The 69,245-nt window shown below is 40.2% G+C and overlaps 7 protein-coding genes across 15 annotated transcripts in view; 2 read left to right on the top strand and 5 right to left on the bottom strand.

The window, feature by feature from the left end:
• The window catches only part of fabp4b (fatty acid binding protein 4b), an 835-nt gene extending 35 nt beyond the window's left edge, over positions 1-800 (bottom strand). The window contains exons 1-4 of the mRNA XM_077576566.1: positions 633-800; positions 376-551; positions 203-304; positions 1-117 (exon numbers count right to left, since the gene is read on the bottom strand). The exon at positions 1-117 is cut by the window's left edge and continues 35 nt beyond it. Of these exons, the coding sequence (XP_077432692.1) occupies positions 64-117; positions 203-304; positions 376-551; positions 633-705 (405 nt within the window). The 5' untranslated portion in view covers positions 706-800 and the 3' untranslated portion in view covers positions 1-63. The remainder of the gene's footprint in view (positions 118-202; positions 305-375; positions 552-632) is intronic.
• Positions 801-18,267: 17,467 nt separating this feature from the next.
• LOC144057858 (hairy/enhancer-of-split related with YRPW motif protein 1-like) lies at positions 18,268-21,878 on the top strand. The gene is made up of 5 exons (XM_077575825.1): positions 18,268-18,460; positions 18,553-18,628; positions 18,708-18,791; positions 19,503-19,584; positions 20,877-21,878. The coding sequence occupies exons 1-5, from the start codon at positions 18,375-18,377 to the stop codon at positions 21,443-21,445; spliced, it is 897 nt and encodes a 298-aa protein (XP_077431951.1). The 5' UTR covers positions 18,268-18,374; the 3' UTR covers positions 21,446-21,878.
• Positions 21,879-24,529: 2,651 nt separating this feature from the next.
• stmn2a (stathmin 2a) lies at positions 24,530-31,529 on the bottom strand. 2 transcript variants are annotated; one of them, XM_077576312.1, is made up of 5 exons: positions 31,265-31,529; positions 27,466-27,561; positions 27,212-27,387; positions 26,936-27,127; positions 24,530-25,818 (listed from the first exon to the last, which is right to left on the bottom strand). In XM_077576312.1, the coding sequence occupies exons 1-5, from the start codon at positions 31,281-31,283 to the stop codon at positions 25,759-25,761; spliced, it is 543 nt and encodes a 180-aa protein (XP_077432438.1). In that variant the 5' UTR covers positions 31,284-31,529; the 3' UTR covers positions 24,530-25,758. The 2 variants fall into 2 exon arrangements, with proteins under 2 accessions (XP_077432438.1, XP_077432439.1); XM_077576313.1 differs by having other exon boundaries at positions 27,212-27,384; positions 31,265-31,527.
• Positions 31,530-33,202: 1,673 nt separating this feature from the next.
• On the bottom strand, positions 33,203-37,979 carry upp1 (uridine phosphorylase 1). 3 transcript variants are annotated; one of them, XM_077576309.1, is made up of 8 exons: positions 37,849-37,979; positions 37,364-37,395; positions 36,557-36,668; positions 35,777-35,935; positions 35,580-35,694; positions 34,193-34,402; positions 33,740-33,889; positions 33,203-33,658 (listed from the first exon to the last, which is right to left on the bottom strand). In XM_077576309.1, exons 2-8 carry the CDS (start codon positions 37,390-37,392, stop codon positions 33,513-33,515), a joined length of 921 nt encoding a protein of 306 aa, XP_077432435.1. In that variant the 5' UTR covers positions 37,393-37,395; positions 37,849-37,979; the 3' UTR covers positions 33,203-33,512. The 3 variants fall into 3 exon arrangements, with proteins under 3 accessions (XP_077432435.1, XP_077432434.1, XP_077432437.1); XM_077576308.1 differs by lacking the exon at positions 37,849-37,979 and having other exon boundaries at positions 37,364-37,813; XM_077576311.1 differs by lacking the exon at positions 37,849-37,979 and having other exon boundaries at positions 33,740-33,886; positions 37,364-37,807.
• Positions 37,980-38,581: 602 nt separating this feature from the next.
• Positions 38,582-41,551, bottom strand: gra (granulito). 2 transcript variants are annotated; one of them, XM_077576084.1, is made up of 7 exons: positions 41,435-41,551; positions 40,196-40,290; positions 40,058-40,116; positions 39,349-39,418; positions 39,148-39,254; positions 39,024-39,080; positions 38,582-38,913 (listed from the first exon to the last, which is right to left on the bottom strand). In XM_077576084.1, exons 2-7 carry the CDS (start codon positions 40,287-40,289, stop codon positions 38,806-38,808), a joined length of 495 nt encoding a protein of 164 aa, XP_077432210.1. In that variant the 5' UTR covers position 40,290; positions 41,435-41,551; the 3' UTR covers positions 38,582-38,805. The 2 variants fall into 2 exon arrangements, with proteins under 2 accessions (XP_077432210.1, XP_077432213.1); XM_077576087.1 differs by having other exon boundaries at positions 39,024-39,077.
• A 258-nt stretch (positions 41,552-41,809) lies between these two features.
• Positions 41,810-48,145, bottom strand: rbm12bb (RNA binding motif protein 12Bb). The gene is made up of 2 exons (XM_077576415.1): positions 48,032-48,145; positions 41,810-44,025 (listed from the first exon to the last, which is right to left on the bottom strand). Exon 2 carries the CDS (start codon positions 44,001-44,003, stop codon positions 42,168-42,170), a length of 1,836 nt encoding a protein of 611 aa, XP_077432541.1. The 5' UTR covers positions 44,004-44,025; positions 48,032-48,145; the 3' UTR covers positions 41,810-42,167.
• A 1,134-nt stretch (positions 48,146-49,279) lies between these two features.
• setd2 (SET domain containing 2, histone lysine methyltransferase) lies at positions 49,280-68,575 on the top strand. Of its 5 annotated transcripts, none has more exons than XM_077575485.1 (22): positions 49,280-49,693; positions 53,645-53,666; positions 54,323-58,176; positions 58,259-58,390; positions 58,477-58,605; positions 58,697-58,820; positions 58,909-58,986; positions 59,078-59,175; positions 59,257-59,389; positions 59,533-59,667; positions 59,744-59,872; positions 59,959-60,978; positions 61,154-61,202; positions 61,283-61,565; positions 61,646-61,970; positions 62,106-62,426; positions 63,900-64,025; positions 64,539-64,675; positions 64,925-65,033; positions 66,098-66,172; positions 66,258-66,359; positions 67,443-68,575. In XM_077575485.1, the coding sequence occupies exons 1-22, from the start codon at positions 49,635-49,637 to the stop codon at positions 67,602-67,604; spliced, it is 7,602 nt and encodes a 2,533-aa protein (XP_077431611.1). In that variant the 5' UTR covers positions 49,280-49,634; the 3' UTR covers positions 67,605-68,575. The 5 variants fall into 5 exon arrangements, with proteins under 5 accessions (XP_077431611.1, XP_077431609.1, XP_077431608.1 ...); XM_077575483.1 differs by adding an exon at positions 50,904-51,026 and having other exon boundaries at positions 61,646-62,426; XM_077575482.1 differs by having other exon boundaries at positions 61,286-61,565; positions 61,646-62,426.
• The last annotated feature ends 670 nt before the right edge of the window (positions 68,576-69,245 follow it).

The following is a 69,245-nucleotide window of genomic DNA, read 5'->3' as shown; positions in this document are numbered from 1 at the left end:
CGCAAATGTCAATTGCAGTTCAACATACATTAACTGATGCAAGTCAACTACTTCCAAGTCTACTTAAGCTTCCTTCTCGTAGGTCCTCATTGAAACAACATCGCCCATGATGCATTTCTGTGGCGACAGGATTATAGTGGTTAAGGGTTAAAACATTGCATCTTGATATAGTGGTCTTTTTTTAAAGCTTTCCGCCACTTACAGCTGTCAGTTTGCCATCCTGAATCTCTCGTTCCAGTGTTGTAGACTTGCCATCCCACGTCTGCTTCTGCACTAGTTTGCCATTCTCAAACGTGATGATGGTCTGCAGACAGCATTTGCTTTTATTGCATGCAAAATTTGTAACCTGAAGTTCACTCATTAATAAAAACCCACCTTGGTGTTTCGGTCGTCTGCCGTGTTCTCGTCAAATTCCTCGTTGAGCTTGAATTTGATTTCTTTGGTCTTGAAAGTGCTCTCGGACCTCATTGTGATGAGGCCTGCATCATCCACGCTGAGCACAAGGTTGGGCTTAGCCATGATGCCCACCTGTCGGGTGGCAAAGCCAACACCTTTGGACCAAACAAAATTCACTGCAATTAGCACCACTTCACAGCAAGCACAAGTTACGCTAACATGAAGTTTATCCTTACCAATAGCCTTCATGTATTCATCAAAGTTCTCACTGGCAGTCAGCTTCCAGGTTCCGACAAACTGCTCAACCATGGTGGAGTTTAAAGTCGACTTTGTGACTCTGAGACACAAAATTCAAATTGCCCTTTGGGTGCAGGACGCAGAAGAGAAGACAGATTCACACTGAGAAATTGTCACATTTGAAGCCCGGTGGAGCGTGTGCTGCCCAATCAGGATCAGGTGCTGCCCGTTGCCAGGGCGACAATGGGATTAAGAGGTGTGTCTTCAAATCAAATTCTGGTGTGTGTGGGGGGGATCTGGAGGGGATGTTGTGTTTCCCTGATTTGATTTATTTGGTCAAACTAACACATTTACATAAAGTTTGCACAAAAAGAATATACAGTATATATATTTTTTGCAATCATTCAGTACCAGTGGTGAGTCACATATGGCCAGGAGGCCACATACGACCCGTTCTGTTCTTTAAACCAGCCCACTGAGCAATTGTATGTGTATGTGTGTTTTTTTCAAAGTTGATATTAATTAAGTTAATTAGTTGAACATCTATAATATAAAAAAAATAATAATAATAAATAAATAAACATATATACCCGTACATTCAACAATGTGTTTTTTGATAATTAATTTGTTGTAATTTATATGCAATTAAACAAATGAAAACACGAGAATTATGCATTCAATATTAGTAAAATGAACTATATATTTTACATATATTTTTTATTTTTATGACTTTAATGCTTAATTGCTTTATTGCAAAAAACAAAATTAAACATTCATAAATAATTTTATAATTAAAAAAGAATGCAATACAGTAATTGGTTAATTGTAACAAAAATGATTATAAATATCATTTAAAAATTGTGTCAATAAACTATTTTTGCGTCCACTTTGGCCCATTTGTCCATTTTAAAAAGCAAATCAAGCACAAAACTTTTTAACTATTGTAAAGTCCAAATGATCAGTTTCACTGGTTTTACTAAAGATACCCGCATGTGTAAAAAATAATATTCTTGTTTTATTCTGATAACATCATGACTGTCATTCAGAGTATGTGGAGAAAATGACAAATAGTCAAAATAATGGAAACAATTAATGGACCTTACTGGTATCAAATAATAGAAAGGAAAGTTCATATTTAAAAGTAAAGCATCACGATACTGCTTATGTTGTAACGTTTAAGATTCCCAGTCACACCTTCAAGAATCTTAGCATGTACCCCACCCATCTTTCGCATTGCTCTCAGGTGACTTGATGCCACTCCTGCCGCAAATATTCAAAGAGCTCGGCTTTGTTTGATGGCTTCTGATCGTCAGTCTTCCTTTTGATGACACTCAAGACGTTTCCAGCGGGGTTTGGTTTTGGGGATTGGGCTGGCCATTGCAAAAGCATTGTCAATGCTGGATTAGCACTCATACATGTAAATATGCTATTATGCTAATTTAACCCTGGAGAACCCACGGGGTCAAATTTGGCCCCTATAAATTCTGCTACTCAAATAACAAAGACCTTCTTTCTTCTTTTTTTTTTACAAATTTAACTACAAAAGTCCAGAGTGCCACTTCTGACCCCTGCATGGGGCCATCTAGTGGGTGAATATTGTACTTACATGAGCCAGAGTGGTGGTGACAAGATGGCTGGCAACATGCTGTTTTTTTGAGCTGGAAATCAATCCAAACAAAACCATCTTCTCAGCAAACCATCAGATGGTAAAATTGTGGTTTTTTTGTTAATCTATTTCATATCATGTTGCAGAATGTCTAGGAGTATGTTTTATATATATATTTTGATAAATTAGCAACTCTGAGCTAGTTAAAAAAAAGGGTTAAAATTGAAAAAACATATATTTTGGTGTTCAGTGAACTTATAGTCATAATCATTTAATGTATAATTCATAATTTTCCAAAGAAGAAAATGGTTTATTGGGTTCTCCAGGGTTAAGGAACATTTTGAGTCACCTCTTGAACACATTTATGTGTTTTAAATTACAATGATGAAATTACTTACTTACAGTGTTTAATACATAAATCAGCAATGGAATTAAAAGGAGTTCATGTTGCACATCTTTCTGTAGCTGCTACATCTCACCACTAGATGGCGTGAGAAATGCGTGCCACAGCCTGTTAGCGTGTCATAAGCTCCAATACAAAAGCTGTATGAAAAATCCTACTCATAAAAATATATTATTTATTATTTATTATTTATTTATTCTATATTATTTTATTATCTAGAGCCGTCCAAAGAGATCCAACCTCCTATTGTCTGTCGCACTTATCCTGGAATGGTTATTGATTAAAATTTCCTTAACAGGATATCACATGACTCCAATATTGTGGTTTTAATGCATGACATCTTCATTAGCATCAAGTGACAAGCACTTATTATGTCATAACTATAGAGGCTGGACTGGGCTGGATGTGTGATGGAATGTGCACGCAGGCCTTCATCTGCATACACACAGATGCCATCCAATGAACATGAAGGCTGTCTGGCAGCCGCGGAGAAGTCTTTTCCTCCTGGTTTTCATCAACACTTCAAGCCCCATTGATGGCAGAACAGAGGCACTGGACAAAAGCTGTATATACTGTACAAACAGTGCTGTGAGCGGCAGCACACTGACTCATTCTTTAGTGTGTGTGAGAACGGAGGGGGACCCCTTTTAGCTCCTTTGTGTCGGTGTCTGTCAACAGTGTAGTTGCAGGCTGGGCCCATTGTGGCGGCCAGTGTTGCGTATTGACACAGGGCCTCGCTCAGCTTGTTCCCAGGGTCCAACCTGAGGGCTCATGAATAATGGAGAGAAGATCCTCCAGGCCAAAAAGGGAATTGAAAAGTTGGGCTCGGCTTCTTGTAGACATAAAATGCTTCTTTTACATGCAAGCAGGTAGAAGTTTGGGCACGATGCAGCTGAACGTGTTGCGGGTGGCATTACGCGAATACAGCGCTGGCTGGGAAAATTGATGGCCAATATTAAGAAAAGAAAAGAAGAAAAAAAAACACGAAAATGCAATTTAATAAGAAGATTCCAGTTTCCTCAATTCAACCGGATTACCATAAATGGCATCTCGACGGAAATTATAAATAAATTGCCAAGCGTTGGTATTTTTAACATTGACAAGAAATGTGCTTTTGCAAATAACTCATGAGCCAAATACATTGTCAGAAACTTGCTTCGTTTCGTAGAGCAAGTGAAAGACTTGTGGGGAGCATTCCAAGATACATAAAAGCTGTGATTCCAAATTGGGGCTTTTCCATTCAACGTTGATTTCTTGACTCTCCCTGACTTAAAACATCAGTATTGTGTTGCATTAGAAATATGAATATGAACTTGGTTTTTTTTAGATCTTAAACTGTACAAAACCACAAAATTGTGTTATTTTGACCAGTTGTCAAATAAAAGTATTTTTATTTGGATCTTGGCTGCAATATTGTCAGCCTTTTATCGAATAAAAAAAGGTCATTTCATTTAAACACATCCCTTTGAATAGTAAAACCAGAAGAACTAATCATTTTGCAGTTGTCTCCTTTTTTTTTTTTTTTTACAAAATCTGCCTCAGTCACACTCAGTAGAACGCAGACGAAGCCTGAACAATTAAAAAAAAAAATTAGAGTGAAAAATCATGACGTGCAATTGTGCATGCAAAATACTTAAATAGCACGCATTTGATGTATATAGATGATTTTTTTTATTTTTTTTTATTAGTTCTATTCCATTCTGTGGGTGCAGCCCCATCCTGGATCTAGTTGGTTACTCAACCATGAGGCCCCAATGCAAGTGGACTGTAAAGTTTAATACATTCTCGTAACCCAACATTTGCAGTATTTGTATCCTCATTTAAGTGTAATTTATTGTTGCTTGACACATGCCATTGCTTCACATGTTTCATGGCAATTTTTCATATTAGTTTTTTATTGTGGTTGTAGTTAGCATTTACTGACTTGAGTTTAAGCAATGTAGGTTCGATTCCGAGTCCAACTCAGTGTAGGTGTGAATGTGAGTCTCTATCTGTGCTTTTAATTGATTTGCACTGGTCTTTGATTGGTTCTCATTTAATTGTGCCTAATGTTGTGGCTGGTAACTTTTTTTATTTATTTATTATTTTATTTTTTATTTTCCGACAAATTACAACAGATTTCACCGATCACATCATTTGCAACATCAACAGTCTGCATTTTTATGTGAAAAAAATCATTAATTAAATCATTCATTGTTAATTAAAAGCAATTCACAGTAAGTAGAGCCGCTGCTCCTCTGCATCGAGAGGGGGGATAGACCAATCACGGTAGTCTTTTCATCAGTAAAGTTGTAAAGCGTAACAGTGTTGATATTTGACTTTAATGAAATCCCATTTTAACCCCCCCAAAAAAGTATAAAGATGACATCTGTGTTGATAACAGTTCATTTGTGACATGTCAATGATGTGACTTCTGACTCCTCCCGCCTCGAGGGGATTTATTGTGGGTTGCATTAGCATGTAAATAAAGGAGTGAGGAAGTAGGAAGATGAAATCAGAGAAATGAGACGAGCCCACTGTGTCATTCTCTTTGTTTGATGTTTACTTTGACAGCAAATTCAGCAAAATGGTAATAAACAGTTTGGAGCCTCTTTTTTTAATATTTTTTTATTTATTTTTTTTTATTTATGTTTTACAAATTATATCTGCCGAACTGCCGCTTGTGAAATTTGTTTGCCACATGCCACCATACAGTGCTTGAATCTGAAGTTTGGGCTCACAAATCAAGGCAAAACTTTCACAAAGTGGCACAGAGAGGGAACAGCCAGAATTCCACCAACAGGGGGCATCCCTGTAAATCCAGCTACTAATCTTCTGAGAGGCTCACACGACCTGAGTGGCGTGCCCTCCCTACTTTTGCCTTTTTTGTGACCACTACATGAGGGGAGAAGCAGAGGCCAGCGTGGGCGCCGTGCGTGCGTGTGCGCGTGCGCGACTGACAGAGGTCAGAGCGGTGCCTCTTGCTTGTGTGCTTTGAGCTTTTTCATGCATCCAGCTTTGATCTTCCTCATCCCTTCATCCTTCCACGCTCCTGGTTCGCGGCGCACCGAGGTTGTGGGTGGGGGGTGGGGGGGTCGCTGCTTTTCACAGAGAAACGTCTTGTACTGATAATAAAATGAGACACAGGGACCCCCGCTCAAGGCGTAATGCCACCGGGGGCAGATTGCAGTGGGCGGGGTTGTAAGGGGATGCACATACTGTACAGCTCTCTGGATTCTCTTTTATGCTCTTAGATCCCCCAGCAGTGGGCTGGAAATTCTTGTGTGAAAAACAACCACCACGGTGCTTAAAGGGTGGCCTCATGACCTCTACATGGGAAAGTACAGCGTTCAGCTGCTAGTTATATAAAGCCTGCCACAGTCATGACAATCCCTGATGAATCACTCAAGCCTCTAATGTCTCTTAGCATATCACATGGAAACATTATTTTCTGCCGGCTCGTTTATTTAATACAACGTGATGTTTTTTTTTTTTTTTTTAACTGACCAAGCTTTAAATAGATGGCACACAGACGTGTCGATGGGCCGAGTTGTCATGTGAATATTTATGTCAGAATGCATCCTTTATCTTCCCAGAGCATGATAATCCTCAGACGCATGCCCCCCGCCCCACTACCACCCCCCAGCGCCCCCACCTGCTGAGCTCAGACTGGAAAACACAGATGCGAAGGCACAGAGCAGAACCCCTAATTGAAGATTAATTGGATAGCGGGGGCACTTACCTTTGTTTAGACATGTGGTAAGTGTTAGGCCGTGACAAGCAACTCAGCCATCTCAGCAGATGACTGCATTTAATATTTCATGACTCACTTTCAGAGGAGGGGTGCGTGGTGCGGCGTTGGGGGAATCCAGAGGGGGGGGTTGTGCCCCTATTGCTGCCTTGTGGAGTAATCAGTGCGTACTCAAGTTGATGACAGCGATCGTGCATGTCTGTGACACCCCTCTGTGTAGTGGCAAGTGCTGTCTAACCTTTCTTGTCAAATCCAATCATCTGTGAGTGAGTGTGGATCAATGGAACAAGTGTAACGTTCAAATGTGTTTAATTTTTTACAAAGGCAAGACTAAAGTGAGGCACAACTGTTGGCGTAAAGGTTTGGTCGACTTCGGTTCACTTTCGCTGACCAGGAAAAACGAATTGTCAAAGTGGCTGGACTGGTAAAGTGATTTGGAGAGGCCAACTCTTAAATGCTGATAAACATGTCACAGGATTTGTGGGACACCAGCTGAAAATAAAACAAATGTATTCCACCGTCAAACTATCATCATCGTGCAACATTTATTAAATGTGCAGGAGTAACAAATAACATTTTTACAGGCATACAAGTGGGGAAAAATAATTAAAATAATGTTAATAATAAAACAAAAACAAAATAATTCAAATGGAATTGTTTTAGTGAACCACCATGTTCTACTGGTTCAAAATAAGCCTCGAAATGAGCAGCTTCCCTGCAGAGGTCAGAGGTCAAGGCAAACGTGTTAATATGCCGCAGTAGCTAGCTAGCAACGAGCTTCAGCTGGCTACAAACACGTTGCGGAATCGCTCCTAAGTCAGTAATCATCACCTCTGTGGCGGCAAATAAGTAATAATACTCTTCCAACAAGAATCTTTCTCACTTGATGACGAGGAAGAATTAACAGAGCATGGAGAGACAATGCTAATTGCTAAGCTAACCCTAAGGTAACCCTAAGATTGACACCGGAATTAAGTGCCTGGGTGTTTGAGCGCACTTTTCACAGACGTCTGGCTGGAACCATGTTAGAGCAAAGTGTATCCGATTTTACACAGCAAAGAAAAGGCAAATTAACCCTGGAGAACCCAAGAACCCTTTAATTCTTTGGAAAATTATGAATTATACTGTACATTAAATGACTGCTATAAGTTCACTAAACACCAAAATATATGTTTTTTTCCAATTTTAACCCTTTTTTTTTAACTAGCTCAGAGTTGCTAATTTATCAAAATATAAATATAAAACATACTCCTAGGCATTCTGCAACATGATATGAAATAGATTAACAAAAATAACAAAATTTTACCATCTGATGGTTTGCTGAGAAGATGGTTTTGTTTGGATTGATTTCCAGCTCAACAAAATTGGCATGTTGCCAACCATCTTGTCACCACAACTCTGCCATGCAGGGGTCAGAAGTGGCACTCTGGACTTTTGAAGTTAAATTTGTAAAAAAAAAAATAAAAAAAAAAGGTCTTTGTTATTTGAGTAGCAGAATTTATAAGGGCCAAATTTGACCCCGTGGGTTCTCCAGGGTTAAAAACGTCTAGACACTGGACAGATAATCTACTTGACCCAAACAAAATAAATTAAGTTTCACTATGGCGTATGTAAGTATAAATATAAATATGTTTTCACATTAGAGTCTTGAATTTTGATCTTGACTTTTGACACAACAAATGTTCTCAAAATGACATTACAGAAGCGTGTTGTGATATGAATCAAGTTGTCGTTCTAACAAAGTTGTTTCCGGCATGGACACAACATTTTGACGACAAAGGGTATTCATACCGAAAGACTAGCGGCAATTGGAATAGCCGATGCTAGCTAGGCTAACAGCTATTCTCATCCACCACCAGCTTATTTTCGTGCTCTCACACCCGCCGACTTATGAAGACTGTGCCACCTTGACGAGATGCCAGAACACGTGATTAGCAACGTCAATGCGGACTAGCAAAGTCGACTAGACAATACAGAAATGTTGAGTTGATGAATGTGCAAGGATAATGAACAGATAGATGACTATCATGTCCAGACGAAGTACATCAGAGGCTATGGTCCTGAAATAGAGCAATGCGAAATTAAGCACAGAAATAAGAGTAAATAGAACAGGACTAGGCAGACAGAAATGAATGGAGTGGAGAGTTGGCATGTTTGGGCTGCACAGAGCGAAGGAGTAGAAAGAGGCTACGCTAACGGGCTTGCTGCAGCTCACTGGCAGTTTGACTACAGCAGAGAGTAATGGGGCTGGCAGGGCGGAATCAATTACTGGCCACAACAGATTTTCCCACAGGATCGGAGCTTGGGAAAGCAGTGCTTTACTGCAGTGCAGACAGCTGGCACTGAGCATCCACTGGGAAGGGAGCCGGGCTGCAAAGAAATGTTTTTATATCAACTTGTAACTCACCGTAGTTAGCTGCTTTTCTATTGCTATGAATGTGACGGATTCTTGACACGAGTAGACATTTGGCCTTTAAGTGTTTGCGTTGAATCAATTGTAACCTTCATACAGTTGATCGATTCTTTGACAGATTGTAGAGAGTTAATAGTTCAGACTTTGGGGCTGCATGATGATGATACATTTCAATTAAGGCTCCAGCATCCCCCACACACACTTCAACCCCATTGATATGCAAACAATGTTCTTCCTGCGGGCAACACAATGTGTGGCCTTAAAAGTAGCCGGCTCCGCGGTCCTGCTTTCTGTGCGGGGGCACATCACGTGCTGTCTCCTGTTGCGCTTATTTGGAAAGCAGCCTTGTGATCTGCCATCTCTCCTTTGTGGACTTGCTAAGTTAAGTGTTAATGGGGAGCATACTTGTAAACGCCATGGGCACGGTCATTGTGAGGGGCGACTGGAGGAGTGTGCACCATTGTGAAAAAGACTTTGGAATGGGTAGCCAGTGAAAATGCTTCTTTTTTTTTTTTTTGCGTCTGTGAAACGTTTCACATCAAGATGGTTATGTGGTGGCAAAACGACCTACTCATTTGCTGCCATTGACGGCTACGATCCATTTGAGCTGGGCTGGCAGTGAATGAACTGAAATCAAACGTTACCTGGCAATGAGTCTATCACATCTCTGTGGAGATATTTTGGCCCACTCTTCTATGCAGAATTGCTTTAATTCAGCAACACTGGAGGGTTTTCAAGTACAAACGATCTTTTTAAAGTCATGCCAGAGCATTGAACTTTGACTGGGCTACTCCAAAACCTCAGGTTTTTTTTTAAAAGCCATTCAGAAGTGTGTTTTGGATTGTAGTCCTGCTGCAGATCTCAAGTGTGTTTCGCTTGAAGTCTGAAAATGATGGCCTAACAGTCTCCCTGAGAATGTTCTGGTTATGAGCAGAATTCCAATCACAGCAAGTCGTCCAGGTCCGGTAGTACCGAAGCAGCCCCAGACCATCAGACTACTACCAGCGTGTTTGTATCATTTTCGTTTTCTGAAATGCTGTGTTAACATTTAAAACACGAACCTCTCAAAAAGTTCAACGTTCATCTCGTCACTCCGTAAAAGTCTTGGGAATCATTCCGATGTTTTTTGTTTGCAAAAGTCAAACAAGCCTTTATGTTATTTTTCGTCAGCTGCCTCTTCCTTTTTGTTGAGTCATGAATACTGAACTGAACTGATGTGAAAGAGGCTTGTAGTTCAGATACCAGCAGGTTCAGAGGCTTTGTCTTGTACCTGTTAGAAATGACTAAAATAAACGAACATCTAAACATTAGACTGGACCTTAGTTCTGGGCACTGCAGTACCAACATTCTCCACTCTCCTCTAGCGCAAGTTTTCTTGCTACGTTCCGTCTACTCTTGAATGTCCTTTTCTAAAACTTCCTCTTTGCGACCTGTTTTGTCAAAAGTTGGCAAAACAGCTGAATGGACCCCATTTTTAATCAGTAACTGAAGCCTGTGTAAGGCTCTTGTGTCCAGAGGTGGAGAATCCAGGTCTAGAAAGTACAAACTCTGCCACAGTTTGGCTTTAGCCACAAGTGCTATTTACTCAACCGGCAGGTAAACAAGCTCGCTATCTGTGGTAGGTTCTGGACATCAATTCTCCACCACTGCCAATATCCCTTTGGAGGACAAACGTTTGTGAGTATTTGCAAAAGTTTCATGTCAGGGTTTGTCAGGGTTCGTTCAAGGTCGCCAATGTTTACCAGACGTTCACCAACAATTTTTCTCGCCACCATTAAAGCTGATGGCGAATGTCTTTGTGGCCTTTAACAAACCCTGGCAAACTGACGAAAAATCTACCGCTTACCTCGCAAAAACCCGCAAACATTATTTTGGTTGTAAGAGCCTCAACCATGCCTACCCTGTCCTTAACACATTGACAGTCTGTTTTTAAAAACTTCCACTTTGAGGTGACTTTTCATATGTTTGCGTTTATTCTTTTCCAGAACTATGGAGTCAACAGTCCCTTTAGGGGACTGACTTTGCGTTTTTAATAACATTTGAACCGGTGCCCAACCGCTATCGTGCACAACGCAGACACATATCCTCCATTTTCACCAACAACCATTTTCAGTATTTACACGGAAACCAGAAATGTTGTCCAATTCAAAAACATCCCCTCGGAAACCTGGTTTCAAATGTTTGCATTTCCAGTCCTCATGACGGTTAGTTAAGACGGGCCCCGATTTCTTGCAGTCAAGAACCGTGGCGTGCAAACGCCTCCTTATGTTAATCAACATTGTTTTGTTTAAACATTCTAACCGACGTACAAGTGGTCATCCAAATCAGTATAGGATGCTTTGATTTGTTTATGTTGTGTGAGTAACTCAAAACTTTGTTATGGCCGCCTGACGCTCAGATGTCATTTTAACAATATGAGAGGCTGTCTTGAGAGGAGGCAAAAAAAAAAAAAAAAAAAGATTTTGAGAACAAAACAAAGAAACAAGGAAGTCAACACATCTTACCTATCCAAGAAGCACAATGAGAATTGATGCCAACAAAGGCAGGAAAGTGAAGAATGAGAAGTGGGGGTCGGGAGGGGGGTATGGCTCTCAAGCCTGGTCTTTTCCCTGCCCAATATAGAGTTTGGGTGCTGGCTGGAACCAGAGGGGGTAGCCAGGAAACTGTGCTTCATAGGATAACATTGTTGTATGGAAGCTGTCTGGGAGACATTTCCCTTTGTGGGACCAACTATTTACAACCAGCATGGGTGGCATTTGCTTTTTCTTGCATAATGCGCCATAGCTCAAGAGCGTCCGTAGAAGAATCGCGCACCTTTTTGTGCATGCGGCTTCATTGAGTCCGTCGGCCAACGTTCACACACACACACTCGAGCAGTTGTTGAATGACAGGTATAAGATATCAGCATTACACGCACACAGGATGCAGGAACGGCTGCGAGCGCCGCTGCTGCCGACAGCCTCAACGGTTGACATAGTAAATCAATCCTGATGGGAGGGCGGGTAGCACGGAGGCCAAGGAGGGGGCGGCGGTGGGGCGCTGGGACTCTGTCAGACACGCTCAGCCACTCGGCCGGCCGGAGAGAGGGGGACTGTCGACGGGTGGGAGAACGCTCGCCGGGAAGCGCTCACACGGAGATTGAGTTACCACGGAATTAGATCAGGGCTGTGGGAAACAGCACCTCCTAAACACACTCGCGACCGCACACACATAAACACACGCAGACGCACCGGCACACACTCGGGCCGCACTCTTTGCACACTATAAAGGGTCACCAAGGGAAACCTGAGGGGAGATGGAGGAAGGCAGCTGGGCACACGCCAGTTTCAAACAAATGCTCGCTTATACCTCTTAGTTTCCTCGCTCGGTTTGAGGAGACGTTCCTACCGACCGAGTTCAGCCGTGGTCAACGGGCGCCGCTTTAAGAAAAAACAAAAAAAAACAATCGATTATCACATAAGTCAAGTGGAGATTGAGAAAATGTTTGGATGCGGTGAGGTGAAATGTCAAGGATTCTGCGGAGGGAAATCCTAATTATGTTTAATGGGCCGAAGGAATGTCAGCACTAATGTGAAGGACCTTGACAGTCAGGTGTGAGGAGAGTGGTTTGTGTCTGCATATAATGGATACCACATGACCCTTCGTGTCCATTGGAACTGATGCTGCTTTGGTACTATAATAGCATCAAAAACAATACTGAAGTCGTCCCAAATATACTCAACTGGAAAAGTCATTGAAGGCTCCGTTGATGGTTTTGACTGGGTTTAAGGGCAAGGAGAGGGCAGACACTAATGGAGCTGAACCTGTCCCATTACTAGCTGACTTTTTAGGGTGTTTTAAGACTTGATATATATGTGCACAAAAGTATTGGGACACCTGGCCATACAGGAAGTGGAAATTGAGGAACATATGCTTGCACTTTTCTGAGAAGAGTTTGAAATTTTTGTCTGACCGAATTTCTCTGTCATCCCGAAAGGGGTCAAAGGGTTTAAGGTCTGAGATCCCCTCCAAAAGTATTCGAACCGCAATTCCTTTTGTGTTTCAGATTAAAGGATATGACAAAGGTTCAGAATTCCTGCTTTACATCTAGATGTGTTAAGCAACTTAAGACAGAGCACCTTTTGTTTGAAGTTCTGGAACAGACATTATTAGATTAACTTTAAGTGAATAGCATTTCATATTTGGTGACATAACCCTTACTTGCAATGGACTGCTATTTATATAGCGTTTTTTTTTTTTTTAGCTAATAGTGCCCAAAGCGCTTTCCAAAGCCTCACATCCACCCAATCACACATCAGTGGTCAGATTCTGCCACTCAGGGCGCTGCCAGGTCCACTGGAAGGAATTGGGGTTCAGTGTCTTGCTCAAGGACACTGAACCCCTGACACTGACAGGGGTGAGGATGGAACCAACAATCTCACGGATGGGAGATGCCCACTCTACCACTGAGCCATGCCAACCCAATGACTACATCAATCCTGCCACCCATTAACTTCGCCAGACTGTTTCATTCTTCATTTGAAATACTTTTCCAGGCCTTTACTGCAGCCTCTTTTAGTTTTTTTTTGTTTTTTTGGTGGCTTCTAAAAAATGCATACACAGTTGAGTCAATCTCTGGTGGTTGACCTGGCCTGTCTAACACCTTCCATTTTTCTCCCCTGATGAAGTCATTTGTTGTGTTGGTAGTGAGTTTTGGGTCATTGTTTTGTTGAATGTTGACGCTTCTCCTGATTCATTTGCATTTTTCTGTAAATTGCCAAGCAAAATAGTTTTGTTAACTTCAGAATTCATTGTGCCGCTGCCATCATGTAACAACATCACCTCTGTCCAGGTTCTAGTTCATCTTCCACACTAAGCTTTTATGGGCCTTGCTGGGACAGAAAAGGGCTTTTCCCAAACTGTTCTGACAAAGTTGGAAGCAAGCAATTGCCCAAAATGTCTTGGTAAGAAGAAGAACTTTTAAAAAAAAAACAATTTTTTAAAAAGGCCTCATTCAATAATGTCCTTTTGTTAGAAACCCTGTGTTGCATCCACATATAAATCATCCATAGAAGGAGTGAAATATATAAAAGGTGCATGTATTCATGTTTTTAAGGGAAAGTGTGTGCTGACAAGAGGGAGATGGTGCGAAGGTCTCCCCCCCCCCCCCCCCCGCTCCACTCACTACATCAACAGGTCGAATGAAGCTTGCACATTGTATCTGTCACCGCCGCAACCTGGCTGACATTCTGGGAACGGCGTGCCGGCCGGCCGGCCTGCAGTTGCTCTCTCTCGTCTGCACTTGTCTGGAAAACAACTGACCTGGTGGACGGAGCAGGGTGACAGCTGCTTCTCTACAAGCTACTGCAATGGAAGACAGCAGGAGGGTCACCCTCACCACTCAACCCCCCCCTCCCCCCAATGATGGCCTTACCAGACTTGTCAGTGCAGGATTAGGCGCTGACATTGTCTACGTCTTTCGTCGCAACAGAAGGGGAAGTGGAATTTGACTTTTCAATATAGTGCTAGTATTTTATTGACATGAGTATTTAGTTTTGGTATGTTTTATTATTAAGAAATGAGCAGATTGTGGAATTTTAAATTGACATAAACTCAAAAAGTGAAAATAATTCAGACCCATTTATACCACCCCAGTTTTAATGGCAATTGCTTTTTGCATAATCCCTCTAAATAAATAACACAAAAACTCTCGCCTGCTTGGATCTAATTAGCACATCATATGTTTATGTGGATGCCAGATTAGCTCTATCATTGCAGTTTGGTGTTTACCAGATGTTATTTGACCTTTGTTTTAGGTTTAATCCTTTTTTTTAATTGTTATTAAATTTATGATTTAATTAAAATTGTTCTATATTATATTTGTATGCCTCTCTAGGAAAAACTTCTATGGGAACCTCTAATCACATTTCTCCAGAAACTGAATTTTATGATTTTATTTATATGCATATATCATTTTTAACGGGTTCATTGAAAACTTTCCATTAGAGTGAATATGAGTGTGAATGGTTGTTTGTCTACGTGTGCCCTGTGATTGGTTTGCAACCAGTCCAAGATAGGTGTACCCCGGCTCTCGCCTGAAGTCTGCTGAGAGAGGCTCCAACTCACCTTTGACCCTAATGAGGATAAACAGTATAGAAAATGGATGGAGGGAGGGAGAATTTGATGGGTGGATGGATGGATGAATGGATGGAGAATTTGATGGGTGGTGGATGGATGGATGGATGGATGGAAGCATGGATGGATGGAGAATTTGATGGCTGGATGGATGCATGGATGGATGGATAATTTGATGAGTGGTGGATGGATGGATGGATGGATAATTTGATGGGTGGTGGATGGATGGATAATTTGTTGAGTAGTTGATGGATGGATGGATGAATAAATGGATAATTTGATGGGTGGTGGATGGATACATGATGCATGGATGGATGGAGAATTTGATGGGTGGTGGTCGGTGGATGGATTATTGAAAGCTTTGATGGATGGATGGATGGATAATTTGATGGGTGGTGGATGGATGGATTATTGAAAGGTTTGATGGATGGATGGTAGGTGATGGATGAATTATGGCTTGATAAAGGATGGATGAATGGATGGATGACAGCTCGATAATGGATAGATGGATAGATGGATAAATGGATGATGGCTTGATAATGGATGGATGATGGCTCTATAATGGATGGATGTTATATATTGACCTTGACCTAAAATGTCCTTTGTTGAAATTCCGACCGAAGCACTCCTGTGTATAGTTTGTAAACACTCCCTGTGCTACACTGAGGTTTCCCTGTGTGCTCGGTGGTTCTCCTACATTTCAAAAATATGTATGTTATATAAACATTTATTGATTGATTGTCTATGTGTGCCCTGTAATTGATTGGCGACCATTCCAGGGTGTGCCCTTCCACTAATCTCACCCATGACCCTAAAGAGGGCAAGCACTATAGAAAATGGACAAATGGATGTTATGAGTTATGTTCCTCAAAAGTATGAATGTAAGAATTATTTTGGAGGATTATTATACATTTGCCGTGTTGAAGTAAATTGCCTCTTGGGAAACACAAGTCAACGTAATAGTGTAGTAATTTCTGTTTAGGATTGCTATGTATTGCAAAGGAGTGTTATTGTATTTGGTGAAGTTGCAAGTGGACGACTCAGCTGCCGAGTGGGGACAACTGATAAGAAGACGTGACGCACGTCAACGCCAGGGCCCCCTGGACTTGCATGCCGTACCTAGAGAGTGTGAAGTGAGATAGGAGTTGTTTTTCTCTTTCTGTCATGTAATCAGATGCCCCGATTAGTATATATAAGGGGACTGTTTGAATGATGAACCAAGAGAGACTCTGTACCGATCAAACTAAGGCTGCAGTTTTCTCTTCCTCATGAGTAATCATGAGTAATAAATTTGGAACCAGATGCTTCTTCTCTCTTTATTTGATAAATGTCTACATCTGAACCTGACAATGAATTATATCCCTAATCAAGTTTGCATTGACAAAAGCAGTCATGTCCATCCATGTTTAAATGTGTTTCTAAACACTGTGGCCCCCATGTGTCTTAACTAAAAAAAAAAAAAAGGGCTACATGACGCAATTCAGGTCACCACTCCGGCATTGCCTACATATACACTTTTATGTATAAACATGAACTCAACGTGTATCGGTTACACCTTAGAACACAGAGGTGGAAAGCTACTGTGTTTTATATAGTATGCCCTTTGACCCCGGCAGATTAGCAGGGTCAAAATGTTCTCACCTTCAGGAGACCACCCGTGTCCCCGAGCAGCGCTAGATGACTGACACGCTTTCATAGGTCGACGGTGTACATAAGTCGGCGTGTATGTTTGTTCATGTCGCTCATAAGCAAAACCTTTGTTCACACATACGTGAAGCTTGAGCCTCTAAAAACATTTCTCCTCTTCGTTCCCAGCCCGCAACGGGCCAACACGCTCTGATTTGTGGATGAATGATTCCCTGGGAAGCTCAGTCAGTTGACCTGTTTGCAGTTTCCTAGGAGAGCCCGGCAACGCCGCCTCACTAATGTTGGGCCTCCCGACCGATTCAGAGCCGTGGCGGAATCACACAGCTGACGGCAAACAATGAACAACACACTCTGCTAATAGGCCGTGTGTCCTGCACAACAGTAAAGAGGGCGACCGCTGATGCCCCCCCACCCCCCACCCCAAGCGCTCAGCAGGAGAAAGAGGGCTTAAAGCCAGGAGGAACTGTCAGTGGGAACCTCAGTCTTTCCACAGGGAATTTCATGAGCATGATTACATTATTTAACAGCAGTCTAGCTGTCTAGTATTTTTGGTGATCTCATTTAGCAATGTGAAAGAGTCAAAAATATTGCGCTCGGCGTGATGCAGTAAAATTCGACACCGCTGTAAATTACAACCACAATGATAAATACATTGTGAATTATTAACTCTGATGGTGTCAATCAAACCAAATAAACTTGTCAGTGCATAATACTGCTATCTGTTCAATATTGAAAACGGTCATTATAGCAACTAGCCCAATATTTAAGCAGTGTCCAAAACATGTTTTAACTTTTAAGTTTAAATTTCTGCCTCAAAAACATGCTCAGTCTGGATCCAAAGTGGAATTAAACAACTCATGAACATTTGTAAAAAAATAAAATAAAATTAAAAAATGATTTGATGAAAATATAAAACTGTGTTCCTTTAAACAATTACTTTTGAGGTTGATATAGCACAAAAAAATAACTGAAAAGTTGTAGAATGTTGAATTTATTTTTTTCCCCAAACCAATCTAAATCAGGACCAGAATGAATATGTATGGTATGATATTTTAACTTATTTTAACTTAATGATATTTTAACTTCTGACCCCACAAAACATAAAAAAAAGAATATTAAATTAAAAAAAAATAATGATTGGTTTGAATCCCAAAATTAACCAATGTGTTAAAATATCAGATTGACATAGGTTTTTTTTTTTATAATAACAAGTTACAAAATGTCACATTTAAGTTGCTTTTAAATCAACCTCAAAACTGGAATAAAACTTGGCTTGACATTAAATGCTATAGCACTGCATTCCGACAAATTTCATCCATATAATGATCATGTGATTTAAAAGTGTTTTTTTTTTAAATGTTTACAAAAAAATCTAAAATATTATTATTATTATTATTATTATTATTATTATTATTATTATTATTATTATTATTATTATTATTATTAGTGTTGGTTCAATTCCCCCTTAGTGAAAGTTTGTGAGCCGAAACTTTTTATTTGAATTGTACTTTATACAAAGATAAATTAAAAAACAAAGCCATAAATAAATAAATAAGTGAACGAAACCAAACCAGCAGTAATAATCTTATATTATCCATATTGGACATAAACATATACACGGTAGTTTAATGAATACGATGACGTCATCCAGTAACTACTCAAATTTAATAGGCTTAAATTTGGGCAATCACCACCCATGTGACTTTGTGTGCCCCGCCTCCCCCGAGAAGCACGTGAGCCCAGTTAAAGTGACGCTGAGTGGTCTTGTTGTCACTTGCGCTCTGGTTTCTCTCCTCTCACCTTCAACGCCAACTCCACTGAAGACATCATGAAGCGCAGCAGCAACTACAGCTCGTCCGAGAGCGACTTGGATGACAACATCGAAGTGGAGAAAGACAGCGGCGATGAAAATGGGTTCGTTTCTCGAATCACATTTGTGCTTTAGGAATTTCCCCAGCCATTATTTGCTTGTTTTGCTCAAATGTGATGATGTTGTGTTGTTGCAGGCCGGCTGATTCTCACGGCTCAATGTCACCGTCCACGACCACCACTCAAGTTCAAGCCAGAAAACGACGCAGAGGAGTGAGTGGGACTACTTTTTCAACTACTTCGCTTAATTATCACAGATTTCTGAATTTATATTGTTGGTTTGTTTTTCTAGATAATTGAGAAAAGAAGACGTGACCGCATCAATAACAGTTTGACTGAGCTGAGAAGACTTGTGCCTAGTGCTTTTGAGAAACAGGTAAAAAAAATTAAAATAATGAAATTAACGTGTTAGCAATATACGTTGTGTATCAAGCTAAACAAATGGTGCTCGTTTTACGACGCAGTTTGCACGCAAGTCAAAACGTGCGACTTACTCTATCTAACCAACGTGAAAATGAAAGTAAATGTATGTGTTAATTAAATATATAGCTTATTGTGTTTGTTTTATATATTTGTATAAATAATGAAATAAAAAGTAGCGCAAAGCAGTTTTTGACCACCCAGGACCACTTTTAAAGAGTAAATTGCTAACAGTACTACATTTATAATGTTTTCTTTCATTATTTCAGTTATAATGTATTGACATAACTGCTAAACATGCATACATTAATTTTAAATAAACCAGCAGGCATTCATTTGTAATTATAGACATGAATTTGAAATAACACTTTTTCTGCTTTATGATCAATAATTTAATTTTTTTTTATTTTAATAAAATGATTTGGTCTGCCTACTTCAATTGAGTCATTTACAACACAATATTCACTTTTTTTTTCACTAATATGTTTTAGCTTGAGCTTGCTTGTAACCAGTTATCTGTTTTTCAATAATTTGCTAACTCTAAATTTATTTTATTGGCTACTTGAGCGAGACCCCAATAAAAAAAACTGCCAGGCCCCATTTTGCGTTGTGAGGTTTAGTTAAGGAAATGCAAATAATGTGTCTTTTCACTTGCTTGGCTGTGCAGGGATCAGCAAAATTGGAAAAAGCCGAAATACTGCAAATGACTGTGGACCATTTGAAGATGCTGCATGCGTCTGGAGGCAAAGGTACCAACTGACACGCGTTGACTATCAGATGACAGCTTATTGCATGACACTGTGGACTTCTCTTTATCACGGTGGATATGTTTAAGACCCACCCGCAATTGGTTAAAATTTGCAATCGAGAGAGACCGTACAAAACAAATATACATTTCTGTAGTTAACCCCTCTGTTAACCCACATGCTTTAAAAGTAATCCTTAGGACTTTCTCACTCACACAGTTCTCCAAATAAGAAGTGAGGTGTGCTTGCTGATGCACTTTATGAATGTATTTTTCAATTAATTTATCTATTTATTTATTTATTATCGAAAAAAAAAATCTTGACAAAACCAGGAAAACGTGTTTTCCATGAAAAATGAAACAAAAAATATTGGGAAAAAAATGCAAATACTTAATGTAATTTTGTCTCGTGAAAGTCTGCTATCTTAATGCTAACATAGATGAGCTAACCGAAAATAGCCTGAGTGGGTGGGTGAGTGGTTCTCAAACTTTTTATTTATACCAAGTACCACCTCCCAAAAATATTTTGTCCCACTATAATGACCTCATGGAAGCTGCTTTCTATTTGCTGTACTAAAATAAAGTGTAATTGCACATCCGCTACAATAGGTGGCAGTGGTGCTCACATTTGTTTATTTATTTTTATTTCAGGCAAATGTACTTCAAAATTTTTCTGTTACAGACTTAAAAAACAATGTCAACAGAGTTATGCAGAGTTGTACTGATAACAATTTTATTGTCGTGGTGGAGGGTTTCTGGGGGAGTGTTACTAGCAATTAATTGAGAAGCACTGGCTTAAGTTTAGCCTGTATTGTTAGTGAATAATGATTCAATTAAAGTGTATTTCACATAAAAAATCAATAACATATGGCACCAAAATTAATATTTAAAATACTTAAAGATTAAATGTATTTAATTTAAAAGTAATACTTTTGTGAACCACTAGAGGGAGCATGTGTTCCACTTGCGTCCGAGCCATATATAGAGAGGGTTTGGCCAACTCGGTTTTCAGCAGGGTAACAAGATGGCGCCCATAGGTCATGTGACCAGCAGTTGACCAATCACGCTGTGATTGGCCACACTGTGATTGGTCAACTGCTGGTCACATAACAAATGGATGCCATCTTGTTACCCTGCTGAAACAGAGTTGGCCGAACTCTTTCTGTATAAGGCTCTGACTTGCGCTATGGACAACCAATGGCCTAGCTATTGGAATATTGTATAAATGATCTGCACTGAGGGAACAATAAATATTAGAATGGGGATTGATTGTCAAATGATGCGTCTCTCTTCCAGGTTACTTTGAGGCGCACGCCCTGGCGAAGGATTACCGCAGCCTTGGCTTCAGGGAGTGTTTGGCCGAGACCGCTCGCTTCCTGAGCATCATGGAGGGCCGGGACAGCGCCGACCCCCTCCGCGTGCGTCTGTTGTCCCACCTGAGCAACTACGCGTCCCAGAGGGAGGTGCAGGCCGGTCTGGAACACTTAGCCTGGGGCTCGGCCTATGGCGGCGCCCCCGCTCCCATGCCCCACCCCCTCCTCCTGCAACCCCCCCAAGGCAGGACGCCCGCATCCAGAGGAAACAGTCGCCCGCCCTCCACGCCCTCGTCGGAGACCTCGGCGACGTCCAGACTCCTGCCCCCGACGGAGCCTCTCAGGGCGCCCTCTAGTGGCTCGCTGCCCCTCGGCGTGCCCACGTCCAAGCTCTCGCCGCCCCTCCTGTCGTCCCTCTCATCGCTGTCGGCCTTCCCTCTCTCCTTCGGCGCTTTCCCGCTCGTGTCCCCGGCGGCCCTCGGCGCGGTCGGCCCCCCCTCCACCCTGTCCAAGCCTTACAGGCCGTGGGGCACGGAGATTGGGGCCTTTTGAAGATAACAGCTGGACTGAGGGGGCAACAGCTGAGCTGGGCCATGACCACATGACCATCTGTTTTCTCAGCTATAATAGACAGGTGAACACAACAAACTGCCCTGATTACTGATGGATGTTATTTGCTCTTTGTTTAGAAGAAAAACTGAACTTTGGATGATTGTATTTTATGAACTCAAATTGATAACTAATTTAGCTAACGTGCACTCTGCGGTTTGAGGACCGAGACGGAGACGCATTAGTGGACTGAACCTTATAAAGCTGTCAAGGAGCAACATCATGTACTGTATGTGTGTATTTAATATAGAGTGAGATCATTCGGCCGGCTTGTTTATATCAGGACTATTTTGGAAAACTAACTTTCTCACATTGGGACACTTGCCTTTTTATATCTGTAATATTTTTGTATCAATAAATCTGAATCAGAATCGTCTTTATTGGCCAAGTATATTGCAATTTGGACACTACTCTAAATTTGTATTTAGGAACACACCTTAATGTAATCAAATTACATTACACCAACAATGCAAAAGAAATATGCATATTTGATGTGCTGTTTTTTCCCCCCACCACACGCAACATTCGGATTTGACCCCTGCTGGGTAAAAAATAAACCGATTTGGACTTACCTGCTCCTTGGGTCAATTTGACCCAACTTTGTGAGTTGTTTACAGAATCCATTTGTTTCAAACAAAATAACCCCACAAAATAGCTAATTTGGGATACAAAACAAGCCAAAGTTGGGTCAAATTGACTAAAGTAGCCCGGTCCAATTATTATTTAAATTTTTTTTTAACCAAATGTAGTTATTGCCAATGTTATATGTATTCAAAAATATGTTTATTTTGTGTGTTTTTTTCTTAATATTGTGCCACTCATAAATGGCTTTTAAGGTCACCAAAAAAAATGACATTATTACTATTATTGTGGTCCACCTCTACAATAATAATGATACTAAATTATTGGTCGTATCTTTTGGAGCAGTTATGTATGTTAGCCTATAATATGAACATTTTATTATTATTATTTTATAAAGTCAATCTATCTGTTTTATGATGTTAAAAATTTAATTTAATTTATTAACCAATGATCTAATTGAAACACATTATGTGTATCTAAAATGGTTTATTCTTCTAACATTTTATTATTTACAGTAAATCAATTAAATTATTTAGAGGTGTAAATGGGAAAAAAACTACTAAATGAATGCAACAAATATTACAGGACTCTTCATAATGTAATGTTCCGTTTGCCATATTAGAAATCATCAGGCTTTATGTGGCCCCTGGTCCAGCCCTTCTTTACAGTATCCCAAATGAGCATTATTGTGGAAGTACCCAATGAAGTGTCCAGTGAGTGTATGCAGGTGCACGGCCACCAAAAAACCCATAAAAGCTCATAAGAAAGTAATGCGGTCCCATTTATGGAGCGCAGCGGCCATGCCTTCGCTGCGTGCCAGATAAGTAACCGAATCCAAGAGTATTGTTACCCTTCTGAATAGCCAGGAAATCATTAAGAGCCACAGGAAATCCTTTACAATGTTGCCCTGACCTCACCGTCTTGGGTTGGTCCAAAGCGGAGACAATAGTGTGAACAGGATGCGGACATTGGAGGGAAGCGGTCACCAGTAAAGGCAACACACGCACGGCAGCTGCGACTCTAAGTCACCGCTACACTCCAGGGGGAGATTCCCCCCCCCCCCCCTTCTTTTTCTTCTGTTTGAAGACTGAATTTGTCCAAAACCATCCATCTTGCAAAACGCTGGTCCTCTTGAGGACCTCTTGAGGATAAATAATAATATATATATATTATTATTATTACTATATATATTTTTTAATAAATTTCTATTTTGTATTATGCTCTTCATTATAGATTTTTTTCCCAATCCCTAATTCTTTCATTATTGTAATTTAGCAGCTTTCGCTCCACTTTCTGCATTTTTTTTTAACACCACTTTTAAATGTTAGCTTCACAGATGCCATCTTGCTCTGCAGGCAGTGGTGGTGGTATTAAACATCATAGAAAATGTCATTGAGCCCTCTAGTGGCACCACCTTGTATTGCTTTCCATACTGGGAGGCTATTTGAGGTGCGGTATTTATTTAATCAAGGGAATGGCGCGCTAAGTGGATGAGGAACTGGTGCATGGAATGCTATTAGAGCAGACCCTTATTTAAAGGAATATAATAGTTATTGTGAATTTTCTGTTTTAATTATTGCTCTTCTTTGTTGAATGAATCAGGGTGCATCATAGCAAGTTTCGCTAAGGTCACGAGTGATAAACCCTGCTCATGCTTCACTTCAAAAACCCTCTTCATCGAAAACTGGTCTTTCTTTTTTTTCGTTTTGATAGCACGACGTCTCAACATTTACCAAACTAAACTTTTACCCTCATTTGGGATGTGGTCACCCTCATCGTAGTTTATCAGTCAAGATTAATATTTTACTGCCTCCTGCTGGTGGTTCAACTGCACTGAATTATAATTGTCAACAAAATAATTAGCAAACAATTATCATGCCATATCATTTTAAAAAGTAAATAACTATATACGATGACTAGTGTACCAATAAAACAAGCATACCAAAAAAAAAAAAATACTTATTCCCCTACCTTAGCTATAGCTAACACTGCACTTATATAGGCTTACTGGTAAATCGTTAAAAAAAAAAACTTTACTTAAATATAAAAATAAATAAAATAAACACCTAAATATTTAAAAACAAACTGTTCTTAAAGGTTGAATACAAATATTAGTTTTAAAATGAAATACTAACCTGAACTTGGGCAGTTTTCCCCCCGCATGCCACTAGAGGGAGCCTGCGTACACTTCTGTCAATCAGTTCCCAAAGGCATTTTCCTTCGAAATAATATTTAGTTTAAAATCTCGTTTATTGTTTTATCCTCTATATGTACAAAACTGTATTATTGATGCATTTAAAAAAATACTCTAAATGTTCAGTTGAGTTGCATCATGTAAATCTGTCATCCCTTTTTACTTGATGCATCAATAGTGGTAAAAATATGATGATAATGTAAGTAGTTTAGGCATAATCACTCTTGCACAGAAAAACATTCTGAGGATCATAATATTTGACCTTTTATTCAGCAGTTGACACACTCTCTTGTCTCCTTGCACAGAAACTCATGAGATGGCGCATGCCATGTTTACAGAACCCCAAATCTTTATTAAGCAAAGCTTTCACAGAGAAATTCATGAAGAAAGGGGAAGAAAAACACAAGCAGCAGAGGTCGCAGGCAGATATCAGCGGTGCTGTATATTAAAAAGAGACTACTAGTTCGGTGTGCTGAATGTATACTATAGCATCTCGCATCCTAAATTCAAGGCCGATCACGCTTTGTGTTGAGCTCTATTCTCTTGCAGCCAAGCAAGCACACACACTTTTTTTTCTTCACATAATCAATATTACAGTCAGAGAATTTTCTCAGAGTAAAGATGCATGGTACTGATAAGTCAGTACATTCTGGTGAAGGACTCAATAAGGAAAGTGGCCTTTGGAATCTGCACGTATAGAAACAGTTGCCGCCTTTTTTTGTTGTAAAGACATTCTTAATCATAATAAAGCACCAATTAACCATCGGGCTCATTGCAAATGGACATTTTGTATTACATTCCAAGCGTGCGTGAGGAAGATCAAGGTGGCTTGTGTTGGTTTTGTCTACTCTACTTACCTCAGGTACACCTTACACCCTACATTCTTCACAAAAACACAAAAACATCATCATTGTTGTCGTCATGACATCATCATCATCGGGAATACATTGCAAACGTCAGTCTACATCCAACTCACAATTCACAAGAAAGGTGGCATTCAACAAAAACATTGTACAGTGCAGTACACAGAAATCAATAGCTAGCTAGCTATCTAGCTAGCTAGCTATCTATCTATTGAGCTATTCTTCTCGCTAGGTAGCTAGCTAGATAGCTAGATAGCTAGCTAATAGATAGATAGATAGATAGATAGATAGATAGATAGATAGATAGATAGATAGATAGATAGATAGATAGATAGATAGCCGAAACCAATATTTACAAAATAAGACAGATCCCTCTCTAAAATCAAGAAATCCTTGCAACTCTCAAAGATGAGTGACACTAATGCTTGTCTTTATTGATAATACTGAATTAATAACCGATTGATTGCTGAGTGTTGTGATGACGTGGTGAGGTCCTTCACCTGTCGGGCGCTCCAGGTTTGCATGTCTGTTCGGGAGAGGGTCGGAGCAGGTCAAGGAAGGGGGGGATGGATGGATGGATGGATGGATGGATGGAAGTTGAGACTTTTGTGCGGTGTTCACGCTGTCATCACTTCCATCATCTCTTTGTTTCTGCGCACCAACGCTGCGTGTCTCTCCTAGGAAATATCAACACAACAGTTTAGTCATCATTACAGCAAGTGGTCACCAGAAGGTACCATTTCTTGATCTATACATTTAATACAGAGCAGTATTTTGTATTCATTTATTTAAATTGGCCAATGAGGCAAGTGAATGGGACAATGTAAGTTGTTTCTCCAGATAGATATTTTATTTTTTCTTCATGAATTATGTGTGTTTGTTTAAAATATTATTGTTGGTGAACAAATGAGATGAAGTGTATCAGATAGTAAGATAGCCAAATATTTTATTCTCAACTATTATTAAGACTACTGTATGTATAGTTTTTGTACTACATACCCGCTGACTATTCTTTTTGCTGTTCACATTTACTTTATATGTGTGCAGTAGTACAGCATTTATTTATCTATATAGTGTTTGCCATTCACATCTGCATATACCGTATTATTTATATACAGTTGCCAAACATGGCCTGATGTTGTAATACAGTATGTAGAGTATATTTGAATATTTTATATTATTTTTATTGTATGCTGCTGCTATCAATCTTACTGCTGTAAATTCTATTCTATTCTATAGGCTTCTTGTTATGTAGCCTATGTGCAGTGAATCTAAAGGAAAAGCTTACTAGAACATCTTAACTTTATTTAGGGTAAATCAGAGGCACTTTATAAGGCAGACTCCCATTCAATGTAAGTTTGGAATTGAAAGTTAATTCTGCACCCAGCTTGCACCCCTCGTTACAAGAGGGTGTGCACACTTTTGCAATAACAGTATCTCAGTTGTTTATTTTCACGTTCCCACTCTAAAATATATTAAAAAAATATTATTGAGTGATACAGTTTATAGGTCAAATAAATGATAGAAAAAGCTATGAAATTATTTCTCTTGGTCATATTTTTTAATATCACAAAAACCTGGTATTTGAACAGGCGTGTGTAGACTTTTTATATACACTGAAGGGATGTCCCGGCATTTCGTTCATCGTGATATGCTACTGGAATTCTTTCTTGAGACAGTAGTGCTGCAATATTACAAATCTTGTCTTGTAAAAAATATGACTTTCTTATATTACAACAATTTGTTTTGGATATTTTAGGATACACTGACAAAGACGAGCAGCGCATGCGTCACCTTCTCCTGTAGACGCTCCAGCATGGCTGCCAGATGGGCATCGCGGTTCTCCTTGATCTGCCCCATCTTCATCTGGAGCTTCTCCTCGGCCATCTTGCTGAAGTTGTTGTTCTCCTCCAAGGCCTTGAACAGCACGTCCCTCTCGTGCTCTCGCTTTTCGGCCAAAGCTCTCAGCACCTGCGTTTCTTGGTACTAAAAACAAACAAAACACATCCAGTCATTGGTAGCGAATGACTCGAAATGACCGGGAGTCTTCTGGAAGGTGGTCAAAGTCACCTTTCTCCGCTCTTCGGCCGCCTCCAGTTTCTTCTCAATGTCGTCCAAGGAGATGTCCCTCTTGGGGGGAGAAGCCAGGTTGTGGACTACATCTGATACTGGCGACAGGGGCTTGAGAATCACTTCAAAAGCCTGCCCGGAGGCGCGCTTGTTTATCGGCTTCACCTCGATGTCTGCTGCCAGTCACATCCATTTTGTCAGAATGATAAGAAAGGAGTGGCCGGGGCTGCATGTATTGAAAATCCATTCCTTACCTTCCAACTCATTCAGGATCTTGTTGCGTGCTTCCGGGTAAAAGCAGGAGCAGATGAGCGAGAGGACGGAGAGTTCCTTCATCTTCTCCTTGTATGCTGCGGGAGGAACAGCAACACATCATCCAGGTGAGTCATCATTACAGGAAAACAATAATGTCACCAGCCCAACAAAGCGTACCGTAAAAGACCGTAAGAGCCTTGTTAATAATTCATTGCATGCTATTCTTTTATATAGATGGTTAAGCAAGCGTTTGGCTTTAATATGGCAGCCTAATGGGAACCCCATGGCACTTACAAGCAAATGAAACTAAATAATAAGCTGTATGTGAACGTCTCATTTAAAAAATAAAAAATCAGTCCAGCTGTGATGGATTCTATTCCCTGCTTAGACAATGACCTGGATCAGGGGTGCTCAAGTTGGGTCCTCGAGAGCCCCTACCCAGCCTGTTTTTTATGTTTCCCTCATGCAGCACAGCTGAATCCAATGATCAGCTAATCAGCCAGCTTTGCAGAAGCCTGATAACGATCCTGATCATGAATCAGGTGTGTTAGTGGAGAGAAACATGGAAAACAGGCTGGATAGGGGCTCTCGAGGACCGGACTTGAGCACCCCTGATCTGCATGAATGGGAATATTCACAAGCAGTAGAGTGCTACACCATGACAAACAACAACCACGATAATAATAATTAAAGCAGCAATAAGCAAGCCATCGTTTCACCCATGTCAGAATCAGATTTATATTATTATAATTTACATACGCGTCCAAGGAACATTAAATGAAATTGACCAACAGAGGGAGACAGAACGGGAAACCATGCAAAAGAGTGGTTTGACAGTATTATTTATATACACTACATCTACAAATATGTACTGTATCATCTATCTATACCATGCACGTATAGTGACAAGCATAAGAATTAAATGCTCTTCAAATAGATTAGTGGTTCTTAAACTTTTTACACCAAGTACCATCTACAAAAATACTTGACTCTCCAAGCAGCACCAAAATGACCAACCTTAAAAATAAAATATCACAGGAGGCCCAGTTCAGTAAAAACAAGGCTGGGGATTTATGTATGTGCTCAATATGTAATATTGGTACAATAAACTTTGGGGAAACACTACTCTCGTATACAACACGTGATTCCAATTGGGGATCATTTGAGTGAATGCCCAAAATGGCCGCTACAAACCAAAATGGCCGACTTCCTGTTCAATTCCAGGTAGGCCCATACGAAAAAAGTCTCATAGAGCCATAGCTCTATGAGACTTTTTCGTACATCCTCTAACGACAGACGAGTCCACCAAATTTTGTGTTGACGTGTGAAACTGGTGTCGCCATCCAGAGTACGTTTTGAGGTTTCGTGCTGGGGACCTCAAACAGACATTTTCACTCACAACATTGTCCAAACTTCAGCTGTTCTATCATTAAAGGCAAAAACCGGGGGGAAATAATACTTAAAAAAAAAAAAAAAAAAGAAGAGTTTTCAGGCACATAAAACAAACATTTTTATTATTATTATTATTTGAACAAGTAGGGCCTATGCAAACATAAGTAGTTAAAATAGGCAGAATGACAAAAAGAGACCAATATTTTAAACTTAACGCAGATTTATCAAACGTTAAAACCGCAAGATTAAAGCAGCTAACGTCACACTTCCTGTTAATGCTCTTAATTTGAAACGTACTCATACCACTTCCTTTTATACTTACAGGACTGACGCTAACTTTATGATTGCCACAAGGCAACATCATGTTTTGTTGCCATTACAAGTAACATTTTGTGGCTGTGTTCTGCCTCTTTCATGTGTTATTTTGCACAAACAGAGTGTAAAATAGTTACAGTGCTGTTGTTTCTTGTCATGTATTAAATGATTGCTACTTTTGGTATTAAATGATTGTGACTTGGTGACACTATAAAAAAGGTAAAGGTAGGCAACCTGTGCTGTAAAAGCCTGCCTAAAGGATTTTTAATATATTTGTACAACAAGGAGATAGCCAGATTGTAATTATAGATACATTCTACCTCAAATCAGATGCGTGACTTAGAAGGAACTAACATGTGGGCTGAGAGTGCTGGAGTACCGTCACCAACAGTTTACGCCTTAGCAAAAAAAATCGCCAGCATTACTCACACCAGACCTGCTAAAATATAGAAAATTGACGGATGGATTCCAAAAGAGTCTGACTATATTGTCCAATATCTCCGACAGTGCCAATCAAATGACTGTGAAGGCAATTTTCTATGCATCTATTATATGGGATCTCATTAGATCCCCTTGCGGAGATTGAGCAGTGGAGTGATAAGGAAGCTGACCATGTGTGTTAAGTAATTTAATTTCCTGCGTTGTGTGCACTTTAATCTGAAGGGCCAGTGTGTCTTCACCTGCTGCTTTTGTAAGGTTGTACAGTATGTGATGAGCTTGCCAAATACAAGTGCAGTTCTCACTGCAGGGCTGGCTTGGCTCGCTTCCCACCCACATTATGGCTTCAATGTTAAATTTCATAATTTCTTTTCTTAATCAAGCAAGTTTCATGTTGCACTTGTGCCGTAAAAGTCCAAAAGCTATATGCAAAAATCTGCTTACTTGCATGCAGCTAGAATGCACTTTGTAGTTATTTAAGTTAGATAGAGCAAGAGTGGGGAAGCTACATGGCCCAGGAGGGTATTTGATCCAGCTTGCCCACATATGCCCATAACACTAATAAACATCCGTTTGATTGTTACATCAAATTTTCAAATTAACGTAGTATGGGCCTCTGGAGAATTGAAAAAAAAACTGGAATGGCCCCTGATAGGCAAAAAAAAGATTACCCATGATGATAAGAGCAATTTAATGGAGTCAGTCAACTATCAAAGAAAACAGCCTGTGACACAAAAGACCCTTTTGGGACGACCATCCCACGCATCACGTTGTCACTTAATGCCCCTTGAGCAAGGCACCCATAACACACTCAACTGCTGAAAAAAATTAAGCTTATCACAAATATCATTCTATTGTGCAGGTGTCCATTCGACACAAAAGCTAAACCTGATCTATTACGAAGTTAAAAAAAAGAAGTGAAAAATGATAATACAATGCACTATTCTTGAATTCAACCTTCCCAATAGTTAAACATTGCTGCTACATGTGAAACAAATGGCAGCTATACGCAACAAAGAACGAAGAAAGGGATCCTTTTTTTAACACTATGTAACAAAATTAGTCATTTGTCATTTCTATTCACAAGAGTTAATGGGGGGGAAAAAAAGGTTGAAAGTGTTAATGTTGGTAGCTTAGCATTCGAAAAAGTGATGACGCCCTCTCAGGCCTCAATGGTGGGCAGCATCAGCATCTTGGGTGGGGTCCGTCTGCATTATGCTGCAGATTGTTGCCGATGGAGTGATGGAGCTCGGGTTGTTCAGTCAAATTCTTGCTAAAATACATTATTGTGAACATATATACACGATACTAATTCGGAGACAAATGCATAATTGCGCATTTAATCTAGACTAAAATGGCTAATTGGTTCATGCTTGCGTTGCACGACCACGGAGGTACATCACTGGCATAGTCAACAATATAAATCCATTATCTGTTTAAATATCACCGTTTATGTTCACGCATTTTTCCCATATCATACCAAAGTGATGATTTGATTTGTCACATTACGCACAATCACCGGCCGGTAGACGACATAAACGCCGGTCACCATTACAGATGCACAGAAATGAAAAGGCAACAATCAACAGACAATTCATCCATTTTTCTGTGCTTTCAACGTGTAATGGAGGAGGCGGGGGAAAAAAAGCTTACCAGTCGCTGTTTTGGCCATGGCTGCTGGGGTTTGTGCGGAGAGGATGCAATGTGCGTCTGCTGCTCGTGTGCTGCTGTGCTGCGTTCAGGTGAACGACGAGAATGCTCAACGCGGACACTGAGTCAGCGGCAGGGGCCAGGGGCGGATCGGGTGGCGGCGAGGGGGCGGGCGCATGTACTTTGACGCACGCGCACACACAAGCACAGTGCACACGATGCACCCATTGAACCTGAAGTCAACCTTGGAAATTATCCCAATGCAGACAAAGTGACAAAACAGTAGATTATACAATTAAATTACAGAAAAAATTGTGGCGTTATAGAAACAGTCCGGCAGAAACCTTGCATCTCTAAAACCATTGGGATGTTTTTTTTTAATGCATGTTGGGCCATTAACCCATTCACTGCCATTGGCGGCTATTGACATCATAAATTCATTTTATTTATCTATTTCAATTAGTTTAACATTTTGTCCCCACTTTTACATTTAGAACATATATAAAATTTGTGATAAATCGTGAGTTAACTAGTGAAGTCATGCGATTAATTACGATTAAAAAATTAATCACCTGACACCACTAATCTTTAATCACCTTTTCTTTTTTTTAAACAAATAAATAAAATAATTGTAATTATTTTTTTACCAATTTTTAATAATATATATATATATTTTTAACAAAAGATTATTAAAAAATTACGGGCGTCAGGCGATTACCATTTTTAATCGTAATTAATCGCATGACTTCACTAACTCACAATTAATCGCAAATTTTATATGTGTTCTAATATAATTTGAAAACAAATCTAGGTTTTCATACTCTTGTTAACAAAAGTGGGAAAAATGTTAAACTAATACAATTAGTTCAAATGAATTTTTGACGTCTATAGCCGTCAATGGCAGTGAATGAGTTAAAATTGTATCGTCAAGATGTAATGACACCCACATGGAGAAAGACCAATAGTATCCATTTGCGGAAAATATATGACATTGACCAAATTTGGACATAGGATGTTTCAGCTGACACCCCAGATATGTGCATCCCACTTTTTATGGAACCGAAAATAATGGGACAATTAGTTGTTCAACTGTACCATGGCTGTAAAAATATAACTGGTTGCGTTATTTATTTATGATTAAGATATCTGCGCATATTCCCTCAAATGCTTGAGAATGCAATAGACGGTGGTTCACAGGGCAGATGGACAATGACCCAAGACATACTGCAAAAGCAAGTAAAGAGTTTGTTTTGTCTCATGCACACAATAATGTACAAACAAAATTAATTTACCAGTAAAATAGACATTTTAGATTAAAAATAAGCAAAAAAATGATTTAAAAAAACAATAACCATCTGTGTGCTTATGAGAAGGGACAGGAAGAAACATTTTAGCTTACCAAGTTTAAGGCAAAAACGTTGAATATTATGCAACAGTCAAATTAATCATCCGACCTGAACCCTATTGCGCATGTATTGCACTTGCTGAAGATGAAACTGAAGGCAAACAAGCAGAAACAGATGACAGTTGCGAGTAGAAGCCTGGATGATGAAATCTATCATCTGGAGATGTTCTGGTCCAGATTCCAGATTGTGATTAACTGCAAAAGATTTGCCACCAATTATTAAAAAGTAAGTAAAGTAAAAGTGACTTTATCTTTGGTCATTCGTGTCATTATTTTTAGTGTCTTCAAAAAGGGGTATACATTATATACAAGCTATTGTCATTTCTACACCGTCCTCTTAATTTAGATGTAAAATTTAGTTTGAAAGTTTGCAGTAAAAAGCACATTTTATTTCCTTTGAAACCCATTACGGTAGTGTTTACAGAAGACCCTGACTGTTCAGTACCAGGCTTGTACAAAATATTTCCTTTAATGTTGGTACCATAAAGAACTACCGTTTGTTTTAGTTGCTAGCAAAATGCACTGTGCTAATATCAATACTTCAATTACTTTTTATTTAGCTACACAAGAGCAAAATCTCTTGAGTGCTTCAAGACCATGACAGAGGATACAGTTGAATTAATTTGCTTATGTATTAAAAAATGATACATTACAATCAAATAAAAACAAGGCAATGAGTAACAATACTGAGAAATTGTGATGCTTCTCTTGAATATGAAATAACCAGCACAAAAGTAATTTCATCAAGTAAACTCTGCATTTATATTTCAAGTTAAGACCTCAGGAAGTCGCAGTTAAGATCGCAAAATGGAGTCATAAAAAGTGTGGTTAAAAAAAACAAAGTGGTCATCCCTGAAGTGCTTTCAGCTGCTTCTTAATGTAGTGCCCCACGAGGATCTGAGGCCGCTGCTGGTAGCTGTGGAGGACGTCATGAGAGCTGCTCAGCTGGTCTCCTTTCAGACGGTCCAGTAACGTTGTGCAAACCACAGCCGCTTTCATGTTGCCCCAAAAAAAAAAAAAAGAGTGACGCTTACATTGAAAAAGGTTGTCATTTTGCTGATGTCATTTCTCACCTCGCAGGCCGCTCAGTTTGCACATGGCAGCAAAAACGGTCGACTCCATTTCGATATTGCACACTCCCGCTTCCTTGGCTTTTGTCAAATATTTGTGCCTGTCCTTCTCCGTGTACAAGCAGAACGCTCCGTCTAAACGGCCTTGACCTACTTGACGCCGCAAAACGTTTATTATTGTACATACGCTCGTGGGCAAAATTGTTAGCACCCCAAAGACAAACCCACAAATGGTCTTCTAGATTTGACATTTGACGCGCTTGTCCATCATTTTCTTCTGGTCCAAGTTTAGTGGTACACACCATGTCATGTGACGACTTGTGGTAAATTTTCATCAACGTTGTATTTATTAGGACTTTTGTCAGATTCAAGTTATTTCTGTGACTATTGTGGATTTTTCTTTGATATCAGCCATTTGTGTAACACAATCAGCATGTCAACATGAGTGCGTCGAACCTTCATAGAAATCCAGCGTGCACATGGTGTTGCCCATCACCGTGTTGAACTGGCCCAGTTCCTTGCTGCACTGAAGCAGCTCCTGGGCCAGGCTGCAGTCCAGGTCGGTGTCACGGACCACCAACTCCCCCAAGATCAGCTGCTCAAATTTGGGCACGAATGTGGCATCCACGGACTGTTTGGTAATAACGACGGTACCGGGCTCAAGCCCTTGAAACCAAACGGGATGTTCAAATTAATTCGGTGGAATACAGAAAAATAAAGTACAACTCGTGTGCAGTGAGCCTTATAGTAATCACATTCAATTTTGTTTTCCACTAGTATGACAGTGATGAATATAAAATATAACTTTGAATTGTTTGTACTGCTAGTAAAGATTTTATGATGACGGTTGTATTTCATATTTTTTTTAAGTTGAGTCAAAATTAGGGGTGTCAGGTGATTACATTTTTTAAATTGTAATTAAATTGCATGACTTCAATAGTTAACTCACGATTAATCACAAATTTTAAATATGTTCTAAATGTACAATAAAACATACAATAATCCCCCCCCCTAAGTTTTCACACTTTTGTTAATGTAAAAGTGGGGAATTTTTTTGTTAAACTAATAGAAATATGGCTGCATCTTTGAGTCATTGATACAGTTATTTCATAATAATTCATACAATTGAGTTAAAGTTAAAAAGAAGTACTGTACTGTAAAAAAACGAGTGTGATACTGATTTGTGTTGAGGTCATTTTTCTGCCACTAGATAGCATAATTGCATTTGTAAGACATTAGAGACAGCACAGTGCATTTTTCTTTTCATATTAGGAGTTATCTAATCTTTAACATGAAGTAACGTGACATTCTGCACATTTTTAAAATTGTAAAATACAACTTGACCCCAGTCTCAACAAAAATATGCATTATTAAATATATTACTGCTAAATTTGGACGTGGATGTGTCCGGGCGAGTTAAAAAAAAATTGTGGCGCTAAAGGAACGTTAAATTAACTCAAAATTAACACACTAATTTTAGTCAAAATACAAACAAATGAGGTCAACAAGTGCCATATAAAGTTGAATTTCACATGTTCCAATATACATCCTAACAAAGTCTTGGCATATAACCCAATTTTTAGGCGCATATTTTTTGCACTCAAACTGTTATGTAGTCCGTCATCTAATCTCCCCGAAATGAATCTCTCAAAACATTATTTTTTTTTTTAACTGTTACGTTGGTCTACTGCTGACTTTGTTAAAGTGTAAGAGCTCCCTCTTGTGGCAATTAGTTGAAGTCCTGGTTGGCAATGGGTTGCCAATAAAAAAGAAATACATCTTACACTGTACCATCAACAAACGGTTGAACTGTACAAACAAACTGTATTAATTACAAGCTTACCTATACCACCTGATGTTCCAATGCGTATGATTGTCACATTTGTGCAACGTGCATGGTGGAGAAGCTTTATAAGCTCATGCAACATTATTGATATGGATGGGATTCCAATTCCATGCTGCAAAATACATACAGCATGCATAAATACAATACACAACACATTTCATCAAATTTGACTTATGTTGTTGGCTTCTACTTACACTAACAGAGAGCACAGGACCAACTTTGTACATGGCATAACGGTCAGTTCCAGCACAAATATTGGGGTAGTCTGATTTGGGGTCTTGCATCCCAAGCTCTGCAGCGATGTACTCAATGAACTCTTTCATTCGCCAAGCACTGCCACCAACACACACAAACTGGAGGAAAAAAACAACAAAAAAAAAGGATATTCAAATGTGCACAGATTTTTTTTTTAACTCATTCACTGCCATTGACGACAATAGACGTCATAAATTCATTTTAACAATTTCTATTAGTTTAACATTTTTTTCCACTTTTGTTAACAAGAGTATGAAAACCTAGGAAAATGTGTTTGTACATTTAGAACAGATATGAAATTTGTGATTAATCATGAGTTAACTAGTGAAGTCAAGCAATTAATTACAATTTTTTTTTAAAAAAAAAACACCTGACACCCCTAATTTTTAATAATCTTTTCTTTAAATTTTTTTTGATAATTGTAATATTTTTTCCAAATTTTTTATCATCTTTTTTTTTTTTTAAGAAAAATTTATTAAAAATTAGGGGCGTCGGGCGATTACCATTTTTAATCGTAATCAATAGCATTACTTCACTAGTTAACTCACGATTAATCACAAATTTTATATCTGTTCTAATACAATAAAAAAAATCTAGGTTTTCATACTATTGTTAATAAAAGTGGGAAAAATGTTAAACTAATAGAAATAGTTAAAATTTATTTTGGACGTCTATAGCCGTCAATGGCAGTGAATGAGTTAATAACGAAAATTTCTTACTCTGACGTCCCCAAAGAGAGCAGGAAGGTTGTGGGTTCCTGTTCCCAGGCTGAAGTGGTACAAGATGTCATCTTTCAGCCCACACAGGTATGGGTTGTGTACAATAACAGGACTTGAAGGTGGGAAAACGGAAAAAATAGTAACTGACAGACAAAGGCACATTAACTGATTATTTACAGTAAATAAATACATAAATGTCACCATGTCTGTCTCGCTCCATCCACCAATGTCACATTGCACCAAATACTGTCCAGGAGTTGGCGGATGCTAAAGTCCAGTTCTGTGAGGAGATTCCTCAGGAGACCATCCGCCAACTCAACAGGAGCATGCCCAGGTGTTTTAGGGAGGTCATACAGGCACGTGGAGGCCACAAATCACTACTGAGCCTCATTTGGACTTGTTTGAAGTCATCAAACATCATCAATATTTTTTGCACATAAAAAACTTTATGAAAACAAAATATTATGGCTTAATAAATTGTTCTTTTTATCGTGTTTATGTACATTCTATATTTTTTCTCTTTGCAGCAAAGTTTGTGGGCTCACTTGGTAAAGACAAACTGTTCGTATCATACATATGGGCACCTATATGCAAGTTTTGGGGACGTGAAAGCAAGTACTGTACTCGATGTAAAGAAAATACGCAAAGGCCACCCATGGGGTGTAGGTTAGTCCACCACCACCATTATACTTGAGTATTTTTACACAAGCAGTTACTCTAAGGCTAACACTGTCACCTGATAACGTTCCTTATAAGGTTTTCAACATTGTAAGACAAACATTTGATTTGATAAAATATTTGATTTACCTGCTCGTTTCCTTGTTCTTCGAGTCCATCCTCTGTGTCGAGAAAAATGAACTAAATTTCCTTAAATAAAAACTAAACAATTCAAAATACAATATTAATCGCCTGTAGAACGTTCAGGCATTTCAAATAAACTGCGCTGTGACCAGCAAGCGAAGTTTAAGAGATAAAACCGCATTTTCAAGCCATCACTGGATGCGATGATGTTTGCTTATCCCCATTCAAAACGGTGTCACGTGAATGCACCGTGAACCCGGATGGTCAACTCGGAAAGTTCGAGAAAGTTTGCAACCCCTGACCTTACCTCAAGGTGGCTGCCTACAGGTCAACAATTAACCCTAGCTGTAATAATGTCATTTTTAAAAATGTGGATGTATCTGTATTTTTTATATATAAGAGAAAGACTATACAATGGTAGACTGGCTGAAGCAAAACAGTTTTTCTTTGCTCACGTTTGAGTTATAATTTAATTGAAGTAAAATGCATACCTTTAAATTTAGCCGGCGAGTCGTTTAAGCGTCTGGCGTCGATCACGTTAGTTTAGTCTACTCACTTTAGTGTGACTCTTCACATAAACCTTTGTATTTCAAACATTGCAGTACAAGCCTGATCTTTGAAAAAGTCTTCTTTCATCTTTTCTTTTTTTCATTAACCCGTCAATTTTTTTGCAAATTGCACGCTTCTTTAATCGCTTTCATCAGCACAAAACTAAACTAGAGCTGTATTAATTCCCAACCTTTACACATTCACATTACCAAAAAAATAAACATGGCACACCACCTAACAAAAGTGTCACAAAAAAGTATAAATTGTGTATTACATTTTCATCTCATCTTAATGTACTCACAAATTAAGTGTTTTCCTCATTAAGCAACAAACTTCTTTTTTGTGTCTGTGTAGAGGAGACATGTAATGTTGATATAAATATTTGGGCAATTGTAATACTTGCAGTGATTGAAGTGGCAATGAGTAGAGATGTGCACATAAATGTTGATGATTTATATTTTTGGGACATCAAATGACATTAAGCTTAATGCGAAAGAGAAGACTTAATGCTCATAAAATCCCAGATTTTGGGGCAATCGTTCTAATATTTGAAGAATTGGCAATAAGTAGAAAAAGACATTGTAAAAATAAAAAAAAAAGATGTTGAATAAAATTCCTAAAATGTTAAAGTGATTCCGAGGCGTAGATAAAAAGCCACAATCATGACGACATCCATCTTGGTCTACGACACATTAGCGTCTTTTACAAATGTTTTATTGAACATTGTAACAGAATATGAAGTGGTAAACATTAAACTATATAAAAAAGAAAAATGGCATGCAAGGGAACAAACACTCTTTCTTGGAAAGAAAACAAATAAGGGTAAGTAAACAATGAGAAAATACAATAACTACTATCACTGATGGTGTAGTGAAATGTGGCGTGGGTTCGGTTCCCACTCAGTGACGGCGTGAATGATTGTCTCCATGATGTGCCGTGACTGGCGACCAATTCACGGTGTAGTTGGCCTTTCGCCAGAAGTCAGACGAGATGGGCTCACCGTCACCCTGAACAGGATAAACAGCCAAAGCAAATAGGTAAGAGTTAGGTCTCATAATTATTTATAATCTGGATGTCACAATCAAGAAAGTTGAAAAAAAAAAAAAATACAACTCACAGTTGTTTCTTTGTTCCCATTGGTTTCATTCACCCACAGATAATTAGGATCTCTCTGCTGAGACGGTATCAACAAATACAATTTCCATCCAGACATAAATGACAATTTTGTCGGGTGGACTTACTGCATGGGTTAAGACTATGGCGTGCTCTGGTAAAAACTCAGGCCTCTTCCTGGCTGCAGGGCAACTCGCGAGACCAATCAAAAAATCTCGAGTGTAACACAATCTCACTGCAAAGGACATAATGAGAATTAATCACAAAAAAAGAAGCATCAAACCCTTTAAAATGAGTCAAATCAGTAATAAATAAATAAATGAACAAACCACGGATGTTATCTTTTTTCTGGTCTTGGAGGTTGACAATCTTGAGGAACTGCTCAACTGTAATATTTGACTGCGAAATACACAAGATGGTTAAAAGTTCAACTAAATTTCATGGCAAATTGATCGAAGATAATCAATCTGTGTATTAATGAGGAATTTGTGGGTGATTGAGTGTGACAACAGAGCATGAAGATGATATACATATTCATATTACATGACTATACGGGGCTAGTACTGGTTAAATAGTGACCCAGTATCGGGTTTGAAGACTCGACAATATTCTGTACTATATTTAATTTTTCAATTGAACCACAAAAACATGTTGGGATTGTCAAGATAGAAGCAAATTGCCACAAAGAGAGGAAACGGGTGGAAAATAATAATTTTGTGGATATTTTCAGAGGCTGCTGGCAATAATCGATTGCCCCATTCATTGACTATACTTGTGCATTTCAGCGACAGAGACTCTCTACGCTTCGCTTTCTAGCCTCAGGTACATAATACACAATATATACTGTGATAATGTGCCTGAGTGACCAACTAGGTCTTAAATCCAAGAGCATTTTCCTTTTGTGCAAGTGTGTGCATTTTTGATCGGCTGTTACATGTACAAACTTGTGACGCAGTTCACCAGCGATTAAAATTTTGGCTCGCAGCAAAACCAGTAGTAAAGTCAGCCACTCATACAAATTGATTAAGATGTTCTTACCTTTTCAGCCACGATGTCAAACAATGACTGTCCACACGGAGCAGCAGCATCTGTGCCTTCTAAACCAAGAATTACACATTAGAGGGTGAGGAACTCGTTGATAAAAACGTCAACGCCCTTCACCGATGTGCGTTTTACCAGTTGATCCACTGATGTCAACAGGAAGGAGGCGGCGAAGGGGTCTTGCAGGCTCCAGGTTCCTGCGGAGAATTGGTCGCCTCGATACCTCCATTCTGATGTCAGTCAGGTTCAAATGTGCTTTTAGTCTTGCTCATGACAGTTTATCTGGCATTTCCAGAAGTGAGCCTTTGTGTTTGTCTTAACTGGGTTTTAGTAGCATCTGTTGCTCACCGTTATCTATTATTAGATTCATAAACACATTCATCCATCCATATCTGCAGGGTGATGATGAGCTGAGCGGCCTGACAAATTTACAGATTTTTCATGAGTAACTCCTTGAATTCTTGTGAACGAGAAAAGTTTGATTTAAAATTAATCTTAACTTGTTGGTGTGTACTTCTGATATGAATTGATGATAAAGGATTATTTCGTGGGACTAGTTTGAAGTGCAATTTGATAGGAAATATTGATTCTGAAAGGATACAAGGTTCTAACAAATCTGTGAGGTCAGGTGCTATTTTTGTTGCGCATGTACCTCAATGCTGCCCCAAAAAATGTTTTACGTTTTTGAAACAAAACGGAACTAACCTACTGATATTTACAATTTGAAACGAACCTGTTATTGCCTGCTCATTTCGTTTACAGATGACCGCCATGTTAATTAGTTTCTTCATTTGACCGTTTGGACATCACTCGAGACTAAAGCGTGACATTCACATAAGTGTTACAAAAATATAGTTTGTGAGTTTTAAGTGTGTTTCATAATTTGAGCTTTCTCGTGTGCGCGAAGTGCGACCGCGTCTTTATGCAGTGCAAAATTGTGCTTAGTTAGTAGCTACGTTAGCTAAAAGATGGGGCTAACACGGTCGCCACGTTAAATGTTATTCCATTCCAATGTGATTTAACTTTTTTTATTGGAAGCTTTCGATGATAGTTTACGCTTTTACGTTTCAAAATGTCATTTTTCATGTGTTGGTCGAAAACCGCGACCGTTCTTGTGCACGGATGAAGGCTAGTTTAACTTTTGAGTTAAAAGTTAGCGTTTACTTACGAACGTGTTTACACTGTATTTGTCAAAATTTTAACGATTAATTTAGGACTACAAAGTTTGACGGTACTCCACCGTTAAGAGTAATAATAAAAATATATAAATTTTTAAATATGCTTATGCAAAACCTTTACCAGAGTTTTTTGTGGCAAGCCCACATTAACTTGTTTCTGTATTTACACTTTATAAATATGAGTGTTTTAATTCACCTGCAGCAGGATTTCAGTCGCTCCTCCGTGCTTAGTCTACCTCACCGACAGGAACATAAAGCTACTGAAAAAACACGTTACTTCCGGTACGGTTTCAAAATAGTTAACACTTCAAAAATAATGCTCATTTGTCAACAAACGATGCTCTTGTGAATTGTTCTGTACATGACAGCTAACACGTATTTTTTTTTTTTACTTAAAAATGTATGTAATTCAAAATGCTGCCTCCACTTTTGAGAAAAAAAAACGGCAAATATCAAATTAGTTGAGGCAAAAAACCAAACATTATACATGTTTATTTCTTGTTTTGAAGGTTTTTTTTCATGTTTATTTTGTAAAAAATAATAAATAATAAAAAACGGGCGGGAACAAATGGACAATAATAATCTTTTTAATAAAACATCACAATAAGCATACAGAGCTTGAACTGTGTAACCCATATGCAGTAACCGATAACATAATGGGACTCCTCCTTGATGCAGTCAAACGCTATGCAAGATGAAAAGGTAATTGGAAATGCACATGCGCCGTTCACACATTAACAATGAACAGCCTTTTACTACCAGTTACCACAAAATAAGACACAGAGGGGTAAAAACAAAACAAAAAAAACATCACTATTGTTAGAAGGAGGGGGGGAAAAAAAGCAATGTTCCTCAAACCGAGGATCACATCTGAGGTGTTCAAACCAGACCATTTGAGCCTGCTGGCCAACAAAATCCCAAAGTCACTCTCAAACCAACAGCAGTTGAATTTTTCGAGCACCGATTGGCCTCCCATTGAGTTCCTCTAATGCTATTACCGCCTCCTGCCGAGTCTCAAATACCACAGTTGCGGTACCTTTAAATGCGCCGCTCCTATCGTACTGCAAGGTGATGGATCCTGGGATAATACGATATCCATGGCAAAAATCATAGATTTCTTCTATTTTTATTTGGAATGGCAAATTAATTAGCTTTACGCAGGAGTGCTCGTTAAACTGCTGCCGTGATGGACCGCCGCTGCTCTGCGCACCGTTGCCTCTGTCAACTGGGTCACCGTAAGACTTGTAGCCTCCTTGGCTTTGAGGCCCCGCGTTCATTGGCATATTACCAGCATGAGAGCCCCTGAAGTCGGAGAACTCGCCGTCACCAGAACCTTGGAACTCAGTGAATCGTTGCTGTGGCCCGGCGATCAACTCTCGCATCTCGGCGCGTGTAATGTATTTGAGGGCAACCTTTGACCCGAGAAACCTTTGTCCGTCGAGCGAGAGGGCCTTCATGGCAGCTGACTCGGAATGGAAGAGAACCAAAGCCTTGCCCGTCGCCGCACCTGCATTGCCACGCAGCAATTGCACGTTATCTTCGGGGACATCGATCCCAAAGAAGAAGTCCATGACCTCCACTTTACGCACATCGAAGGGCAGATTTTCCACAAGTAAGCACTTCTCAGGGTCAGAATTATCCCTGGGGTAGGATGGAGGCCTCTCATTACTCCTCTTGTAACGGCCGACATCCACTTTTTGGGAATCCATGATGGCTTTCATTTTCTCTCTCGAGATTGGCCGGATTTGAATCAATCGATTGAAAAAGGGTTTCGACTCCTGGTCTAATGCCTCGCGATACTCACGCATAGTCTTGAAGAGTACAAACGCAGACCTACTTTTACGGTCGTCGAAATTTATGAACAAGATCTGGTCATCGTCGAGTCTTGCGTGGTGAAAAAGTCTTTTCACGTCCTCGCTTTCCACCGCAAAGGAGAGATTTTCCACCATGGCGCAGTACTCCTCACTGGACGATGACACCCTCTGGCTCACGGGTGACTGAGACCTCATATGGTGTTGGAAATTCTTCTGACCATATGAAGGCGATCCACGTCTTTCAAAGTGGTCGCCTCGTGGGTTTCCGCTCATGTGTTGCCTTTCACTCGACCGACGCCAGTCTTCTTCTGTGGTCGGACAAATCTCCACGTACCGAGAACCGATGTACCCCCGATCCCTCTTCAAGGCTTCCGATACTTCTGCAGGGCTTGAAAATCTCACCAGACCCATTCCGTTGTGTTTTCCGGTGGCATTTTTCAAGAGGATAAGGTCAACGATACGTAAACCATTGAAGAACTCGTTAATCTCTCTTTGGGACACAGTGAACGGCAGTCCTTTGAGGAACACGCACGTGGTGTCTTCAATTGCGTTTAAGGGTCTCTTTTGGCGGGGCGGCGAAGTGATGTCTGCTCTACTTGCCGACCTCTTGTTCGTGTCAGCCTCCGCTGATCTTCGGGTGCGCCTTGCCTCATCTTCAGCATTTCTCTTTTGCTCCGTCTCCGCATTGATGGCACTTTGCTCAAATACATTCTGCATCTCTGCTTTGCTACTAAGCCGCAAAGTCACATTCCCCCCCCTGATTTGCCCCCCCGAGCGCGTCATGGCTCTTCTCGCATCTTCGTCGGAGGCAAAAATTATGAATGCTTCCTCCTGCTCGCCTCCAATTATGTGCACACCACCGTCTGGAATTTTGAGTCCAGTGAAGAATTTGCGAATATCCTGCGGACCAGCAGCGATCCTCAATCCCTGTAAACGGATGACGACTGCCATGCTGAAGCACAAACAACAGCACCTGCAGACAGAAGGGTATAGAATAGCATTATTCCCTTCTCAGCTCTACACTCGCTGCCCTTTCCAACATGTCGCCACATAACTTGATGATAACTTGCCCTGAGGGATTTCATTTAAGACAGTTTAAAAAAATGTATGGAAGCCCAAGGATCAAAACGGCAACACTTTGCACAACAACATTTAGGTACTGCGGTGGATAACTGACCACAAGATTAGCTCCCAAGTACCAATCCCTTCGTTTTCAAGCGACTTTATTCACAAAGAAACTAATAACGAGGTTTATGTGACTGCCCACTTTTGACTCCACTTTACTCCCTCTCAGATGCTGGTAGAACAACATACAATGGTGCCTTGATCATCCATTAATCTTATTAAACAATTACTCGATTGCCCCAAATTTTTTTTTGATTAATGTGCCTATCAATTAGCTATGATTAGTTGATTAATAATTGCAACTCTACTCATGAGCTTAAATCAGTGGTGTCCAAACTCGGTCCTCGGGGGCCGGTAGTCCTGCAGGTTTTGGAGGTTTCCCTGCTCCAACGCACCTGTTTCAATCAACAGGATTGTTATCAGGCTTAGTAGAGCTTGCTGATGAGCTTCAGCTGTGTTGGAGGAGAGAAATATCCAAAACCTGCGGGACTACCGGCCCCCGAGGACCGAGTTTGGACACCACTGGCTTAAATAATTGCATGATCACGCTCTTAACTCAAAAACCTCATATTTAGAATGATCTTTCCTTACTGAAACGATCCAGTTTTAGTGGCATAGCCCGAGACAGCCATTTTGCGACGTGCAACGTGTGCACTAGAGCCACTTGTATCTCAAAGCACCACTGTACATGAAGTCAAAACAAACGACATAAACCATGAACTTCTCACCGCTGCCCGTGGCACAATTTACATTATAGGCTGAGAAACTAATCAACATTTATTTCAATCGCACCACTAACATTGCCCAATACGTAGCTTGGAAACAGAAAGAGATAACTGGTTTGGTGAAGAAACGTACTTAACAATAAGATTCAAGTCCATACACATGAGACCAAATAAAGCAACCATTTCCCCCAAAATCTCCCATCCATGGAAAATAACCACCGCTTGTACAACCCTTTCTCAAACCATGATTGATTGATGAGCCACCCAGAATTCGTCCATGATGCTACAGAAGTATTTTTCAGAAGTCTACTACAATTAATTGCCTTTGAATTTGAAAAAAAAAAAAAAACATCCCTGCATTATGCATTCAGACGTGAAAAGCAACTGGAAAACCATCCTGAAATGTTCAACATTTCCAGGCCAGCCAAAAATAATTTGACATATAATCAAAGCAGCTCACACCTACAAAAATTCCGTCCTGCATATCAAATTTACACGAGACATATTTACACCAATATTTGTACACTGTCAAACAAAAACTACACAACCAATTGGCAAAACGGAATTGTGTGCGACAGCCTTCGTCCATCCCACCATCAGTACCAACGGAATCATCGGTGTCCCACAATAGAATATAAAATTCCAGTTGCAACCAGTCACAATTAAGCAACGAGGGTACCCTCCCTTTTGTTTACCAACGTAGTCACCGCACAAGAGGGTGGTAAAGGGTATAGTAGAACATGGCGCTCCACCACACACCCCGTTATATACACAATTCTTCAACTACTGTAACACAGATTAATAAGTAATAATTGTGTCGTGTACAAGTGACTCCCAACCACTATGTGCCAAAGAGATCATCAGCTGTGGCGCAGGATTAGGGTTTAACATTTTTGAAAAATAGTCAAGTGCCATTTATCCCCGTCGCCCAAGGTCCTCTTCCCACGTAATAAATTAATCTGTATTACAATAAACAGTACCATATTTATTATAGGGTTGAGCAATTAATTGTAATAATTTCCATTTTGCATTCTCTCGATCTTAAAAACGAAAGAAAAACGATTGTGCCGAACAGCATGGTGTAAGTACCTTGAATACACCATGTTACTTACGCAGCAAGCATGTGAACGTTATGCGATTCGGATCTCTCCAAGCGTGCTTTTCGCTGTAAACTTAACAGTAACACACAACCAAAAGAAGTACATTTACACACATGGTATATTTAAAGAAAATATATGCTTCGTTTTCAAAACATCGCCTGTTCTAATGCTAAATATAAACACCTATTGATATGCTAACGGAAAATTAGCATCAACTTCTAGGGTTGATATTCCTTCGAATAACAAATATTCACACACAAACGCTGTAGGACACATACAAACAGGTAATACAACGCTCAAAAGAATATATTCAACAAACAAAATAAGATATAAAATATTTTGTACTTGATAAAAAAAAAATAATAATGATAAAAAAATAATAATAATGAGTGTTTGCTATTATGATTATCTTCATAATTGCCCAGCGCTAATTTATTACACATAAATGTTTTGATTTTGCTTGTTAGGCTTACGCTTAAAATGAAGGTGAAATTAACCAAAAATTAATATAAAACACAGTTTATCTACCTCAATTAGTTGTTAACTTACAAACCTTTTTGGTTTGCAATTTTGAGCATTTACTACTACAACTGGCAAAGTGTGATGTAAATACAAGTCAGTAAAAATAAATTATTTGGACTGCACTTCTTAAGAATTGAGCTAAGGGACTATATAGGTGCTTGTCAAAAAATTTGAATATCCTCAAAAAATTGAATAATTTCCGTAATTCCATTCAAAAAGTCAAACTTTCATAGATTAAAAAAAAATTGAATAATGTTAAGAAATCACCATGTATACTTCCCCATTGATCAGCATGAGAAGAAGAAAAAGATGGATGGTATTTTCAAAACGATATGTCAATCTTCAATAGGTTGGATTCCTTTGCCTAGATGGGCCGTGGCATTGCCTGGGGGTCCTGGAAGCCCAGGCTTTTTTTTTTATACTTGCTGTCAGCTCTTTGTTTTTGACTCTGGTGGCCCTGATTTTCCTCTTGATAGTACTGTATTACAAGAGGAAAACAAGGGCCACAAATACAGTACTATCAAGAGGGAAATGAGGCCCACCAGACCCAAAAACAAAGAGCTGGAACAGCAAGCTATATAAAAACAAATAAAAAAAATTAAAAAAGCCTGGGCTTCCAGGACCTCCAGGCAATGCCACGGCGCATCTAGGCAAAGGGAATCCAACCATATTGAAGATTGACATCGTTTTGAAAATACCATCCATCTTTTTCTCCCCCAGTAAAACACTGGGAAGTGTGTATGCATTGTGATTTCTTATTCAAATTTTTTGGCATCCTGTTTGTGTGGGTTTTGTGAGCTGGAAGCCCAAACAATGTAAACATAAACAAATAAATACTTGGAATCACTTAAATTGTGGGCCCTGAGTACATAATCTATGAAATAGACATTTTGAATGGTATTACAGAAAGTATTCAACTTTTCGAGGATTTTCAAAAAATTTTGACGAACATCTGTATACATTGTGTGACACTTTGTGTTTGGTGGTTCTCCGTGTCATTTGAAAATACATCTTGGCTCAATAATGGTTGGGAATCACTGCATCGCCACACATTTGTATTCAGAGGAAATGATAGGCTTGGAATGCAAATTATGAGCTTTAAACAACAACCTGGGGGAAACGACAACCTTCCTCAGCGTACATTCAATGAAACCCCACAAGGACGCTTTGAACCCGTAACACCCTGCACGTTACTGCAAATCAGGTCAAACAACCCTTTATCCGTCATTACAAACGTTGTGAGCACCCCCTAAAGCTCCAACGACACACATCCAGGAAGCAACGTTGTTTATCCAATACCCAGCCATCCATCCAACTTGTCGTAGAAATTACTTGAGCGAGCCCAACTCTGAAATGGTGCTTGATCGTCAGACAATACGACTTAGCAAAATGCTAACAAACGTTAGCCACGAGCCCACCAAGGCCGCTCGCAATAATTCATTTCAGATCCAAACAATAAGTACAGTATAACAGTAAAATACCCACATTAACCAACAACACAACTTACACAAGCGACAAGGGGAGTCTTGTGCAAGTATTTGGAACAACGCAAGGAGTGCTTAGCACAGCCTCGATTCGCCTGTTTCTCCACAGCCGTCGTTGCCAGTCTTCTTCGCTCGGGAAAAAATACTTGCAACGATTCAGAACAAGTATACACGGCGCCACCCGCTGGCCACAGGGCGCAACATGCATACAGTACTGTACTTGTATTTCAGGACATAGTGGCAAATCTTTTTTTTTACTTTTGCTTTCACAGCTCTTTGACCATAAAATGGCTCAAATAAAATTACATCCGTGATAACAATATTCTGCCAATATCTAGCCCAAATAATAATTATTTTTCCTCAACTATACTTAAAAAAGCGCTATGTTATTATTTGAGACACAGGTGATCAGATCACATTTTATGACACATTTATTCATAAAACATTACATCATATAATATTTACATACTTTCTTGCCACTATACCCCCCTATAGGCACATCCAAAACAATGGATGGTATTGTTGACTGCCAACAAGTCGTTTGGAGGTTGTTGTCCTCATTAATATTCCTTTGAGTAGTAAAAATGCATGTGGAGACACCAGAAGGTTAAAAATGGGGTCTTTGGATGTGGATCAATAAAAGTTGAGGTTATAGGTGGTGTATGAATAATCAACATTACATACAGTATCAGTACATTTTTCAGGAATGTGTTTTACTTGCATATTTATTTTTCGTACAACTTACTCCTTACATTCGAAATGACGCAGGATGGTTTTAGTATCTTGCTGAAGAACACTTTGACATGGTACACAAAGCCCAGGGATCGAAACAAACAACCTCTGGTTTAGGGAGACGTCGATGACCACTCTACCACCTGAGCCATGCAGCCCATACTACCTTTTTGGCCTGGTCACCATTATAAAAGATGTTCTGTCTCGACTGGTCTTCCCTGGTAAAATAAAGGTTTATAATAATACGTTTTAGGAAGACTATCTACTGTACAGGATTATAATAGTCATGATTCTCTTTTGAGCTGGTATGTTGGTGTAAAAAGTTTGAGGACCACTGTCCTAAAAATGGGTTCCCCTCAACTATAATGACCCTATACAACCATCTTTAATGTTTCATTCGCATTAATCCTCATGGATTATTTATGGGAGTGCATTTCAGAGTGTGTACTTTTTTTTTTCCAACACTCAATGACGAAGGCGGCCGGTGTTGAGTGTTTTAGTGTTGAGAGTTGACGCCAAGCCAGGCCAGGCCAGCTGTGTCAGTGCACCATGTGACGTCGTCGCAACAAGACACACCAAATGCTGCAAAGGAAAATGTAAACGGAGACATGTTTCTCGTCCTGCCTCGTATGTTTCAAGTGGACCGAAGCGTCGGATAGGTCGAGGGAGGCATATCGTGGAAGGGCTTGTTATCATTGTGGACACAATTACATTGGGTGGTAGGTACTACTGGTACTCTACTCTCAAGTGCTGGCTCAGTGTGAGCTAATGCTAGTTGTGTAGCACAACATTCACTGAGGCGCAGCGGAGCCACTCAGCAGCAGCCGAAGCCTCAGCCGACCATCACCTCCGACAACCCCGGGCGGATTTGACGTCGGCACGCGTTGGGGCTTGATGTTCGTCTTGGGAATTTCGAAGATGGAAGAGTCTCTTCACCTTAAACACTTTCTAAAGTGAGTAACCCATAAAAGATACGTCTGTTTACTTACGTTGTATAGATTCAAACGAACCATGCACGGCAAGTAAGCTAAGACAAAACCTCCCCCCTGCTAGCATGTGTGGTGATGCCGGATGGACGGTTTAATGAACGAGGATGTACGTTTATTCATCAAACCATCATAACAAGATTCTGCAAACTATTCCCCAAATAATGCTTGAAAATCAAGCGAGATGAAGAACAAGCTCTGGAAACGGCCCCGTTAGCCCAAACGCTGCTAGTAACATGTAACCTATTTAGCCGCTAATGCTCGCCCAAGATTAGCCTTCTAGGCACAGAAAGACAATCGATTGTTCCCTTCTTCGGCCAAGCCAAGCCAAACGCAAACACACAGATCGCCTTTTCAAGCATAACGTGTAGACTTATTGGTCACATTTGAACCAAAACAAGCGAATTAACCACGTCGCTGGCAATGTTAGCTTACCCAAGTTAGCTTGGTTTGGACATTGTGTGTGTGTATAATTAACATCAAAACGTAACTGGTATGGTAATAATGCGCCTGGTTGCCTATTAAGTATAATCACACTTTATATTTAACGTACAACATTCACAGCGGAATCATGTGGAATTGAATGAATTGCCCTGGTGTACATTGCGCACTCGTTTCGAAAATGGACAGGAACTGGCTTTTAAAAGGCCATGTTGGGGCTGCACCAAAAGCTTCCCAAAGCTTCCCGCACGGGCCATGTTGTGCCTCCTTGCTCGTTGCAAACAGCCGCTATGTTATTTTTGTATGTTAGCAACAACGAGTTATGTAACATTACTTTTTACATTCTGGAAGCAGTTTCTTAGCTTTACCAACAGTAATCTTGACCCTATTTTTCATCTTTCGGTTTCAATCTTTGGACAAATCTTGTTAATTAATTTATTTTTTGTTGTGATGCAAAACCAGATTCACACTGAATAAAGCCGAGCAAACAAAGTCTGCATGGAAGTGTGCAACGGCTTTGGTCTTTGCAGTAATTGATAACAATCTTGAGAGTAGGTTTCAGTGGAAGTTAGCCAACCCAACGGTCAACAGCATGTGCTCTCTCGACATGCATAACTTGCTAACACTATTCACTAAGTTCCCCTGTTTGATCAGGCAAAAAGCTTATTGGACTTATTTTTGAGCTATTCTGGACACACACCACAGTTCATTGCAAACCTATCTTTCTTTTTGCCAGGTGTGGCGTCACTTTGGAGGGTTCGTTTCTCTGATTTGGATTATTCTTGGCCAAGCAACATCTTCAGGCCCACTAATCCTAGACGAGTTTCTCAATGGACACTCGGCTCAAGTCAGAAATCAGGTATTAGATGGCCGACAACACAGAATTCACTGTGTATGGGTTGTTTTGGATTGGAAAACACGTGGACGTGACTAGGACAGGGTATTGTTAAGAACCTCATGATTCAATCTCGATTATTTAGGTTGTGACTCAATTTGATATTGATTCAGTAATAAGTAATAATACACAAATAGGATTAAATTGTGACAATTTTGCTGAAGGTCACCTAGAGGTGTTATGATCTACAGTGACCTTTCTTTTAAACGAGACACCACATGGCGGCCATGTGGCTAAATGAAGTTTCTACAACTGCCATGATTTAGGAATATATTATCTTAATTTCAATTTGTGACGCATCATTGCACACGTTGATGAGGCTGCTTGTTCTTTTGGAAGAAGTGTCGCCTAAATCGCTGGTCAAAACGTCATCTTGTAAGATTGTTGTACCCTGGTGCCATGTCATATATGTAATGAGCGCATATAATGTTGGCAATAAGGGTCAGTCGGGTCAGCGTCGAGGTTACGTAAGTTTAGCCTTTGAATAGTGTGCGTGTAGGAATTTTCTTGTAGCTGCTTTTCTGCAAATTTGTTTTGAATGCTGTATTGGCGATTTGGAGGGAAATTCTAAAGGATCAAATGACCCAGATACCAAAACACACTTGCTGAGTCTGCCCCAAGGAAAACACTCTTGCACTTTTATCAGCCAAATGAGAGTGAACAAAACATGCAAGCTAATGAATTGCATTGTCTTTTTACACACACAGACATCTCTTTGATGTTTTGTCGGGTGTTATCAACGCTGTTCAAGGTTGGGTTTTCAAAGTCTTCAATAGTGTTACATCTCAACAGATACAACACCATTTTTTTTTAATTCCTCTGAACCATATTTACATAAACTGTTATACTTTTCATTATCCATCTTTGTCTTTTAAAGGCCTTGATACACCAATCTGACGTCGGAAAGCGTCTGGGCGTCCGTATGCGCCGTCTGATTAATGCATAAAATCAGCGTCGTAGCGTCGGGTCCTGTTGGGTAGCATCTCGGGGGCGTTTTCGGCAGATTCAACATGTCAAATCAGCGTCGGCTTGCCTTGACATTTGATCACTCTGCTTGGCTAAGAACAGGACGTGACAAATGCAGATAAACAGTAAGCCTGGACTTTCATATGTCAGTCCATGTTACGATATCGCTGGATTTGCACATCACCCTTTGCGTTTGGACATAAAGAAGAGAAGATGAATTAATCACTATATGATATATCACACACTTTTATAGTACACAATACTCTGTAAAACGCCAGGAGGGTGTGCTTTGCGTCGAAATACATCGTGAGTAGGCATTGTTTAGATTTTTATATCCTGCCTTTGTTAGAGCTTTCTGAACTTAGTAAGTAATACACATTCCATACAATCTTGGGCTCGCCACTATCCTCGTAGTATCCACTGTTGAGCAACTAAGTGAGTTTATCTTGTAGTTAAAGACTGTCAATGTCTCAGATACCACTCAGATCAATTCTCAAATTTAAACAATACTATTACTTTGGCCATTCATTTCATTCATGAATCTAATTTGAAGTACTGTAGTTGCCGTATCATACCAGAAAGGAAAACAGTGGTATTTGTTTACAGAAATATTCAAGGAGTACAATCTCAGCGTAGCAAAATAAAGTTGCTGTGAAAGAGTATTTCTCTCTTCTCATTTTTTTTTTTTACAGTTTCCCCACTTTAATGTTAGATATCATCAAACAAATGTAAATATTCGACCAATATAAAATAACCCAAGTAAACATGAAATGTAGTTTTTAAATGACAATTTTATTAAGTGAAGAAAAAAATTATATTCAAAGCTACCTGACCCTGTGTGAAAAAGTGCTTGCCCTGCTTGTAAAATAATGAATCAACTGTGGCTGCTGGCTAATCACATTTTTGGAAAGCTCAGTTTTTTTTGACAGACCACATCCAAGCCTGACTACCTCCGGATTTGTTCATAAATAGAGCCAGTCTCACAAAATGAAGTCAGACAAAATATCTTTAAAAAAAAAAGTCCCCAAAAATGTCACGGTCCAAATAAATTCAAGACATCTTTCAGCTTGAAAAGGGTTACATAACCATTACAAAAGCTTTCAGGATTAGGCATACTATAGTGAGAGCCTTTTTTCCGCAAATGAAAAAACATAGTCGTGAACAGCCGGCCTTCAAAAATTACCCCAAGAGCACTGCAACGACTCATCCAGGAGGTCAAAAAGGAACCCATGATAAGGGGAGAGATCAAATACTTTCACGGCACTGTACATACAATGGCAAAATCTATTAGTGGGGAAACATTGCGGCTGTAACATTTTAAGCCTCGGCTCCGATCAATGACATGATTGATTGGATCGCCGAATTAAGACATTACAGCTGATTCCAAAATGTGTATAAAATGCAAAATATTGGTGGAAAGTCTACTAGGGAATGATGTATTTTGCCTACTACTAGAAGTGTTGTAGATTGGCAAACAATGTCTGTTATTCTATAGTCTAGTCATTATTTTTGCAATAATGTAGTGGCCCAAAACCTTTATTATATATTATACAGTGTACTCATAAATGTTCTCTGTTTTTTTTTTTATGTCTCCATGCTCTTCCCATGCATCTCAGAGACGAAGGAAGTGGTGCATCGGTAAGTACATTTGATGAATTTTTTGGGACCCACATTTTACCCAAAGTCACGACCCATTTTATAGAAGTTAAAAAAAAAATCCTCTAAAAATGCATATACAGTGTGTTAAAAATGCAGTTTCAAATTTGTTTGAATGCAATGACTACGTTTACATGCAGGCAATATTCGGGTTATGGTCAGAATTCCGGTTTCTGGAACAATCGTAATAACACGTTTACATGCGCAAGCTGACAGAGTTATTCCCGTATACATGCCGTTGGGAATAACCCGATGTAAGGGGACGAAGCACGGATATATATTATATTTGTTAACATAGTAACATAAGTGAGTAACATATATTATGCTTATCCAATATTGCATGTTCTGTGTGGAAACCAGGGCTGTCATTATTGAATATTTTTAAAATCAATTATTCTTTCGATCATTTCATTGACAAAATTCTAAACCCTGGGCATAATCCAGAGACGGATAATTCTGCTGATCTGTGATATACCCAAAATGACGCATTTTTGGGTCCTGGCTCCTGACCCCCCCAGTTGAGACTGACTGTCATAGACAAGCAAACGTTGAGAAATCCGCATCAGTGCAACTTTTTATTGTCTAGTATGAAGAATGGATTCAAACACTTATAGCTTCTATGTCTCTTTCGATTGTAGGTAAAGGTGGAGGGCCTTTCTAAGGCAGCTCTCATCAAAAGTCTATCCCCTAGAGTCATGCTATCCAACCATCTCTTGCCTAAAGGGACCAAGATGAAGGTCAACCTTGAGGATCAGAGTCGTCAGAAAGTGTCCTTCAGCTTCTCGCAGACCAAGAAGCCACTGCAGAGCATTTTTGTTGTCCCTTCCAGCCCTGAAAAGTCTGACACTGAATCTCACACTGCCTCGTCACAGCCCACAAACGACAAAGGAAGGGCTAATGACAGTAAAAATGAACAAAATCAGACCTGTGCAGTGCCAATTTCAATGGAACAGACATCTTCCCCCGTTCCAAGCTTTGCTGCTAAACTGAAAATGGACTTGGCGAAGATGCATTTCAAGAAGCAAATACTCAGTGTGTCTGTGACTAGAGAAAAACTAACGTCTTTTCTTCGGGAGGATACACCCACCTCTGTTTTGCAGAAACCGGCAAGTAACAGCGAAATCAAATTTCCAACTTTGCAGCATCAGAACCCTGTAAGTGTCTGCGCCTCTGAGGATTCTCACCGTCATTCCTCTGAAAGTCGGACAGTATCAAGTCTCAAACCTGCTGAATCCTCAGGAAAAGAGGAAGAGAATTCCAGTAATGAACAGGATAAAAATGTATACAAAAGGAAAACCAGGTCACAAACTGACAAACTGACAAGAGAGACTGAAGATCCAGTCTCGATGTCTTCCAGACGCAAATCAGTTGACTCCAAAAGTAAAACAAATTTGGAAAGTAGTAGCAAAGCAGTAACAAAAAAGTCTTCCTCTCGCTCACAAGGGGAAGAAAAGGAGCAAAGCTCATCAAAGCGATCCGAGAATCATGAAAGATCATCTAGTTATACAAAATCAGACCGTGATTCTAGGTACGCATCGCGGTCACTGCGATCAGACAAAGATCGTAGAAGATCCCGATCAAGGTCTAAATCTAGAGGCTCTCGTACCAGTTCATCTCACACAAGATCAGACAGATCAAGAGGCGATAGAGGGTCCCGCTTGGAAAGGTCTTATTATCACGACTCCGATCGCAGATCGTACAGGAGTTCTCCGCGAAGAGATAGACGACGATCTCGTTCTCACAACGACAGAACTCGGGACAGTTCGGACTCTGAAGATGACCATCGCAAAACGAGGACAAGGACAAGTGACTCCAGTAGATCTTCCACCTATTCAAAGTCCTCTCCCTACTCAAAATCGGACAAAGCATCTAAATCTAGCGATTTGCCACATTCGTCAGACTCGGCTAAAAGAAATCAAACCTCATCTTCAACGTCAGAAAGGACTCCTTCAAAGCGACCGTCAGAATCTGACCACCAGCGCAAATGCTCTCCAGGGGTAGAAGAAAGGCATCATAAAACTAGCACCCATCATACAGTAGAGGCTAACAGAAAATCCAACTATTCCACTCAACATACTCATGTGGATAGTGAAAAGCATGAACGTGAAAATTGCCGGAAAAGCGGGCCTAGTGACACAGAGTCTGATCAAAGGACAAAATCACAGGCAGGCTCTGTTTTAGAGGAAACGTGTAAAGAAGAGAAAATTAGCCAGCTCGACTCTAAACAGACCGCCTGCTCCAGATCTTCAGAGGAAACCAGTGAACATGGTAGACAATCAGAAGACAAATTTCAAAGCCCCAGTGACGAACCAAAACATGGAGCTACCATAGAATCATGTTTGCTAGGTGAAAAAGACAATGTCAGTTGTACTCAAGAGACAACTCGAGATGACCAACAGGATAGCAAGTTAACAGAGACACATTGTAACAGATTAGATGGACCAAACTCAAATCTGGAAGTGGAGAAAGAAATAGCACCAGCTATAAACTCAAACGAAAGCATGTTGCATGTAAATGACACCCTTGAAAAAGTAAACAATGTGAAGGATAGTCTTTCGCCTCAAAATATACCATATGTGACTTCAAATGCAGCTGCCAAAAGTTTTTTCATTAATAATGATGGTATAGTGTTTAGCATGGACATGAAAGATGTTGACTCTCTTCTACAAGGGTCAACGCCTATTCCTAATGTACTTAATGTACCTGCCTCACATGATCCTCAGACCTGTAAAGCACAAGATGAGCTGTGTAATTTTGCGGCTGCCACTGACCAAGCGCAAACAAATGCACCACTGCAATCAGAGCATCTAAATAAAAATGAGAATCTGATGACACCTGAACAAAACCTAGATGATGCTAAACAGAGCAGTCCTGCTAAAAAGTCCCGGTGGGATATTGTTGGGCAGAAAAGTCCCGAGAGTGAAGATTCACAGCAGACACTTTGTGCTGAACAACCTAAAAAGATGGTCTGTGTGAAAAAAATTGAGTTTTCTATAAATCAAAGTCAGATACAAATTATACAAAATGCGCAGGAAACTGAAAGACATTCCATACCCAGGCAGGAGATTGAAAGCCCAAAGCAAGCAGGTAGTTATGACCATGGGGAGTCTTCACAGGGTATCACTGGCATTGACCATACTCAGAAAACAAACTTGGAACAGCCTCTGCGCAACAGTGATGCAACACAGGTCAACAGTGCGGCAAAGATGGAGAGCTGGAATGGTGATGTTGAAGAGAAATCTGAAGATAATACCCACAAGAATGAAATAAATACTACTAGTCTGGAATTCGGAGAAGGACTGAGCGAGGCAAGCGATAGTGACAATTCTGAGTATGACTCTGATTGCGATGAGGCAGTAAAACGATTACACTCTGTCGTAGTTGTGCCAAAGAATTCTACCATAACAAGTGAATCGCATGGCACTGGACCTTCCTCGTGCAGTCCAGTTATCTCAGAATCCCTCATTACTAGTGACGTGACCCATGTCAATAGTCATGAAGGCCAATACCAAGTCAGCTCTCAACAAAGACTAGAGGGTGTTTCGTACCACACTGGTGCTCTTTGTCAATCTCAGAGTAATATGATTGACAGCACGAGTCACTTAGAGGGATCCAGCGCGACTGGTGTGTCTCAGCCTTTTGTGACTTGTCCTACCAATGTCCACCAAGGTATCACTAATTTAACGCACAGCGTTGACGGTTCTGGACATTATGACCAACTGCAAGGCCAGCATTATGTTAACAACAGAGGTGCACTAATGCTCGCACATTACCAACATTCTACCAGTGTTGACAACGTCAATGATGGAGGTGGATTCAACCCAAGCTGGAGTTTTACACAGCCAGAGCAACCCAGTAGTACATATCAACCGCCGGACAGTAGTCATGGTCCATTGTTACCCAAATCTAAACTTTCAGAAACTTTTCATAGTGTACAGCAACATGGAAACAACAGTGTCTCTTGGAACCACCAAACCTCGGACATGCAGACAAGCAAAACTCCCTACCTCCAGCCTTATCAGGACCTTGCAAGTGAAATCCACCCGGACTCACTCACTAATGACCATGACGATTATTGCCGGGCTAAACCATCCAATCAAAGCAAAGAGACTGTCGAACTCATTGGACCTCCGGGGGTGTCTGGTTTTGTACAAGGTCACGAAATAAGCAGCAACAGCAAGTGGTCTACCGTGCCTGACCCCCCGAGAGAGGACAGCTTCAAGACCCACAGAAGCAGAGGTCCACCCAAGAAAAGACGGCCAGAGATCGAGTCTGATTCGGACAATGAGGCTGAAGCTGGACCTGCTGCCAAGAAGGAGCGTCAAGGAGAAACTGTGAATATTAAAGAAACTCAAGTCAAAGTTGAGGTGGTCCATCCATCACTTACTCTCCAGCACTTTCAAGATGCTAATCGATGGAAAGAGTTTTCCAAGACAAAGAAGATGCCCCCTTATTTTGACCTGATTGAAGAGAATCTGTACCTAACTGAGCGGTAAGATTCTGTCAACTAATTCAAATGATCAGACAGTTTAAGACATTGAAAGTTTTTGAATGTAGTTGTTGAATGTTTGTAGAAAGAAGAGCAAATCTCATCGCGACATCAAGAGGATGCAGTGTGAGTGCCCGGTGCTGCCCAAACAGGACCGTTTAAGGGGAATGATGGCGTGCGGCGATGACTGTTTAAATCGGTTGCTGATGATTGAATGGTGAGTTAAAATATACAAGGAAAGCTCTATATATAAATTATATAATATAAAATAAAATATAAATATATATATTTTTTTAACCTTAGCTCCTCACGGTGCCTAAATGGGCACTACTGCTCAAATCGACGCTTTCAAATGAAGCAGCACGCAGACTTTGAAGTCATCCTCACCGAAGACAAGGGCTGGGGTCTCCGTGCAGCTAAGGACTTGCCTTCGTAAGGATTTAATCTGCACGGATAGCGGTGTCATCTGCACTGTGGAATGTCACTGTTATCTTTACGTACATGTGTTTTGATTCTATCACAGAAATACCTTTGTGCTAGAATACTGTGGGGAAGTGTTGGACCACAAAGAGTTCAAAGCAAGAGTAAAAGAATACGCACGAAACAAAAACATCCACTACTATTTCATGGCTCTCAAGAATAACGAGGTAAGTAAAATAAATTCAGAGCACATTAATATTTAGCATACCATCCAATTAATCAGAAATGATTGATGGTGCAATATGTCTTCTCCAGATCATCGATGCAACACTGAAGGGTAATTGCTCTCGGTTTATGAACCATAGCTGCGAGCCCAACTGTGAGACCCAAAAGGTATGTCAGCTAAAGGAAGTAGTTTATTTAATAATGCTGTTTTTCAGTTAACATGCTCATTCACTGATTATTGCTTTTCATCTCATTTCAGTGGACGGTCAATGGCCAGCTTAGAGTCGGGTTCTTCACCACCAAGGCAGTCAGTGTAGGAACTGAGCTGACATTTGACTATCAGTTTCAGAGATACGGGTATTTCCTTTATTTATTCATATGCGAAATCAAAGCAATATATTTAAATTTAACTAATGCTTTAATTTTCCTCTGTTTTAGGAAAGAAGCCCAGAAGTGCTTCTGTGGAGCTCCCAGTTGCAGAGGCTTCCTGGGAGGGGAGAACAGAGTCAGCGTCCGTGCGGCTGGAGGGAAGATGAAGAAAGATCGGACTCGAAAGAATGCTCTCACCACAGTCAGTTCATTTACTTCTGGAAGCGGCTCAAATTGCTTCTTTGTAATAATTTTGGTTTGTGTGTTGACATACAATGTTTGAGGTCATTTGGACAAATATAAAAGGATTTTCACTTACCAGTTATCATCCATGTTGTTCTTTAGGTTGACGAGGAACTAGAGGCATTACTAGAGAATGGCGAAGGGCTCTATGATGGCAAACAAGTTGTGTCCCTGTGCAGGCTTATGGTCCGTGTGGAAAACATGGAGCAGAAGCTCACCTGTCTCAAGCTCATACACGTAAATCAACACTAAAACGATGTTAATGTACAAAGGCGCAAATTGCTTTACATAATCGTGTGTTTGTGCCCTGCAGGATACACAGAATACGTCATGTTTGAAGCAGTTCTTAGACCATCACGGCTTGTCTTTGCTTTGGATATTCATGGTTGAGATTTCTGAAGCCAAGGGCAACTGTGCCAATAACATCAAACTACAATCCGAGGTGAAATAGTTGTAGTCTTGCCATACATTCATTTGTTTGGTAATTATTTTTTTTGACATAAAAATGTACAATCCATTTGTCTCCAGATTATGAAGACCTTGGCTGTGCTACCCATCTCCACTAAGAACATGCTGGAAGAGAGTAAAGTCTTGACCTTCATACAGCGATGGGCCCAAACAAAAGCACTCCCTCAGCCCACTGAGATGGACGGTTACTCCAGCGAGAACACTTCTCGTGCTCAGACGCCACTCAACACCCCTGATGGTTCCTCCTCTAAATTGGGACCAGACTCTGACAGGGACCCCTCCAAACCTGCTGTGGACCGTCGCCTTAAAATCATCAGTGAAAACAGTCTGGACAGTGCGCTCTCAGATGCCAGCAAAGCGTCTGACGGCAAGGAGGAAGAGGAGGACGATGATGAAGAAGAAGAAGAATCTGTTGACAAACAACAAAAGGTAGACGCTGTCGATGAGGCTGCTAATCCAGTGAAAGAAACTCCGGAAGAAGAGGAGAAAGGTGTCGAAATTCAGAAACAGGAAGAGACAGAAAGGGCTTTAGACAGTCAGGAACAAGTTCATGTTGACACGGTAAAAGACCAAGTTGAGTTGGAGGAGAAGCCCTGTGAGGTTACAGTGGACATGAATGATGAGCCAACGAAGGAACTTGAGGTATCTGACAAACCTAGCGGAGAAGAGCTAACCATCCAGACAGAAAAAGAAATGCCTCAGCCTGACCAGCCTACAGTTGAGGTTATGCACCCAGAGATCGAGTCTGTTCAAATGGATGTTCCTGAGGCTCCAACTGAGCAGCCTGTAGAGCAGATGTTAGCAACGACGGAAACGGCTGAGAATCCTCCTGCTGGCCCTGAGGCCCAACTGGATGAACCTGCCCCTGTCGCTCCCCCAAGCTCTGATACCCCAGAGGCCAGTATGCCATCTGAAGGCACACCTGCACCTACAGAGCCTCCAGCGATAGAAACACCTTCGCAGGATGAAGAGGAAGGTGTTTCCGATGTGGAGAGTGAGCGGAGTCAGGAGCCGCAAGTTGGGGCTTTGGACATAAGCAGCATGGCAGCCAAGCTATTGGAAAGCTGGAAGGATCTGAAGGTGAGCTTGAGAGTCGAACTGAAAGGCAGAAAAATGAGTCAGTCTGTAATTTAATTGGATTATAAACTGGTAGTGTTGCGGTACATTCTGAAGCCTTCCATGCAGATGGTGTAGGTTGAATTTATGGCCGAATTTTTTCTTGAGCCAGTCATCAATTTTTATGCTTGTCTTCCAGGAGGTGTACAGAATACCAAAGAAAAGTCAGGTAGAAAAGGAAGCCAATGGTAAGTGAATTTGACAACTCTTCCATCACTTTCATAATTATTTGTGAAGTATGATTTGTACCAACTGCATTGTCTCAAAGCAGATCGCAATCGAGATCGTGACACAACGTTGACTCCACGCAACACCTCCAGTAGTCGCGAGCGTGAAAGGGAGCGTGACAAAGAACGGGACAGGGACAGGGACAGAGACCATGACCGGGATTGGGAAAGGGACAGGGATCGAGACAGGGAACGGGAGAGAGAAAGGGACCGGGACAGGGAGCGTGATCGAGACAAAACTCCGCGCAGCACTGAGAGACGGAGGCGCAGGTCCACATCCCCGCCCTCCTCCTATGAGCGCAGCAGCCGGCGCACTGAGGAACGGTAAGAATTGCCGACATTGTTTGACCTGATGTTCACTAGGATGTGGAGCAGTGTTGTTTTTGTTCTGTGGATCATTGTAGGTTTGACCCGTCAAAGACACCGAGGGGAGTTAGCAGCAAGGAGCGCAACAAGCTGTCTACAGAGGAACGCAGGAAGCTGTTTGAGCAGGAGGTCGCTCAGCGGGAAGCCCAGAAGCAGCAACAGCAGCTTCAGCAGCAGCAGCAGCAGCAACAGCAGCTTCAGCAGCAGCAGCAACAAGAACAGCAGCAGCAGCAGCAGCAGCAGATCCAAACTATGGCCTATGACCCTGCCTTGGCCTATGCCTCCACATCTGGCTTCATCACCTACCCACCTGGATACCCCCTCCAGACATTTGTGGATCCCACCAACCCCAACGCAGGCAAAGTACTACTACCCACGCCTACAGCTGACCCCAACATGACCTATGAACAGACTACACCCCAAAGACTTGTCTCAGAGCTTGGGCTTCCGTCGCCATCATCCACTTCACAAGCCACTCCTGTTTCTAATATCTCTCAGCACATCACCACCGCCAACCTCACGCCTGCAGACACCAGGCAGTATGCCCAGCCCGCCGTCGCAGCCCAGGACTCCAGCGTGCCTGTCCTCCCCGTGCCCGCCCAGACGGCGCCCCAGGTCCAGGGCCAGCAAGGCTTCGCCACTCTGTGGGACCCCACCACCCAGCAGGCAGTGACCGTGCAGACGCAGCCAGCTCAGCAGTACGCCGCAGCCCCGGCGCAGGGTGCCACGCAAACAGCCATCTACTACCAAGGCCAGCCGTGCCAAACCATCTACAGCATCCCCACCGCATACCCTCAGACCAACACACCAGTCATACAGGTGAGCTCGTCATCATAATACATACAGTGGGTTAAAAAAAAGTATTTGGCCAAAAACCAATAAGAAATCTACGGGAAACTGGCCAAATACTCTTTTGCCCCACTGTAGGTACTCAAGGCTCAACGTAACTTTTTTCCAGTGAGTAGCTAATTTTGCTAATCAACGATGTTGAGGAGCAATTCAGTAATTTTGAAGAGCAATTTTTGGCAGGTTATTTCTCGGTACAATGGTTTTATTAAACAAGACAAATGCAACAATATAATGGGGATATATATTTTTTTACTTTATACATTTAACTTTATAACAAATAACCAATTAATTACATTTTTTTTTATAGCATCAACATTTTTTATTGCTTAAATTCACTTTGTGCACTACAGTAGGGCTGCTTGATTATGAAGAAAATATTAATCAAATATATTTTTATAATAATTGAAATTTATAATATAACAAGAAAATTTATGTGTATGTATATGCGACCTGGCCTGCGGTCGCATTGCAAAAATTTGGATACGTATCCGATCTAGGACCACATATAAAAGTGACCCAGGTCGGATATGAAAAAATCGTAATTGAGCCGTTCAGACTGACATAAAAAACTCTGATACAGGTCGCATTTGGGCAATTTTTTTTTAATCTGGGTCGCATTTGCTTGCAGTGTGAACGTAGCCTAAGTGCAGCTTTAAAAGTAAGAAAATGTTAAAAATCAGACGTTTCTATACCAAACAGCTGAAAATCTCGTGATCGGCCTCTATTTCCGATCACATGTAGCTCGTGCCCACACTTGGAGTGGCCCTCACCTCATTTTCTAAAAGATCAGTTTTGAGTTCTGGTATTCACCACTAGGTGGAAGACATCACTTCTTATTGCTTGCCATGCTGCCTGTTCTTCCATAGCGAAGGGGAAGGCATATACATAACAGCAAAAAGCAGCACCAAGATCAAAGTAGAGACAGATCATAATATCTTAGGAAGCTCATACTAAAATAAAAGCCCAACCTATGTGCCCAGTTCACATAGAAACACATTCAGCCATGAAAGATTTCAACTTAAAAGTTGCCACTACAACGATCGCGAAAAGTATGCTATGGCTTTAAGTGCAAGTAAAATGAGGAGTTACTAAAATCTGTCCCTTCCAAAAACATGGACCTCTTTACCGCCATTATATGAGCAACTGTGGTCGGAAAATGGCTGGTAGTGAATGAGTTAATTACAGAAAAAAATACAGCCGAAAAAGCATTTATTTTAGCGCTGACATTTTCTCAGTTCCTTCACTTCTGAAGATGCGTTGGGTGATGTACAGACCGTTGTAAAGATCATGTCTCTATTTGTTAATTAATGTGTATTTATATTGAAAAATATAACATTGGGTTAATTATTATTACAAATTTAAAATTAATTTGTGACCCTTTACCGTATCTCTTCAATGGAGTCCTACCGCTTGCGTTAGTTTTTATTTCCTGTGCTTTTGCAGGCGTACTCCGACCCCTCAGCCAGCTACTTGCACGGTCAGACGGTGTATCCTGGCCATCAGCAGGGTGTGGTGGTGCAGCAGGGAGGCACTGTCACCACCATTGTTACCTCCCAAACTGTGCAGCAGGTAATAAGGCCACTTCCATTCACTATACTGTTCTAAATCAAATGTCATGTTATAGTTTTGGACTTTTTTTTTTTTTTTAATTGTAAGTCACTTTTTGATATTTGGCATCGTAGCTACGGTTTTTGTTGTAAAGTGTCCTTGAGAGTGTTTGGAAGGAGGTTCAAAGGACAGTGACATAATTATGTTCTCAATTTCTAAAAGCATGTATCTCCCAATTTTTTTCTTTATCGCTAAAACGTGAAGAACAAAAACGACAGTTACAAAAAAATGAGCAGATAGCGTCACAGTATTTGAGCAAAAAATCAGTACTATGCTGCATATGGTCACAAGGGGGTAGTATACATCTAAATTTCTTAACACTACCAAGTGCTTTGTGCAGTCATGGATGACTTTAAACCACAGTGGTCAAGTATAATATTTCTTATATGATGATTATCTGATGATTCTAATTTTCCATGGCAGGCACAGATGTAATTACAGGTGGTAAAATTGACTACTGTTTCTTTCCTCCAGGAAATGATCGTACCCAACAATGTGATAGATCTGCCTCCTCCTTCTCCCCCGAAGCCCAAAACCATCGTTCTACCTCCCAACTGGAAAGTGGCGCGGGACCCTGAAGGAAAGATCTACTATTACCATATTGCGACAAGGTGAGTAGTCATGAGTCTTGTATGTGTTTCAAACTGTTATTATTTTTTATTGTTATTATTTTATGTATTATTTTATTTATTTATTATTATTATTTTATGTATTATTATGTTGTTATTATTCATTTCTCTTTTTTGTTGTTCATTTTAGGCAAACTCATTTTATTTTATTTATTTATTATGTATTATTTTATTATTTTATGTATTATTATTTTGTTATTATTCATTTCTCTTTTTTGTTGTTTGTTTTAGGCAAACTCAGTGGGATCCTCCAACCTGGGACGGAAGTAGCGACACCAATCTGGACCATGACTCTGAGATGGACCTGGGCACTCCCACTTATGATGAAAATCCCTCCAAGGTCAGCTTTTAAAACACACATGGGAGTTTACTGTCTGCGTAAAAAAAAAAAAAAAATCTTTAATAATCTTAATTGTGTCGTTAACTTGTTCATAAACTCTTCCTTGTTGTTCCATGCTTCCTCTTTGCTTTTTCATTCGCTTCCCAGAAAGTTTGAGGTTGAATGCGAAACATGATTATAGCGTTTGTTCTTTGGGGCCATTCAAGATGGTGCACTAGTGATTACTTTCAGCTGTGTTTTATGGTGGGGAACAAACGTCATCTCCAGGCGCTTAAATGAGTTTCTCCTCGCATATTTGTGTCCCTCAAAGACAAAGACGATCTCTAAACCATGTTCGCCACTTAGCTGAATGTCCCCTAGGCTCAGGGTCATAAACTCAGAATGAGATTTGCTCTTCTTGTCTTCCACCACCTCATTTGTTTGCCCTTTTTCTCTTCTAACCCCGCTGGGGATAATGAAAAGCATCTGGACTAGCCAGAAGTCATTTTGTGGTGCTGTCTTAAATGTCCCCTCATTGTCTCTCGCTACTCTTATGGGCGAAACTAAACTGAGATGCATGAAGACGTGCAACAAAGTCACGCAGATTTCATTTCACAGCACTTGACGTTGTGACACATGCGTCCTATTATAAACTACTTGACTGTCCTAGCAGTCAACTTCTTTTTTTTTTTTTTTTTTTACTCATCACACTTGGCCAAGCCTCAGCTGTTCTTGTCTTCTGAGTGGTTGTCACGGCGATTGGACATCCTGCCAGGATATCCACGCTTTGTGTCAGGTGCTGTTTGATGCACTGGCTGACCTCCATGGCTATTTTTCGGGCCGCCAGCTGCCATGTTTGATTGGGGCACAGTTGTGCTCTCTCTAGATTTTAATTATAGATGGCCGCGACTGCACACTACTTTTTAACCTCTTCTGCCGTCATAACATCAGCTGCAGCTGAGAAAATGCCTGAAGGAAGTTCAAATGACACTTTTAAGAGCTGTCAGGTGAAATCTTATATGAACCTGAAGACATTTAAAATATTAAATGGTTGATTTTTGCGTTTTTATTTTTTTATTTTACAGTTCTCAACCAAAACAGCTGAAGCAGACACTTCTAGTGAATTGGCTAAAAAAAGTAAAGAGACATTCCGCAAAGAGGTAGGCAATATACCCCGATTTGCTCACTTTTTAAATTTGTAGTATCACTTTTTAACATGTATGCGTGTGTGCTTATGTCACTTAGATGTCCCAGTTTATTGTGCAATGTTTAAATCCTTATCGGAAGCCTGACTGCAAACTTGGCCGCATCATCAATACAGAGGACTTCAAACACCTGGCAAGAAAGGTAACATTTAACATGCTTAATTAATGGGCTTGCTAAGCCCTTTGAAAAAATGTTGCTTTGTAAAATGTCATGGATAAAGAGGCCATAGCAATGAAGGCTAATCACAAGCACCGTCTCAAATCTCAGGAGCAAAATGTCTCCATTTAGGGGCAGTCTGGAGCCCTGTACTGAGATGTCTACTATTTCATAGCTCCTGGTGGGGAGCAAATAAAATAAATACAAAGCAATCTGTAAAAATAAAAACTCCAAAGGCACACATTTATTATTTTATTTTATTTTATTTTATTTTATTTTATTTTATTTTATTTTATTTTATTTTATTTTATTTTATTTTATTTTATTTTATTAACATCACCAATCAAAAGTTTGGACTCATGTTCTCATGTAAATGAACATGCAGAAGTGTAAACACTACTTAAAAAGGATTTTTTCTTTCTTTCACAAACGGTTCACAGATGTTGTAATATGATGACTTTATCACGTTCTCATAATTTCGCCTTGCTGAAATTGGCCTGTTTCGAGCCATTGCTCAGCATGCACAATATACAGTCAAAGCCAATGGCGACCTACTATATGGTTCATTCGATAATACTGAAATCTAGGGGTCTTTATTTAAAAATGTTTTTTATAAATGTGGCACAATTATAGCTTTAAACTTGTATTATCTATTAAGTTTTAATCTTCCTGAGCAGTAGACTTGAATTCATCAATACAAGTCATTAACTCATTCACTGCCATTGACGGCTATAGACGTCAAAAATGAAATTGAACCATTAATTTCACATTTCACAGTTTCACATTCATCTTGAGCTAACTAGTGAAGTCGTGTGATTAATTACAATAAAAAAAATTAATCGCCTGATGCCCCTAATAAAAAAAGAAAGAAAAGATTGTAAAAAATTAGGGGCGTTAGACCAGGTTTTCATACTCTTGTTAACAAAAGTGGGAGAAAAAAAGAGAAACTAATATAGTTCAAATGATTTTTGGACGTCTATAGCCGTCAATGGCAGTGAATGAGTTAATTGCCCGGCCCTGTAACTCACCATGTCCCGCCTACTAACACATTGTCCTTTTCCACGCCAGCTAACCCACGGCGTCATGAACAAGGAGCTGAAGGCGTGCACCAACCCCGAGGACCTGGACTGCAACGAGAACGTCAAGCACAAAACCAAGGAGTACATCAAGAAGTACATGCAGAGGTTCGGCGCCGTCTACAGACCCAAGGAGGACACGGACGTCCTCTGAGCGCACACGTTTGCCTTTTCCCACCCGTGACCTCCGACCGCGCTTTATTTATGATGCTACGTTGAATCCCGGAAGTGGTCCCGGAGACAGACAGACGGGTGCTACATACGGTTTCCATAGACTGAGTGCGTTGTAGTTCCTTTGTTTTGTGCTTTTTAAACGGCTGCGAATGAAGAACAAGCCAACTTGGTTTCTTTGAAACTTTCCACTGTTGAAAATGGATCAATGAACAGTCTGCTTCATTTTCTGGTGCTGCTTTTAACTGCGGAGGTCCAAGCTTCCAGTCATCGAAACGCCTGCAGGACTTTTGAGAGCCGCTTTCCAGCGTCTTGTCCACTCCAGGTCCACAGTGTGTGCTGGTCTGGTCATCCATATTTCGTCACGCATTTGATCTTTTTTCATCCGTTCCGTCAGTTACGGCACCGGGAGCACGGTTTGATTGCTACGTTTGATGTGCCACGCCCCCTTCCTCCTTCCTCCTTCCTCTTACTCACCCGTCACTTCCTCTTCTAACTGGATTCATGCAGAAGAGTGTAGCATTGCAGTTTTAACTTATAAACTTTAGTTTTTATTCATGTCAACATAAGGAACTCAACCTTTTTATTCATATCTCGCAAACCATTACAGCCTATTGCATTAAATGTTGATATATTAAATAGTAGTTTTGGGAATGTTTAAATTAACAAGAAACTTTGTAAAATGACTATCATTTCATGGTTCTCAAGTGTAAATATGTTATTACCAAATGTGTATGCAGGAGCCACAAGTGACCAGCTCGACCCTTACATCAAGACTTTTCACCCTCGCCGGCTCATGCCAGCAACTTCATTTTTTTTCTTAATATTTTTTTTTTTTTTATGTACAAAGTAATTTTCACCCTACTCGACTGTAAGTATTGTGCAAGCACATTGTCATACCGAGTGTACAAACATTTTAAAAGATAATAAACAGTTGCTTTTGTACACCCTTGACTTTACCTTGTGAAGTTTACTCACGTGTGTCAGTGGAACCAAAGCTTTTTATCCTCCTGGGCTTTTTACACAGAACCCTTGGAACAGAGATATCGTCAGAACTGAGACCCAGCATGGATGTGTGGTGTGACATCAGCATCCGGTGTGAGGGGGTGAATAGGAGGAAAATTCTCGGCTTCAATAGGCTGTGTAAAAAAAAAATTAAAAAAAACCTAAGACAGAAAACTTTTTATTTTCAAAATGGACAGATTGCCATGTCATCTTGTTTATAGCTGTCAACCAATTTCAGGAATAAAGGACCAAAATAATGCATTAAATGCTTTCAGCACAAAAAGGCTAGGAGAAGTGTGATATTTTAAACACACTGGCCTGGCATTTCTTTGGAATTCCCCCCACAAGTGTTGTTGCACCTCCCTTATGCCTTTGATACTAAGGACCGAAAAATTCCTGGGTTGACTTCGTCATCTGTGTCAGGGACAAGCATTCTATTGGAAATATGCAGTGTGGGAGGGGCTAGTGACACTGCAGCCCACAATGGGTAGATTTAAAGCTTGACTATGTTTCACTACTTAGTAGGAGAACTTTGTCCCCCATTTTGTGTCGGTACAGTTTATTTAAAACAGCAACCTGATGGGGAAATCTGGAAAGATCGCTTTTGCAAGTGGTGTGA

The sequence above is a fragment of the Vanacampus margaritifer genome, chromosome 9 (assembly GCF_051991255.1).
Source record: "Vanacampus margaritifer isolate UIUO_Vmar chromosome 9, RoL_Vmar_1.0, whole genome shotgun sequence".
Classification (NCBI taxonomy): Eukaryota; Metazoa; Chordata; class Actinopteri; order Syngnathiformes; family Syngnathidae; genus Vanacampus; species Vanacampus margaritifer.
This window is presented reverse-complemented; position numbering and strand designations above follow the sequence as displayed.

What these genes read in the sequence shown, in the direction of transcription:
- LOC144057858 (XM_077575825.1), top strand. Translation starts at nt 18,375, where the DNA reads ATGAAGCGCAGCAGCAACTACAGCTCGTCCGAGAGCGACTTGGATGAC. An exon ending in CCAGAAAACGACGCAGAGGA is followed by an intron (nt 18,629 to 18,707) that starts GTGAGTGGGACT and finishes TTGTTTTTCTAG; the next exon opens with ATAATTGAGAAAAGAAGACG. An exon ending in CTAGTGCTTTTGAGAAACAG is followed by an intron (nt 18,792 to 19,502) that starts GTAAAAAAAATT and finishes TTGGCTGTGCAG; the next exon opens with GGATCAGCAAAATTGGAAAA.
- stmn2a (XM_077576312.1), bottom strand. An exon ending in CGGCCGAAGAGCGGAGAAAG is followed by an intron (nt 27,128 to 27,211) that starts GTGACTTTGACC and finishes GTTTGTTTTTAG; the next exon opens with TACCAAGAAACGCAGGTGCT. An exon ending in TGGAGCGTCTACAGGAGAAG is followed by an intron (nt 25,819 to 26,935) that starts GTGACGCATGCG and finishes GATATTTCCTAG; the next exon opens with GAGAGACACGCAGCGTTGGT.
- upp1 (XM_077576309.1), bottom strand. Translation starts at nt 37,392, where the DNA reads ATGGACTCGAAGAACAAGGAAACGAGCAG. An exon ending in AAGAACAAGGAAACGAGCAG is followed by an intron (nt 36,669 to 37,363) that starts GTAAATCAAATA and finishes CCCACCTTCAAG; the next exon opens with TCCTGTTATTGTACACAACC. An exon ending in CTCTCTTTGGGGACGTCAGA is followed by an intron (nt 35,936 to 36,556) that starts GTAAGAAATTTT and finishes TTTTTCCTCCAG; the next exon opens with TTTGTGTGTGTTGGTGGCAG.
- gra (XM_077576084.1), bottom strand. Translation starts at nt 40,289, where the DNA reads ATGGAGGTATCGAGGCGACCAATTCTCCGCAGGAACCTGGAGCCTGCA. An exon ending in TGACATCAGTGGATCAACTG is followed by an intron (nt 40,117 to 40,195) that starts GTAAAACGCACA and finishes TTCTTGGTTTAG; the next exon opens with AAGGCACAGATGCTGCTGCT. An exon ending in TTGACATCGTGGCTGAAAAG is followed by an intron (nt 39,419 to 40,057) that starts GTAAGAACATCT and finishes TGTATTTCGCAG; the next exon opens with TCAAATATTACAGTTGAGCA.
- rbm12bb (XM_077576415.1), bottom strand. Translation starts at nt 44,003, where the DNA reads ATGGCAGTCGTCATCCGTTTACAGGGATTGAGGATCGCTGCTGGTCCG.
- setd2 (XM_077575481.1), top strand. Translation starts at nt 49,635, where the DNA reads ATGTTCGTCTTGGGAATTTCGAAGATGGAAGAGTCTCTTCACCTTAAA. An exon ending in GGTAGAAAAGGAAGCCAATG is followed by an intron (nt 61,203 to 61,282) that starts GTAAGTGAATTT and finishes ATTGTCTCAAAG; the next exon opens with CAGATCGCAATCGAGATCGT. An exon ending in CCTCCCAAACTGTGCAGCAG is followed by an intron (nt 64,026 to 64,538) that starts GTAATAAGGCCA and finishes TCTTTCCTCCAG; the next exon opens with GAAATGATCGTACCCAACAA.